Source organism: Cupressus sempervirens, chromosome 10, assembly GCF_028749045.1.
Source record: "Cupressus sempervirens isolate cs-2001-9-10 chromosome 10, ASM2874904v1, whole genome shotgun sequence".
Taxonomy (NCBI): Eukaryota; Viridiplantae; Streptophyta; class Pinopsida; order Cupressales; family Cupressaceae; genus Cupressus; species Cupressus sempervirens.
In genome coordinates, this window is record NC_143127.1 from 9,986,575 (window position 1) to 10,058,663 (window position 72,089).

Here is a 72,089-nt window from a genome sequence, read left to right on the forward strand (position 1 = left end):
TCCCTCGTGCTCATGTGTCTCTATGAGACAAATAATGTCTTTGCCTTCCGCAATAGGTCCTAACCCAGGCCCACGTCTCCATGGATAACCTCTGCAATTCCAACAAACTAAACTTAAGGATGCTTGCGTTAAGCTTGATTGCTATTTGTTTTGATGTGAGAGACTCGAAGTTGAGTTATTATCGCTAAGCGTGATTGCTGATCTTGTTGTATCGCTGCATGCTAATGTATTTGTTGTCACACCTTTATTGCCTTCTTGCTGCCCTTCATTGGAGTGGTGGCCAAAATGAGCAATAATTGCTTTTCCCTTGAACATCCAAACTCTTTTGCCTTCATTTCTAGCTGTTCTGATTTTTTCCATTTCCATTCTTCTTTCTACTTGCCTTCTTGTTGCTGATCTTGTTGTATCGCTGCATGCTAATGTATTTGTTGTCACACCTTTATTGCCTTCTTGCTGCCCTTCATTGGAGTGGTGGCCAAAATGAGCAATAATTGCTTTTCCCTTGAACATCCAAACTCTTTTGCCTTCATTTCTAGCTGTTCTGATTTTTTCCATTTCCATTCTTCTTTCTACTTGCTGTCTCATGGTTAAATCCTCCTCTACAACGAAGCGAGAACCCCTCATGAGCTGTTTTTTGTTAAGTAGATTTTTGTTTGTCGCTAATGTTGGGCATGACTACCTTGATTGGCCTATTTCTCTCAGCGTGTGGTTTGCCAACCCTCCAAGCTTGACAGATTTGTCCTTGCCACAACAACACATCTTGTAGGAAATCCCTCGTTAAGTCGAGGGTGTGTTCACCTTCTCCATAATCTTTTATCCCTTTGATAATTATATTGGATGCCCTATGCTGCCTTTTCTTGACCTCTCTGTCTTGTGTGTTCACACGAATCTTTGCCTCTTCTCTTGCCATATCAAGGTGTTTGTTGTTTTTGTCCCAAGTTTTGGTGACTTCTGAAAAACTTCTTCTCTCCTCTTCAACCCCTGCCTTTCCCAACGAATTAGTGTGAAGAATCGTTCTCTCCTTATAATGAGATGACTCGATATTTGTTGTAACCTTGTTTGCTTCCAATGTAGCATTCAAGTTTTTCCATTCATCCTTCATGTTCTGCCAGTCAAGCTTACTTGCTAAAAGTGTTTCTTGCAGCGTTGAGATTTGAGCATTTAAAATGTTGTTATTATCTGCAAGAGTTTTATTTGCTGCAATTGACACCTGCATATTACGAGCACTTTCTTGTTCCTTAGCCTCTAGGAGTTCCAACCTCCTCTTGGCCCTCAATAGTTCTTGCACATAAAGATCTAGGCACCAAGCGAGAGGTGTGGAGGTAGGGTTGTAAGTGACAAAATCAACAAAGTTGCTGCTTCCACACAAATGACTGTCACCATCTAAGTGTGGAGGAGGGTACATTTTGACAACATCTTTCTGTTTCTTCTCTGGTTTATGCAATCTATGCCTGTGTTTCTGCTTTTCATGTGAACCTTTCAAGCGAGCAAGTCTACGTTTTAAAATGCCCTTGAATTGTTTAACGTTGACCCAAATATATTTCCCTGTCTTGCCGAGTGATGCTATTTTGACTTGACCTAAATGGTTAGTTTCAAAGTGCACCAAAATTTCTTGACCGTTTTTTACCAATGATATAATTTGTTTTCCCATAGCTTGCATATCCACCGTTTGTTTTCCCTTTGTTTGTGTATCAAAAATTTGTTTTTCCATTGATCAAAAGAAAGAAGGACGAGACAAAACTAACAAGAGCAAATGTATAAAACAAAATCAAAAAATGCACCTTGAAACCCCTGGCTTAAAAGCCTACCACTATCTTACTGTGGACTGGGCCCAATCGTCATTTTTTCCTTGGAAACGAGCTTGTCTGAAATCTGAGCCTGTCTAGTATTGTGTCTGCTGCCTGGTCCCACTATGATGCTCCGATGTGATGCCCTAGTCCCACTGTGCCGTTACTTGCTTAGTGCCCTGTGTTTCATCCGACTTTTCGTTATCTTCATTACAACCCATTTGGATGATGTATACTCATTCTGTATACGTCGCTGACAACTGTATGTCCATCCTCGCCTTTCCCTTGTTGGTAAGATGAGTAAAATATATCATCCATAGTCATTATTTTGTAATTACTTGTTTTATAACTTTGTTTTGAAAGGTAATATGGCAGTAGTTTAATAACAATGACAGAAAATAATGGCTATCGAATAAAAAGTTTTCAAGAGTTAAAAAAAGGCTGATCGGATATTAAAGTGAAGATAATTAATCTCATCAACCCCTTTTGAGCCTGTAAATTGTACAGCTTAATGTCTCTATTGTTCTAACGAATCTGTTCAACCATTACAATCTAATCTATCTCTAGTGGTTTACAAAGGTGATACGCAGTTTGGAGACTAAATTAAATGGGCATCCATGAATTGTAAATAGCATGCAACCATAGCCTTAATATTAATGGAATGCATGTCATCATCCATTATCTTGCAATTTATGTTACATCATGTATGGCACTATAAACTGACCGGAACTAGCAATCAAATGGCATCATCTATGTTAGTGCTACGCAAGAACTGTTTTGACACACTTTGATTCATTTTTCTTGACATATTTCATTAACCTACACTACAAACAACACGTTCATTCCAATCTTAACTTCTTGCAATGTATGTTGTCTAAGACTAATTAGAGTGGACTAACTGGATCATTTAGTCCCCGAGCGCATCTTCAGAACTCGTGATATTCAAGGATGTCTGTAGACTCATCTAACTGATAACTTACGAAGCTTGAACTTTATATCTCAGGCGGCATGAATTTAGTACCTCGCGCAGTTTTTTTCACTTGAGGGTAGAGTGAAAAAAATATTTCTTTTAAAAACAAATTAAATTCTTCACAAGAAAATAATCATATAATTTAACAGAAGGGTAAAATCTACCTGGATTAATTCTTATGCATTTAACGGGCCCATAACACTGCTACACATGATTATCCAAAGGCCAAAGTAAGCTTTGAGTTTTGTAATTCAAATTTTCAACTGTTCCAATGCAATTGATGATTAAGTTGTTTGCATTCATAACGCTGCGGGCTATCCTCCCAACAAAATGCACCCAATAGTCAAAATTTTCAATAAGAAAATTCCTTCACATCTGCAAAAATGCAGCGATTTTTGCTCAGATTTTGTGATGTTTTCTGCCATTTATCAATGAAATCACACTGAAATTTTCATACAATCCATTGTGTTTTCGTAATTTTGAAAAAAAATCGAAGGTGCATTTTGTCTGGAGGATAGTCACGTCCATTCATACTTGTATAACATCAGTCCTCTGCAGGATTTTGGGGTTAACTTGCTCTTGCATAGGGAAATAGAGGCTTATTCTTGAAAAACTGATCACCAGCCACCACAGAAAGCATTACTTATTTAATCTTGCTAAACAAAAACACCTGCAGAAAAATTCTTAGATCTTAAATTCGTGTATTGGCTATCAAATCCATGAATCCTGGCAAGTTGAATGTTATAGCCATAGTTACACCACCCTGGGGGACGGGGGGACGGCGAAACGGGGGGACAAGTTTCCGGGACGAGGGGACAGAGGGGCCTTAATTTGGGGACGGCGGGGGGACGGTGGGGGGACGGCGGTAGGGGACAAGAGGGGTGTATATATCTATGCATATGGTATTTAAAAATGTTAGTTATGAAAATATGTATTGCAATATAGGATGTAAAGATGTAAAAGAGTGAATACTTGAAACATTGCGTTGAATTGGAACATCAAACATTAAACATAAATAGTCGAATTTGCAAATACTGAATAACAGGATGTCCCCCATCCTCGGTGGAGGTGGTGGAATCTAGTGGCACCGCTGGGGACGGGGAGACGGAGTCCCCAAGTCTCCGGTGCGTTGAAGTCTCCGAGACGTTGGGCAAAAAGGGGGGGGACGCGTCCCCGTGTTACTATGGTTATAGCAGAGAATAAAAAATCCATGCAGGGGCAAAAGGGAAGCCTCTCTTCTTGAAGATGAATCTTGACAGCCGTAAATTCCATAGCATGAAGCATGCAAAAAGGGAAGGTTATAATAAAAGAAAATGATACAATACATTAATGTTTTTTGCAACTCACTGTCATATTTTCAATAGGCACAAACAACACACAATAATTTATTGTAATAGAAGATCAGAATATTAATGGTTATGATAGGAAACATGTTGAAGAAATAAAGTACAACTGCAGAAAGTACAGGTACATTTATCAAAAGCCTGAAGGTGATATCCAATTTGTAGTGTCGGAAAATGTTATGTCCAAGGATTTCTTCTCAGTTGATATATTGAGAGTGCAAGTAGGCAGGGCTATCCTATATTTGACCATCAGATCAAAATCGTCAATAATATATATTCACACTAGAAATATGTTTTCAAATACAATAAACCTAGGTCTGTCATATATTAGACATTTTAGGTGTATATAATTTTTTTGACAATGAAAACAAGATCAGTTGATACGCTGCCTCTTGCGCTTGAGGCTATCAAAAAACTCTGTGATATCTGCACCTGTAACAGGCCTTGTAGTGCTCAAAGATTCCTGCATATTCAACACCAAAAGTCATCAGATAGTCTCGCACTCTCCCATGCTGACATGGCAAAAAACATGAGATGCATATAGATAATACTCTGAGGGCAAGCTACCTAGAGATGCATTGTCAATAAATCTATGGATGATAAGGTACGGCAATTCAACACAATGATCACTTTGGTAACAAATGAATAGAAGATTGAAGTTAATTTCACCTCCACCAATTCTTGTTTACTCGATTTGCTATCCTATTTAGTTGCTAGAAGGTTTACACTACACAACATTAGCAAAAAAGCTGACAATAAAGGGAATCCATGGTTGATGTATTTTCTTTTATTGACTATTGCATGCAAAAGTAGACAATACATCTTTAATAAGTCATGAAGCAATCATGCAAATCTCTAAACCAATTTAACCATCCAAAAATTTTAAGATATGGATGGCAAATGCAGCAACTCCTAGTTATGTTTTGCCACCACAAACCGATCTACATCATCCATAACACTTAAAATAAAACATTCCATTTGTAAAATAATGATTATGATGTTCTCCAATGTCCAGAACTAGTTTACTTCAAATTGTATATCAACCACAAGGAATAAACTCATTCAACTGTGCTTATGACCACAATCATATATTACCTCAGTGCCATGAATGGTCCAAAGAAAACAGCGCAAGTCCTGCTAAAGAAAAGACAATCAGACTGGGACCTCTATAAGAACAAATACCACAGGCATGTGTATAGGACCTATATAAGAATGAATACCATGGGCATGTGTATGTTGTTTGAATATTAAATAATGAGATCATGGATAAAGCAGAATGAAAGAGTCAAACTCCACCAGCATTCACCTCTCACATAAACTCCTTCATGCCTCAAACTCTGCTAGGGATCCACCAATGTTAAATCATGGAATTCAGAACAAAGAGTACAAAGTATATTTTATTGCATTCTTGGTTACTGAAGTAGCTCCATCTAAGAGATAATAGTCTACACAGGTTACAGTTTAGGTATGATTTAGAGGCTGGGATTTCTCAAAATGCATTAAACTACTGATGTTGTGTAGTTTTCTATTCTTCCAGAGAGGGAGTTTGTTTTCTTTGTCTTAACCTTGTTATCAATTATAGCCATGTGTTCTTGTATATGCTAAAGTAGAAATATATATATTTAAATTAGAAACTAAACTAGAACAACTACTGACTATTAGTTCCTCATACATTCAAATTCACAAACTAACAAACACAATGCTCACAACATTAAACTAAATGGAGTTGGGGTTTGAAACCATCACATGTCAATTAATACAAATCATAGAAAGAGCAATGATTGTTTGCTGAGGCTTCACCCCTTTGTCAGTACAACACATTAATTGGAGCTATTTTTCATGCATGCATTGAAGTGTTGCAGTTGCAAGCTTAGTTTGTGTCTCAGACAAGACATTTTCTGATTTTGCCATAAATATTATCACTAAAAGTTATAGAAAACCATAGTTACACCACCGTTGCGGATGGTGGAACGAGGGGATGGGTTTCTGGTATATTGGAACAAAAGGCATCAATTCAGAGATGGCTGCAGGGATGGGGAGAAGGAAGAACGGGATGTTGTGTATACTATATACAACGCATATGATGTCAATACCAAGACAATACCACCAAAAAAAGGGGAGGCAAACCATTGTGAAGTCAAACCAGAACATGCGGAATCGGATGATTCGAATTGCCAACCTTCATGCACTTGCAGTTGATAATGGCAATCACAAGCTACCTAGTGATAATGAGGCTGTTCTTAAGGCTGAGATTGCTAGTACCAATGCCAATGGCACTGTTTGTGCTTCTAATTTGCCACAGCATGAGGATAATGATATGTTTGATGACTTTTGATGATATTTGATTAGTGATGGCTGAAAGCTAATGTTGGCATTATTATTTTTAAACTGAAACATTGATATGGTGGTGTATTTTGGCATTTTGCTATGTCATTTAGATGAAAACAATAATATATGTGGTGGTGCAGTTTGCTTTGTTGCTTTACTATACCATAGTGGTGTATGAACTTATTGCTGCTACACATGCATATAGATAGAAACATGTGTTTTGAATGGACAAACACAAACCCACCCCAAAAAATTGTGAATAAAACTCAAACCTGAATCAGGACTGACAACTAAGATTTCTATGCTAATCATTTCACAAATTAATATAATTGATCTTCGAATCTTTTTTCCCAAAATAGTGTATATTAATATGATTTCTTTTATTCTAAAGTCAGTAGAAACAAAGAATGGTGAAAATAACCACTAAACTTACAAGGAAAGAACGCAGCTCAGTTTTCATGTCATTGAATCCACTGAGAAGCTCGATTTGTTGTATATGACCAAGATTCTTAAGGAATGCAGCTTCAGCACCTTCCTGTTGTTGCAATTTCTCTTCTCTCCTCTGCTTAGCAATTTTCTCATATTCCTCAAGTGAGTCATCCTTATCAAGCAAAAAAGCAACTCCAGTAAATGTAAATAAATCACAGCAACTTTTACATCTACAAAGATTCTCTCTCCAAGTTTTGGTAAGAAACAACGGTTTTATCGTCTCTGCTGTTTGAACAGGAATGGCACTGTTGTTCTTGAGCTTGCACTGCAACCCCTCATTTAGAACTTTTCCACTTAAGGTATGATCTAACAATGAACCAGAATTCCCAACCAAATGCCCACCATTACGAATTTCAATGGAAGTTGTGCCTTCTGCTCCAAGTTGTTTTGCTTTCTGATTGGTACTATCAACAACTTGAATTGAGTTTAAGTTGGTGTCACATGAAGAGGATGACAGAAGCTCTTCTGACCCTGTCGTCATATTTCCAGCCTTCAAACTAGACAGATTGTTTTCAGGAACAGCTGGATGTTGAAACTTTGAATTTTCACTGACTTTGATGTTGTCAAAAGTAGGCTTTCTCACTGGCTCATTTTCCTTGACAGCGGCATTGACAGGATTGGGAAACTGAGGATCCACCATATGTTCCACAGTAAGAATGCCATCCAAATTTATCTTTTCAGCATCATTTGCATTGCAGTTCTCTTGCTGCAAATGTGGAAGACCGTTGCTTGTAAATGTCTCACTCAGACTTGATGTTGGCAAAGAGATCTCTTGATAAAAGGTCAAGAATGAACATCGGAGAGCACAATCTTGGCAAACAAAATCCTCATATATGGGTTCTCCTTCATCATCTTTTGGTATCTGCAGGGAAACCGTGCAATAGTGAATAGATAACCTATTGAATTTTATTTGTCAAAAAATGCAGCATCTTAGTTCAGCATGAAATTGGGAGAAAAATTCTTGGAAAACAATATAATATTCTGCTTAAGCTTATCCCTAGACAATCGGATTAACTTGAAAGCTCAGCTCATATCTGTCATCTAATTTTACTCAATTACATCTCATATAACTCAATTGAAGTTCACAATTATCTACATGATTTATATAGGGGTAGAGCACAAATTACCAGTTAACTTGTTTTTTCTAATAAGCATTCAAAATTATGCCCACAAACTAAACTATTTTCAATATATCCCTTCTTTGGCTGGTGCTGTTTTCAATGTCTTGCAATTCTTCTACTCTCAATAGCTTATAGTAGCATCTAAACTCTTACCTTATCTGCTGATTCTAGACCAAGATGGTTCTCATGGAACCAGTCCTCACAGATGCAGCATTGAATCATCTCTCCTTGGTCCTCTCCATCAGGATCAGGATATGGTCTGTGACATGTACAGTACAAACCCTTGTAGTTCTGATTGTAATTGTTTCTATCATTCTCACTATCTTTATCTGCAAGTAGCTTGCAATGGTTATCACCAAACTTTGCATTCCCACAGTCACATCTGAATCTTCTTCTGGTCCATAATTCGACCACCTTGAGCACGACAAAATATGTGAGTACTACAGAAAAAGAATAATATTAAGTGCACTGAACAAGCATATTGGAAAACAACATGCAGAAACTATTGGGACTGTATATCCCAGAAAAAGTCTGCATGCAGATAGACAAACGACAACAAAAATAAATAAATACATAGCAATTAAAACCAGATCACACAACAATAATGCCTATTCTAAACGATTGATTTCTTCTGATGATAAAAGAATGCATAACACACAAATCCCAGCAACTGAGGATCTAGGATCTAAAGTATACAGAATACTTGAACAACACTACTAATAAAACTAAATATTCTCTGCTTGATTCCTAGGAATTGTAATTTTGATAATTATAAGTCACCAGAAAATAATCTAGAGTTACATTATAGCATGATGCCAAAAGTACAACGTTATCAATAAGAATACAAAAAATAAGAACCAGGTAAGTAAACTATCAGATAAGTAATAAAAGAACACGTGCAGCAGGATACCTGTCAACCTAAGTTGTTGAATCGTGAGACTTTTCTGGACATTAAACGTACCAGAATAATATTCTGAAATAAATCTCCTGTGGCTACACATCTGGGATTTGTGTTTTTAATGTTTAGTGTTCTAATTTGATCTTTTAGATTATTATAAGACCTAGACTGCTGATTAGTGAACTCTGAACTTATCTAGCTTGAGATTTTGGCTTGATCTTCTTGATACAGAAGCATGAATTAAATACAAATGATATGTTTAAAATTTTGAAATTTGCAATGGTTTTGTTTTGCATATGTATAGGTATATGACATTCTAAACTTAATTCTATTTTTCAGCTGCATATATAGATACATACATACATATATACACACGTACACATATACATACATACATACATATGTATACATATTTGTATGGATGTACCAAGAACATACCAACCCCCTACAAAAATTTCTGCCATACCAGCATTTAATACCCGTACCCGCTCCAGTTCCCAATTCGGCACCTTAGCCGTCAACGAATGCTGCTTGAATATCAATGTCAGCATATATTTGGCAAAAAGAAACAAAAAGCACCATAATAACATTTCTCCATTTTTGTGTATCACAACAGCTCCGACGTGACAAGCTCCACATGCATCTCTTGCTGACAAACTACTACAGTACTTTGTTTATAGCTAAATTTGATTTTCCAAAGTTTTTTGGTTGGGATAATTGTCTTAGAACTGGCTGGACACATTGCCAGTTAGCCAGTAAGAATCTCCACAGTGGACCATGTTGCTTTAAGTTATGAGAATCATTGGAATTTATTTCAATGGTTTTTTACTTTTTAGCCTGTTTTCATCTATGTTAGAGTGGAGTTTTTGCACATGCTTCTCTCACCTTCCTTTGTCACAACAATTTTCCTCTGAGACCTGTGTTTGTTGGCAAATCACTCTGTAAATCACGCTGCCCATCATGTTTGCAAAAATCGCAACTTCTCTGGTCTGCCCATTTTTTTAGAGCCAAAGCAAAGAGGGTTTTTATGTTTGCAGCCTGTGTACTTCAACACAGAAGTCACATTCTTCCACATTGTCGATGTTCTTCCCACAACCAATTTCCAAGAAGTGACAACATTCTGTGGTTTTCTTTAGTATTTCGATGCCATTTTGAGTTTTTCTACGTGAACATCCTGTTTAAATTGGTGCAGGGGTTTCTTTTTCCTGTTTGGCAGCACTATAACAGTCAACCCCTCGCTTTGCTTTTTGCAATTTTCTACATGGCTGCAGAAGCTAGATTTTCAAGATTTTCTGGACATTTTATTTCACGATCTTTGAACAAAATTGTCTGTAAATTTTCAACGTAAGGTTTTCACCAGTGCTAGGGTTGGATAAAAAATTTGTTGAATTTTGGTTTTACAATTTTTGAACAAAATTGTCTGGAATTTTTCAACCTAAGGTTTTCGCAAAAGTTCGGGTTGGAATAAAGTTTGTGGATTTTTGTTTTTCAGATTTTGGCTAGGGTTTTGCACAATTTTCCAAAATATTGTGGTCATGGGTTTTATTTTATTTTTTTAAAATTTTAAAAATATTATTGGGTTTATAAAATTTTTCTGCGAAAAATTATTGTTCAGTTCATTAATTTTTTCCAAAAACATTACTGTTGGATTTTTTTGGTCTTCTCCCAAAAATAATGTCTCGGTTTTCCAGTGATTTTTTCTGATAATAACATGACTGGTGTTACTGGCCTCAAAGTCTTTTTAATTTTTCCTTAGTTACCAGGTTTGTACCCACATGCCATGTACCAGGTTTGGGTACGCAACCAGTACAGGTACTCACTGGGTTCATCCACGATACTTAAATGCTTATTTGAATATTTTTACACTGTCAATTGGCATTTATTATTTATCTTTGGCTTTTGGCATTGATCAATGATCAAGTATCATACTACGAAATGATTTAGTTCTACGGTTCTGTACATTTCTCTTATTATTTAGTATATATTAATATGCATACACACACAAACACATACTGGGCTCTCGTATATGAATCCATCCTGAACTCGAACCAGTAACTCAGAGTTTTTCTGCAAACTATAATTATAGATGGTTTGGGAATTTTCTCCACAAAAATCATGGTTTCTTGTAGTCAGTTTTTGCTCGTAGTGCTCATCTGCAAACATTTTTGACAGTTTTATGAACAAAAACATGGCTGTCTTTCTCGAGTGCTGAATGGTTTGATTATTTACTCCACAAAATCAGGGTTTCAGTTTGAGAAGCTAAACTCGGTGTCCCTTCCTACAAGGAGATAAACTTTGTTACCCAACATCAGGTTATGCCTTCTATACATTAGCAACCAAAAGACCGTTAAATTATGTCTTTTGTAGGGTAGTTAAAACCTGTGTCACAAGCTTCGCCGAATTTTCAGCGTGAGGTTCAGAAAAGTTTGTATCAAATTCGTACGGTGAAAAGTAACTCGGCCGCCTTCTGAAACTGTATTATAACAATGCATTGTTTTAGAGTAAATCGCATTGGTTGTTTGACACCTAGGGCAAATATTTTCAGTGTTTCACGCTGCTTGCGAATTTTGACTGCTGGGAAATCTGTGTTATGCGCATTTCTGGCTGTGGCTTATGTCTGTCGGCATCACTGGAAATCTTCGTAGCTTGTGTACCCAGTGTTGCAGAAAATCTTCATTGCCCGTGGCTGCTGGCATTGCATTTCCTTGGTTGTGTTTGGTCAGGAATATCTCACTGCTCGAAACCTCTGGCGTCATCACTAGCCTAAGGTCGCACAAGTAGTCTGACTTTAATGTTTTAAAGATTTAACACAATGTATAGTTTAATTTTTTATTTAAGGTTTTTTTTTTTAATTTAGTTTTTGTGCCTTCCAACTTTTACATGTAAATTTAGGTTAGTTTTAATTTGTTCATGTATTAAAGATAAATTGTTTCAAGTTTATTTATTATTTTAAAAGTAAAAAATTAACACAAATATTTTCTTGTTTGAATATTTAGTATTTAGTACATTTTATTTATTATTAATATAACTTACTGATTAATCTATAAACAAGTAGTTTTATAGAGTTAGAATAAAAAATTAATATATTTTTATCTTTATGTTTTAAAAGATATAGTTTAATTATTATATTTTATTAGTTTGTATTTAAAGTTCGATATTTTAAAATAGAAACTAGTTTTATTTTAATTTAATTTTAATTTTTGTGATAGAATTTTAAATTATTTTCTTTTCTTTTTATGTTAATTAAAATAGTACAAGTGGCAATTGAAAGGTTCTTAAAAGATCAAATTCTAAAATCCCAAATATGTATATAGAAAACATCTCTGCAATCATCCTTTCACGTGTTTCTTATGGTTAACATTTGTTAAATGTAATATCTTTTTGTTATAATTTCAAATCTATTCTCTAATGTTAAACAATTTGAATAATTTATCATATATTTACTTTTCTTTCAAAATTATATAAGGTGAATTTAATGCCGAATTTTTTTTTATTTTTTTGACCTTGTCAAACATCGTCCAAACTTCATAGTTGTCAAACTCAAACTCGAACCTTGCGACTTAGGTTAAAACAATGACCATGAAGGGGGATATGAAATAATGTGATGTTTCTAATGGTCACCTAGATTGCTTTAGTAAGTTTCTTATTTTCTCTTACCGTTTACAGGTGTTTCATTTGAAACCATTGTGTAATCAAATAATCTGTTATAAACATAGCCTTTCCTCTATTTGCTTATTGTGTTGATTGGGCACTTTGTGATCCCTAAACATCCTGATTCTTTTGTTGCGCACTTTGTTGAGAACTCTGTTGTCCACTTCCATTCTTATGGTTGCCTTGTTTGTCCTCAGGTGCATCCCTTGAAGGATTTGGTATATTACTTGCATTGGGATGTGGAGGCGTATTGAAATTGTTTAGAGGTATGGAGGACGTGAAAGGTCCATCTTTCCTCTTATTGTTTCTTTGATAAAACCTTGCATTGCTAGTCGGTTGTTGAAATGTTTGGTTCCCACCCATTCATTGAACAACGTCACCCAAAGGTGGGAAAGAAAAATCTGACCCATTGTTATACCCATTTTGATCTATTACCTCACTAACTAGCCCGTTGGCTAACTCGGGAGGAAATCTCCCTTGTTGTTCTTCATATGCTTCAAATTCTAGTGGAAATGAAATCTCCTCAAAAGTCAAGCATTGATCATATCCTAAGGATGGGGCAATTTCATACCCCATGACCTTAATATCTTCCTGATTGATTGACTCATCTACTATGTTCTGAAACAAGTTGGGTGCCCTCTTGAACTCAGCACATCCTAACTCTGAATATTGATCAGTCTCATGGAATTTGCAATATTTAGACAAGACAGACTCAGCTAGAAATATTCTATCCACAGGCCTACTATCCCCTGAGGCTTGATTATCAAGTGGTGACACCACATTTCCATTATTTGAGCATGTGTTTCATGTCCTCTTTTGGTTAGACTAATTGATATATCCTTGATCTTGTGACTGGCCGCTATCTTGATGATTGTTATTTTGATTGTTCCTTTGATAACTACTACCTGGGTTATTTCTTTGATCGTCTTTGTCTTGATAGTTCCTTTGGTATCCACCCTCTAGATGATTTCTCTTATACCCTCCTTGACAACTTCCACCTTGATTTTGATAATTATTTCCTTGATTACCTCCTTCATTGTTCCTTTGGAAAGCTTGGAGTTGATTGTTTTGATTTCTCAAATAAGTAACTTTTGTAGATAGCTTCATGACTTGCTCGATCAATTCTTTCATTTCATCATTTTCTTCTTGTGTTCTCGTGGATGAACTTGCACTTTGCAGATAAACTGGCATTGGTGGTGGTGTCTAAGACAACGGAGGTCCCAAATGTACCACGAGCTGATTTGTATGTGTTTGGTATGTAAGTTGTGGAACTAGATTGTTCAGATACCTAGCACTTAGGGCTTCCATTCCTTGTTGGCCCAATTGCTTCCCTTTTTCAATTGCCTTAGTGTAAGCTCCATTCAACGTTGTGGGAGTGGGATTTGTCATCCTTGTAAACATAGTTGTCTAATTGACTAAGGCACTGTAATATGCTTCCAAAGCACCCACCTCTTGCATTGTGTAAGGGGCTCGCAATCTCGTGTAGGCCTTGTGGAAACAATTATTAAAGGAACTTATTGATTCTTTATCGTGTCTCCTAACATCCACAAATATCCTACGTAACTCCAATGGTGTGATGGGCATGACAAATTTTGCAATAAATGCTTCTTTAAGTTGAACCCATCCTGTTATAGATGACATCGGCAAGTTGACGAACTAGTAATAAAGTTCTTCCCCCAATGAGTAATGGAAAAGCCTACACACTACATCCTCGTGTAGAATCCTTCTGTTGCACAATGCATCTTCAAATACTCTAATATGCTCCTCTACTATACGATTGGTGTCATTAACAAAAATCTTGGAGTAAAATCCTGTCGGATTCTTTGGTAAGTCATGATATTGTTGAAACGAGATGGGTGAGGCATTGTTTTGAATCCATGGTGGTTAAGACATCGTTGCTTGATTTACTTGAGCTTGAACAAGCTTACTTGAGGAGCTAGCCAAACTTGAAATATTAGCTACCCAATGATTCCTTGCTTTCCTGTGAAATTGCAACTAAACTAAATCCTCCTATTGGTTTGGTGTAGATCTTAGTATCCTTTGCTTCTTATCTGATTGCAATTTCTCAAACCTTTCGAGGGAGAAAGACCCAATTCTTCTATCCGGCTTGACTACAGTTCAAACCCGACTGGTTTTCCTAATTTGAATTTTCCTCAAAAGCGCTCTGAAATTGTCGTTGTGCTTTCCTTTCTCTTTCAAGCTTCCTTTCTATCTCTCTTTGACATTCCAACCTTTTCTGAATTCTCCCTTGAATAACTTGTCTTTTCTTTTCCTCTTGATTTGATACGTCAATGGTGTCGAGATACTCTCTAGTATTCTCACTTTCCTCCCAAGCAATTGAGCACAAAGTGGCTACAATATGATCTTGAAGCGTTTCCCAAGTTGTTCTAGGTTGATTTGATCTAGGAAACACCATCCTTCTTCATGGTTAAATACCAACAAGTCCTCAAAAGGAAACACTATCATGCCCTCCTTCTCTACGCCAAATAATGTTGATGGCACAACAATGGAGGGTATGTCCACCAATAGTGTTTCTAATTTTCAAAGTTGTTCTAAGAATGAATTCCAAATCAGCCCTCCTTCTAGCAGCATATAATGTTGAGGTCAATTTTGTACCACCACATAACATATAGGAACTGAATACTTGATACAAAATATCAACCACTCAACCCTCTCTTGAAAAGTAAATACTCGTGAAGAACACGAGAAAAAACTCCAAGATTCCTTACAACTGTGGATAATAACTCAGTTATATTAATGTGATTTGTTGGTTAATCACGTAGGCGAGCTTAAATTCTTCTTTCAAGGATATCGAACTTTTATTGTGACGGTGATGAAATCTAGCTTTGCAATGTATACTAGTGCCAAATGATGTTGATGGTGATGATGGAGGGTTTGTTCACCAACAATGCTTTTAATTTTCTAACTTTCTTCTTGAATGAACTCTAACTACTAAACTACTTGCTTTACTTCTACTCCTATGAATGGAAAGATTAGCAAATGGATGGAGATTAAATCTGATGAAAACTTACCAACGGCGCTACCTCCATAGATGCAATGATTCAAGGGAAAAAGACTAGATTACCACGCAAGGCTTCCTAACAAGCTACTAGGATGCTAGTGGCCTAGTTTATAGAGCTCTACCAAACATCCGCTAGTATCACCATAAAACTATACATCTATTCTTACTCTTGCTTAACAACTTTCTTGAAATAAAATCCACTTTAACAATTTCAATGGAATTTAAGTTTAACTATTAGAAGTAGAAACCATGCAATAACACCAAGTGTTCTTAATCACCATGCAAGTCACAACAATGATAAGAGAAGCAATTTTGGTATTATCTTAAGCAACAATTTTCTTCAACCCTTTTAACTTTCTATTGGAAGTAGAAATCATGCAATAACACCAAGTGTTCTTAATCACCATGCAAGTCACAACAATGATAAAAGAAGCACTTTTAGTTTTATCTTAAGCAACAATTTCTTCAACCCTTTACAAGTGAGAGCAAGTGGCCTTATAGAGGGGCCAAAATTACAACCAACAATAGAGATTAAGAGGCAAAATCAAAGATCCAGATCGAATCCCAAAAACCCTAATTAGGGTTGCCACCCCATCGACCAATGAGAAGATGCCACCTCATCAATGAACCAATATAAGAAAAGGAAAAGTGGCAACCAATGAGAAGGCACCAAAATGGTAGCCAATTAGAATCAAACACCTACCCTACCCAAAACAAAGGAGAAATTGCCACTTGGGCTTACATCAAATGATCTTCTATTATAATTCTACCCTTTTCTTTCACCTTCTTAGCCAAGTCAATGAACTTGGCTAGCCTGTCGTTAACATCCTTCATGGGAGGGCAAGGCGTGTACTTCATCTTGAGCTCAGCTGAAGTCATCATGTTGTTCGTTGCTTTCAATGTCTTCTCATGATCCTTCTCATATTCTTTCACATATCCGATAAAGGCAATGTGGGAGGCAAGGGTGCCCAAATGTTTCTTCCTGATGACAACCTTCCCCAACTCATCCAATCTCGATCCAAACTCTATCTCATTGACGTTCTCCTCTTTGATATCCTCAGAATCAAGTTGAACCCCAACATTGCGCAACATGGTTGAAATGGAAGTGTCAATGCTTGGGCTGTGTTGTGCAATCTCATTTTGTATCTCTTCAAGTATCCTCAATCCGATGGTCAAGGCAACATACCAAGACTCCACCATACTCATTCCCCCTTCATCCACCAGCTTGGCTCTCTCCAAATATCTCTCTAGTAACCCAATAACTGCCCGTAGCCTGGGAATGGCTAAGTCCTTGACTGGAAGGAAATCCTTGCACTCCCCTTCAAATGTTCGGAATTTGTCTCTAATTGCCACCAATGACTTGAATGTCGAGAGAAAGGAAGACAAGAAATTTTGCCCATATTGAATTATATCACTGATCCAATCTTTGATTTCGTGCAGCTAAGTCGATATCTCTTCTATGTTGCTCCTGCTATCTTGCAGAAGGGCTGCTTGACACAACTATTGGATAGGTGGGCAATCTCTCCAATACTTGTTTTCGGCCTCCAACTTTACAATCCTCTTGTTCGCCTTCCTCAACCTTTCTCTAATTGAAACCATGCCTTCCTAGATCTCCTCACACTCCATGTCATCTGTGATTCTTCCCAAGTTATGCTCTACTATCTCATATTCTTAGGCCACAATCTCATCTGCTGCCTTGCTAAGCTTTGGTATAGCAATCTGAACACTTAGGTGACCCTCATCATCGCTCCTGATTACCTTTGCCACCGCTTTTGCAATTTGTTTTTGTTTCTCACTATCTTTCTTTTCCACTAACCTTTGAATATCTTCAACTGTTAAGACAGTCACCACCTCACCTCTTGGCATAAGCATTTGCCTTAACCATAGTGGTGCAATGCATCTCCCTAAATCTGGATTCGGTTCAACTAGCAAAGCATCACCAACAACCTCAGGCGCCTGGCATACTTCCTCAATATCAATTGGCCTATCCTCTTCTTCACTAGTGACTATCATATCATCTCCATGTTGGTTCTCCGAGAGATGAGAGTATTTGGTACTGTCACTATAACTACTTGATTCTAAATCAGAGCTCACCTCTACCAAGACCCTTTGTTTACTTGTATTAACCTCTTGGCTCCTAGCCCCAATTATGCTCTCCCTTGACAGTGTTGCATTTTGTCTCTTCGCTGGAGGCTCCTGACATTCTTTACTTTTCTCAACCTCCAAATTTCTCTTCTTACTCTTAATTGCTCTTTACAGCTGGCTACTGCCCCCACCCTTCTGTCTGACTGACTCTGCTAGACCTTCGTCCTCCAGTTTCGTCTTCTCATAAGTAAGGTGTACCTTTCGACTTTGTAATTGCCTTAACTTTTCATTGTACTATGACTCAGTGTCTAAATCAACTGTCCTTATAACTGCCTCTAAGGAAGGACCCTGATGATCATCCCAATCCACTGGACCCAATTTTGTTCCATCCATTATATCATAATCTTTTCTTAGCACATTTTCATCATCTTCCAGTTCATCGAGAATATCAAGGCCCCTCCATCTGATTGCCCCCATCATGCTCAATAACAACCTTCATCCTATGCATTGGCCCAAAAATCTTCTAAGGTAGGAATATGTTTGAATGTGTTTTCGTGAGATGCCTTGCTAAGACCATTAGGATCGAATCTCTGTCTTGCTCTATACCATCCTAGATGATACCACTCTTAACTCCTCTGCAGCTACAAAGGTGACAAGATTGGGGCACGTATCATTGCCTATTCCAAATGAGAAGGTAATCCCTGTCTCACCTTTAAGTTTCATCATCTTGTCATAATGCTCAAGTTGCCTAGCCAACTCCATCAAAACTATCTTGTCCGGTGGGTACCTTGGAAGTCCCTTGGGACAAACTATACTTCCTGCCACTCTAATATATGTGAATTGCGAAAATTGGATGAACCAATTCCCATACTTCTTAATTTTTTCTTCTGCTTCCGATGAGAGCCTCCTAGCAAGTGTCCCTTGTAATATTCTTACCGTATTCATGGTAAAGGCGTCATAAAACATCTTATAATCTTTCGTGTTATGCAAATGAAGCTGTGGATAGCACTCATGCACCAAACATTGCCCCGACCCATTATCAATTACTCCTAAGGCCTTAAATCCAAAATGTTCATATAGTCTCGCAATCAAATAGAAAAGATAGGATCCCATGTAGAATTGTTGTTGATTTTGCACTGTCCTAAGTTGCAACTCTAAATTTTCATTTGTAATTCTAGCCCAATCAAATTTTCTCTTTCCATTTTAAATTCCATCAATTAAATTGTACATCTAGTTCTCAAATTGCATACCTTGAGCCACGCTCATGATCCGACTGAGAAGCACAATAAGGTCGCCATGCTATGATTTGAAATCTAACTTGATGAGCTTTGACGAGTTGGTAACTCCCTTCTTGCCTTTGTGTAACCAATTCTGCTTTAGATGAATGAAGTTGTCCTCCTAATTATCCTGAAAGAACTTGGTCGCTTGATCCATGATTACCACTGTCATGCCTTTATACTGGGGAATATTAAATACTTCTTTGACCACTTGTCCACTGATGTCAAACAACACTCTCTTCCCTTCATCAAAAATGATGGACTTGATCACAATATCAAACCAGGATGCACACTCCATTGCTAATTCCAGGCAAGGAAAGGTAAGAGGGAAAGTCATCGCTTGTACAATTCCACCCTTGTAGATCTTCTTAGCCATCAGGGATTGTCCTTCCTTCAATCTATCCTTCAACTATACCATGTTCACCGTACCGATATTTGTGTCACTTATTCACCTCACTTTCGGAAAGAAGGTGGTCTTAAGCATCATTTTTCCCTGTCTTTTTTGGTATTTGTTCCCTTTGGGTTCTTGCTTACACTAACATCTACCATCCTAAACACTTATTTTTGCCCCTTCGTTCTAAATGATATGGACTAGACTTATCAATCTCCAAACTTCATTCCTAGGGGTAGGACTACCACTTATTTCTGCCTCTTCATTACCTTAGGATAGACTACACCTATATCTCCCAACTTCAATCCTAGGGTGGTCTAGCTTATTTCTGCCTCTCCAAGTGTCCTATCATGAAATCTACACTTATATCTCCCAACTTCAGCCTATCAATGGAAACGATGAAGTGGTGGATGAAAAGTACAAGAAAAAGGTAAGGGGAATGAACCAAAGCAAGAACAAGGAACAAAATCCGCCTTTAAAACCAATCTTCACCTCTGAAAATGAATGAGAATCTTACCTTAAATCTACCTTCTACCAACAATCGGGCCTCTTCAAATTCAGATCTAATCTCAGAAATTTCAATCCTCCCTGCAAATAATGAATCTCTAACAAATGGATTACTTGCAAAAATTTGCCCCTTTCATCAAATTTCGACCTCCTTGCCAAAATCGTCCAACTTGAAGGAAAATCGCCGCCCTAGGGCAAAAAAGTCCGCCTCAAATCAGAATTCCCTCCATCTAAGATTGCCTACACTTGCCAAAAATCAAATCTCAAATCACCTTGCCTCTCCACCAAATAAAATCGTCATAGCTGGAGGAAAAAATCGCTCAAAATCTTGCAAAAGTAAGATCTTCTCCAAATTCGCCTTAGGGCAAAAATCGCCCATCCAAGGAAGAAATTGCTGCCAAGGACAAATTCACCCCTTTAAAAGAAAATCGCTCAACCAAGGAAGAAGAGGTGGGAATGAATGAGAAATAAGACAAGGGAAGCCCCTCCTTATATCCTTCTGTTGACCTCCAGAGTGGGCCAACTTGCCTGGAGGGAAACAAAATTTAAGTTAAACCCCCCAAAGATGGCCCAATTTTAAATAAAACATGAAAATAACTAATCCCTATAGCGAAATTGGCCCATTTAATTGCCAATTTGACCCAGAATTGCAAAATAGAAACAAGGTAAGCCTAGGAGATGACAAAAAAATTCATTTAACAACATTTTGGCAATTAAAATGTCATTAAATTCAAATCTAGCAAGCCAAAAGCAATTTTCAATTCCAAATTACCAATTTCCTTTAACATTTCTAAAATCCTCCAAGCAAAATTTCAACCAAATTAATGAGATTTTGCAATTTAATCCAATTTCAATTTTGCAATGCAATTTCAATTTTTTAACAAAAATAAATCCTTTTCCTAGCAATCGAAATTCAAGCTCTAAATCCAATTTCACTATCAAAATTTATTTTCACCAAAAAATTTCAAAATTTTCCAACACGACTAAATCCAAAAAAACATTTTGAAAATGCTCAAGCTTATACAATTATATCAAATTTTCAAAATCCATCAAGTCCAAAATTCGCAAATTTGTGCTGCCAGATATTATTTTAACCCTCGAAAAAAAAAGTTCTTGAAACCTGCTAGGCCTAAGGATGAAATTACATGTTCCGAAAAATCAAGTTTCGTACTAGGTGAAAACAAACCAAATCCCCCCTGGCCCGAAGGCGTCCAAAGTGTAAATCACCAATTCAATAAGCTCTAGACAACTCCAAATTTTGCTAAGGCAACCGAAATATTCACAACATCTATAAACGTTGCCAAGGCTTGCCCAAAAAAGGGGGGCCCCAAAATTTTTGGGGCGATGGTGTGAAAACCTCACAACATCTCCCTCCTAGGGGAATGTTTAATTCTCTGTCAACTTGATGCCATGTCACTATCCATCATGTAGGAGAAGTACAAAATCCTGTAATAAGGTAACAATTCACTTTGGAAGATTACTGACTAGTCAGTGCAACGTTAAAAGCAGCAACCAGCATATTCAGAGATAGCGACTATCTGTTAAAGATTAAACAGCGATCCTAAGATGTAGATGATATGGATTAATTAATAATTCACAACAACATTCAGGTGGCAATTTTTAAGAAGATAAGATTTAATTTAAGAACCATGGAGAGGCGCATGCAATAGCTGTCATTCCTTGAAGAGGTGTCGCCTAAGGGTCACAACCCTCTGTTAACTTCTTAGATCTCTGCAAATGTACTAACGATTGCCATTGTAATTTACCCTTCCATCCAATATTCCAACTCAATGCTTCCCTCAAGTTATAAGCACATTTTTGTGAAAGCGATACCAAACTGGTCAAACAGAGGTACCTTCACAGATTTAGCGTAGGTTGTGTTCCAATCTTCATCAAGGACAAAGACCATACGGAAAATGATCAATCCTGTACAAAATGGCATTGATCCTGTGGTTCAAAACAAACATCACTGTCGTGCCGGCAGTCTTCTTGCTAGCGTGACATCCCAATTGGCCCCTCTCTAACTTACAGTCCAAGCATGGCATGTGGGTGGCCTCTATTCAACAACAATCAAACAACACTTGATCGTCTTTCCAATATATCAATAGGCCACAATTATTATTGCCAATCTTCTAGTATTATCAGTTTCTAACATTTGCAGTCTTGCTCTGATACCATGTTAACTGTTTAGATCTCCGCAAATGTACTAACAATTGCCATTGTAATTGATTGTGTTCCAAATGCATATTGAATGACTTATAAATATGAGAGGAAGAGACATGTCTCACGAAGAGACATGTTTCTTGTGGTTAATCATCATTAGATATAAATAATATATAATATAATAAGTATATATAAAATATATAACTAAATGATGATTTACCAACAACAATGAAACTCATGATCGAATCAATCTGAATGTAACTACAAACTTAACACCCTCCACCAAGATTGAGAGATAATTAAGGGGCATGGAATCAGAAAGCAAACAATCAATCCATACAAGAAATAGCAACCCTCGTAGAAAGCAGACAATGCCCACCAATAAAGAGACAGATTGAACCATTCAAAAGAAAGAAGCATCAAAGAACATGAATGCGATTCAAGTTAACCAGCAGTAAAGGAAAACACCGATTCAGATCAGATAAGGCATATCAAGATGGATTCATGCAACTACAGCAATCAAGTAAAGAACATAAAATACAGATCAAAGAAAGACCGTTGTTGAGCAGCAAATGCATACAAGTATCAGACAACAGATAAGATCTTGATTCATTATATTAAACAGACAATAGCATTAATAATTTTCTGTATGGATTTAAATTGGGCTTTATCTTGTTGAAAAGGGCAGCTGACTTAGTAAAGATGTATCTCTAACCTAAGTCACAAGGTTGGAGTTCAAGTTCGAGTTCAACAACTATGAAGTTAGGATGAAGTTTGACAAGGTCAAAAAAATCGGCATTAAATTCGAATTATATAATTTTGAAAGAAAAATGAGTATATGATAACTTATCCAAATAGTTTAACATCAAAGCCTAGATTTGAAATTATAACAAAAAGATATTAAATTTAACAAATGTTAACCATAAGAAACATGTGAAAGGATGATTATAGAGATGTTTTTTATATACATATTTCGGATTTCAGAATTTGATCTTTTAAGAACCTTTCAATTGCCACTTGTACTATTTTAATTAACATAAAAATAAAATAAAATATTTTAAAATTCTATCACAAACTTTATAATTAAATTAAAAAAACTAGCTTCTATTTTAAAATATCGAACTTTAAATACAAACTAATAAAATATAATAATTAAACTATATCTTTTAAAACATAAAGATAAAAATAGCCAGTAGTGGCATGTTGTGATGGTTAAGTTGTTGCATTGTTATCCTTGCCATCAAGGTTCAAATCTAATGGGGATAAGGTCCCCCATTTGTGGCCTCACTGGTTCATAGCTCCAGGTCAAAGCGTTTACCCCTCTTTATTAAAAAAATAAATATAGATAAAAATATATTTATTTTTTATTTTGACTTTATAAAACTACTTTTTAATAGATTAATCAATAAATTATATTAATAATAAATAAAATGCACTAAATATTAAATATTCAAACAAAAAAATGTGTTAATTTTTTACTTTTAAAATAATGAATAAACTTGAAACAATTTATCATTAATACATGAACAAATTAAAACCTAACCTAAATTTACATGTAAAAGTTCAAAGGCACAAAAACTAAATTTAAAAAAAAAAACCTAAAATTTAAAAATTAAACTATAAATTGTGTTAAACGATTAAAACATTAAAGTCAAACTACTTGTGCGACCTTCGGCTAATATGGCGCCAAAGATTTCGAGCAATGAGATATTCCTGACCAAAGACAACCAAGCAAATGCAACGCCAACAGCCACAGGCGATGAAGATTTTCTACAACACCGGGTACACAAGCTACAAAGATTTCCAACAATGTCGACACACAAGCCACAGCCAGAAATGCGCACAACACAGATTTCCCAACAGTCGAAATTCGCAAGCAACATGAAACACTGAAAATATTTGTCCTAGGTGTCAAACCAACAATGCAATTTACTCTAAAACAATGCATTATTATAATACAGTTTCAGAAGGTGGCCGAGTTACTTTTCACCATACAAATTTGACACAAACTTTTCCGAACTTCATTATTTTTTCACAGATTCGTCGAATTCCAAACCCCATGCCGAAAATTCAACAAACCTTGTGACACAGTCTCTAACCATATCACATCTCTTGCTTTTATCGAATTTGTGATTCTAAAACAAATTCTAGGACAAATCCCAAATGGGGACATTATAGTTACACAAGGTCAAGTGGTAGACATGTCTACAATTGGCTTGGAACTTATAGATAGCACCAACCATAATATACAAACCCGATAAGTACTCGAAATTTTTTTGCTGTCAAGTTTTCTCCATGTTTATAGAGAAATTTTAAAGGCAGTTTAAAGAAGATATTTTCCAAGATTTTGGATTTGCATCTAGGTAATTCCAATCAGTATTGCAGCACTTTTTGCCCAAATATGGATATCAGAAATTACGCTTCAACATGAATAAACAATTAAACTCGATAGTAACAATAAGCAACCCACAAAGAAACTCAGAAGACCATATTTTGTTAATTAGGGAAACCCTAACCAAGGGAAAACCCTGATGGAGATGGTACACACAAAATGATCCACTAATCAGACATACCTTGTGAAAGGGGTTGACCCTATTAGAAGTTTATTACATACATATAGTGTATCAGTCCTTGTTAGAGGACTAGACCTTGCTAGAGGCCTCAACCCTGTTAGGAGTTGTATCATTGCACTTATGACAATATATAACTATACAAGTAGTATTAAGAATTATCAAAACTTTGCCTATGCTGATATCTCAAAAATCTGATTAGTCACTTGTTGTTCCTTGCATCTGATTTTACCCATATACCTCTACTCTACTCTGATCATCAAAATACAATCTTTCCAACATAAACAAAGCCCACACATAGCAATCATCACTTAGCATAAGCATTGGCAACTTTGCTCAAGAAAACACTCTGCCTTTATACCCTTTTCCTTAAGTTTCCTGTCCACTCAGCCTTGTACATTAGCAATACGTTTCCATAACTTAATATCTACTAGGTGAGGCTTAACATCTAGGACGTCGTCCCTTCATTACTAAGTCCTTGAATTGACAAGTCAATTCAATTCCTTAGCCAAAATGATCAAGTTGTCCTGTGTACTCTACCTCTGCAATATCAAACAGTAAACTGGTTTTCTATACAAAACTTGTGCCAACTGCAAAACTAACATAAGCAGTCATAGATGTATTATGTAGCCTCAGCACGCTACCAAATTCTAAAATTGTAGTTCTGTAGGTGCTCCGAGTGATGCTGACTGACAAACAATATGATTGTGCACAATTTTCCTGGGTTACACACTTTTCTTCACTATAAATACAAATCCATATTTTTACTATAAGCCAACTTAACCTTGTATAATGCTGTTATTAATCACAACATCCATGATCTTACCTCAGCCCACTTGCCAACAATCTCCCCCTTTGGCATTGATGGTAACATTTGCGAAAAATTGGCTATATCCCAAAAAGATATCAAAATTTGCAAGATTTTGAATTCATAAATGATTACTATTTTTAGCCTGTCAACTGTAATTATTTATTGACGTGAATTGATTCGATTTATCTAATATTGGGGATTACACTGATGTAAATCATTTTTTCTAAATTATCCTCTTCTTAATAGGACTTTAACTTTAAATTCTATATAATTATGTATTTGAATACAACTATATTTTTTCTAATTTGATATATTTGCTACTTAATCAAATTTACACAATGTAAATCATTTTTTCTACATTATCCTTTTCTTAATAAGGATTTATATTTTAGGGCAAAGAGATGATATTATTATCATATATTTATCAAATATTTAATAAACTTTAATTTTAAATTCTATATAATTATATATTTGAATGCAAATATACTTTTTCCAATTTACTATATTTGCCACTTAATTAATTTTGCACAAAGGTGATCCTCGTGCAAAACCACTATAGAGAATTGTGAGTTTTCCTCCAATTTTAGGCCTAGAGGGTTTTCATCCTCAAATTATCTGAATCATGGTTAACTTGAGTGGCTTCATAACTGTTTATGTTACTTAATCATGGTTAAATTCACTAACCTCATAACATGCAACTAGTACCAAGAGTAAAACTTAAAATCTAATACCCTCTTCCTAAATTATTGAAACCATGATGCTCGCAAAACTGGCCTTTGGCCTCCAATGCTCTTCCACCTCTAGAAGCAACAAGACTATCATCAATCTACAAGGCTAGGGTACCAATTGTCCAAGCTCTTGCTAGATCTCAAAGTATCTCGAGACTCCCCAATCTAGACTTGATACATCAAAAATTAGACATCATATTCCCACCATATTTATAAACAGAAACATTGCAAAGTCAAAAGGAGCTGACTAGGTGATTGATAGGGGGAACAACCTGAAAATGGTAGACTAATTTACAGTTTAAACTAAAATTATTTATACAATTAATGTTGCCCTGAGGCCAACCCCTCCCCCCTTATAATAGACAATGGCATATTTTAAAAGCAGTACCTCTAGGAGGAAGATCGTGATAGACAACAATAACAATCTATGCAATTAAGTTAAGAAGCCTTGGACAGACAGCAGTAATTTCTAAAATAAAAGAGTACAATTAAAATTGAGAGGTTGGGAGTCCAATAGACAGCAATTATCTCCAGAAAAAGGGAGTGATTCAGAAATAAAATACAATGCATTAAACAAACAGTGATCATGATTCATCCTCCAAACAGGTGCGACATAGACCAAGTTAACTAAAAAGCACGATCTAGAAATGTGAATGAGCAAGAGGAAGCGATGCCTCCAGCTGATGAAGGAATATGTTACTGCAAGAGTCATGACCCTTCCAACTCAAGGAAGGAGTATATATGTGTCAAGGGTGGAATTCAAGAAGACCATGGATGAAGACAACAGATACACATCAATCGGCAGCAGAAACCACATAAGCAGAGAAAATTGAATAAGGCACGGCAGCGAATAAGATAGCAGAAGCCATCAGATATACAGCACACACAATCAGAAGCAGCAGAAAACAGAATCAATCAAGACAGAAGAAACATTACGATATTTCATTATTTGATAATTGAGTCATTACACATGGAGATGTAGACTCCTCGTATAGAGAAGTAATTGAGAGTGAAAATAGACATCTAACAGGAAAGATTCTATGTTACATTACTGAGAAAATAGAAATTACCTAATAAACTAAATAATAAACAAAATAAGCCAAAATGACCACTAATATAGCATTAATTACTTTATTACCCTTCCTAAGTGATCATTTTGGTAACTGCCCAGATGGGGAAAAAATTCAAGTCATTTGGCAATGAATGCATAGAAGACAGACAACTCCTCAGAAGCTCTGTGACATGAGCCTGCTGCGAGCCCCCCTAGTTGGACTTCTAAACAGCCAACTGCTTTCTTCAAAACCTCCAGACATGACCAAGAATCCCACAATAATGACAGGTGATATGCTCCTTGGAACCCTCCTCAATTGTACGTTGTCCTTTCTGCTGAGTGGACACACCTTTGTATTTATCTACGGGAGCAAATACTTGTTCTGCACTATGTCACTAGTCCTACCAAACTGATGTCTCCACCTAACTTGCTACAATAACTTATTGCATGATACAGGAGCATCTTAGGCAGGCTTGCAATCCTGCACGTTTGGAGGGATTTTGGCTTAAAGTTGTGGAGTTCGGTAGATACTTGTGCTCGGCATGGTCCTTGGAACTCGGCATGGTCTCTAGAACTCAGCATGGTCTGTGGAACTCGGCATGGTCTCTAGAGCTTGGCAATGCTTGGGATTTTATTGGTGTTTGGCTTGCTTTTGTTGACACTCGGCTTGCTCTTGGTTTATGTTAGTGTCGAGTTGTTTGTGAGCCGATTTTTGGCATTTAATTTATGTATGTGTATTTAATTTAGTGTTGTAGCTGACTTGTGCCTTGACCTATATTTAATGTAAAGGATTTAATTTAGTTTGTAATGAGTTGGGCCGACTTGTGGCTTAGTTGGGTATAAGTAAGGGGTCTTGTAGAATCTTTTGGCATGATGATTATTAATTCATCTTGGAGAAGGGGATGAGGAGTAGATGCGAATTTTGAAGAGCTAGGGCTGCGGCTTGAAAACCAGAGGATTGCTTGGTGGACCTTAGGGCACAAGTGTGGATTCTTCTTGTTGTTCTCATCCAGTTGTGGATTTGGACTAGCCGGAATTGGTGTGTGGTAATTGGATCTTGTGGGATCTTGTAGAACTGGTATTGTAATTGATGTTTGTATTTGGCCCTAACTCGAAAGGCCTTACAGTCGAGCATATTGTATTTAATCAATTATTTATGAATAAAGAAGTTGTGATTTGGTATCATATCTTGTCTTGTTGTTGCTTAGTTGTATTATTTCCGCTATGTGGTTGTTTGTTGGGTGCTAGGACATCTCCTTTGGGGATTCTCCTGCCTTGCACTGCTTCAGGTGGTATCAAAGCGAAGGTTGTTCATGAGTGTGTAGACAAATCGCCAAAGTTGTAGCAATTTGCACCAGGATCTTGGGTTGGGAAGGTTGATCTTGTGGAGTTGATTGATCTTCTGGATTGGTGGAACTATTGCTTAGGGTCTACGAAAATTTTGGAAGATGTCTCCAAGAAGATTGGACCCTAGGGCAATTGATGATCTTAGTGATGTTGTGGAAGAAAGGATCTCAGAAAAGATTAGAGCAAAATTCAGATCTGAGATTTGCATTGATGAAGAGTGACATGATTGCTTAAATTGTAAGCGCTTTAGGTGGTGTACCTAGGCATGTGGGTACTAAAGGTACTTATGAGGAAGTTGCTGAAGACTTTGAAGTTGTTGGATCTTGTGGTGAGGACAGAACTGATCATGTGGAGAGACCTATTGGAACTAGGGCTAGTCAGTTTGCTAGACCTGGATCTCAATTGAAGTTGAAGCATAAGATGGAGGTTTTTAATTTTTCAGGACTTCTGAAGACCTGATTGATTGGATTGGTGAATTGGAAGACTACTTTGAGCTTGAGGATATCGAGGACCCACTCAAAGTGAGATTGGCACAAACTAAGTTTGAAGGACATGCTGCTCCTTGATCGAAAGAACTACAAAGAGACAGAGAAGAAGAAGGTCAAATGAAGATCTCTAGATGAAGAATGATGGTGACTAAGTTGAAAGCTAAGTTCATTCATGTTCATTATAAACTTGAGTTGTTTAAAAGGTTGGAGAATCTGAAACAGAAAGATATGTCTGTGAAGGATTATACCAAGGAGTTCTACAAGTTGACTATTCGGTTTGGTCATAGAGAATTGTCAAAGGAAAGGTAGCTCGGTACATTAATAGTTTGAGATTCAATATTTAGGATGAGGTTGGTATACTAAACATTTCTTCAGTTGAGGATGCTTATCAATATGCTCTGAAGGCAGAAGATAAGTTGAAGAGGAAAAGTCAAGGTAATGCTAGAGGGAAGGAGAAACAAGATAGCTCAGCACAAGCTAAACCGAGTGTAGAAGGTGAACCAAAACCTATTGAGCAAAAAAGAACAAGTGGAGGTGGATTCAGAGGTAATTGTTTCAAATGTGCTAAAGAAGGGCATAGATCTTTTGAACGTCCGATTGGTAGGACAACTGTTATTGTGAATGAGGTTGTAGTCCAAGACAGTCAAATTGAGCAAGGAGAGAGTTTACTGGCTCGGCGAGTACTGGTTGGTCAGAGGACATTGGATTCTTGTCAAAGGACTAGTTTATTCAGGATTTGTTGCAAGTCTGGTGGTAAAATCTGCAAGGTGATTGTGGATGATGGTAGTACAGATAACCTTGTTGCTAAGGAGATGGTTTAGAAACTTGGCTTGAAGAGAGTGAGACATCCTTATCCTTACAGGATTGGCTGGTTGCAAGGTAAGCATGCTTTGGAAGTGAGGGAGCAGTGCCTTGTTGATTTCCAAATTGGGCAGTATAAGGATCAAATGTTGTGTGATATTGTGGACATGAATAGTTGTCATGTGTTAATAGACCTTGGTAGTATGATTACAAGGTTGTGCATGATTGTGTCAAGAATGTGTTTACTATTGAGAAAGGTGGCAAGAAGTTTTCCCTAATTCCTTTACAGAATGAAGAACTCAGTAGAAGGAACTTGAGTATTGGCAGTCGAGTTGAGTTGACAAATTCTGAGAAGGTTGGAGATCAACATGGAAGGTAGACTTGTAGCACACAGAAGATGGATGTCAAGAAGCAAAAGAAGAAGAAGGGAAAGAGCATACAAGTTGAAGACTTCGAGGATATGTATGTGAAGAACCAATTTGGGGTTTATATGCTGAATCCCATAAGATGTTCTTCAAGTTACTAGAACATCTTTTCCAACCTAGGGTGTCCGATGCAGGAGCATCCTAGGCTTGCTTGCAATTCTGCATGTTTGGAGGGATTTTGGCTTAAAGTTGTGGAGCTCGGTAGATACTAGTGCTCAACATGATCTCTGGAACTCGACATGGTCTCTAGAACTCGGCATGGTCTCTGGAGCTCGGCAATGCTTGGGAATTTACTGGTGTTCAGCTTGGTTTTGTTGACACTCGGCTTGTCTTGGTTTCTATTAGTGTCGAGTTGTCTATGAGACAACTTTTGGCATTTAATTTATGTATGGGTATTTAATTTAGTGTTGTAGCCAACTTGTGGCTCGATCTATATTTAATGCAAGGGATTTAATTTAGTCTGTAATGAGTTGGGCCGACTTGTGACTTAGTTGGGTATAAGTAAGGGGTCTTGTAGAGTCTTTTGGCATGATGATTAATCATCCAGCTTGGAGAAGGGGATGGGAGTAGATGCAAATTTTGAAGAGCTAGGCCTACAGCTTGAGAACCAAAGGATTGCTTGGTGGACCTCAAGGCACAAGTGTGGATTCTTCTTGTTGTTCTTATCCAATTGTGGATCTGGACTAGTTGGAATTGGTGTGTGGTAATTGGATCTTGTAGGATCTTACAGAACTAATATTGTAATTGTTGTTTGTATTTGGCCCTAACCCGGAAGCCCTTATAGCTGGGCATATTGTATGTAATCAGTTATTTGTGATTAATGAAGTTGTGATTTGGTATTAGATCTTGTCTTGTTGTTGCTTTGCTGTATTATTTCTGTTGGGTGGTTGTTTGCTGGGGGCTACGACATTTCCTTTGGGGATTCCCCTGCCTTGCACTATGTCATTACACAACACCAAAAAACTTCTAGTCAACATCACTGGAGGTAATGTTGAGTGTCTCAAATAAGTGTTTGTAGGATCTTGGCAGACTTCAATATAATCAACACCATGTCCTCCTCCATGCAAGCAATAGCCTCCGATTGATTGTATATATCCTTGGTCTTCATAAGATCCTTCTACAAAGCCATTTTCTCATCATCCATTATAACAAAAAACAACATATTCTTCAAAAAGAAAGCTCAACTTCTATCTGGCATTTCATAGAGACTTTGCAAGTGCCCCCAAATTTTTGTAGTAGGCTTCCTAGATCGTACTTCTAAAAACATCTCACCGCCAATGGATAACTTGAGCAACATAATTGTTTCACAATTACAATCAACACACTTGTGCTAATCTTTGTGCACCACGATAGAGCGAATATTATGAGCGTTTCAAAGTTACACTCGTCATACTTGTTTAATCTTTGTGCACCATTATAGGGCAAGTAATGTTACGCAGAACAATCTGATCTAAGCACAAGTACTCAAAAATTGAGAGCATCCTTTGCTTCCAAACATTGCAATATCAATCATTGAACCGTTGATTGCCTTTCAACACGATGTTGGTTAACAATACCATGCCTCCCATTTTCTTATGCACAACAAACAAGGCAAAATTGAGCTTCAAAAGAGTCATTTAATGTCAGAAATTAGCCAAATCCTTGCTTAATAACCCTATAGATGGTGCAACACTTTTCAAACCCACAATTTTGTGAATAAAATTAAGAAGAAATTTGGCACAAATTCTTAGGTTTGGCACACTAAGTTTTGAAAATTATTAGAAACTCAAAAAATCTTTTGCAAACATCGTAGAAAAATTAACAGCGAAACCCTTTCACAGAGAAAGGAAATTGCAAGCAATGAAGAAACAGTCAGTTTTTGTTTTGTTAGTTGTCGAACAAAAGAAATCCACGAGCCTCGAAAATAGTCTTGAAAACAAATGTGAAGCTCACAAAACCAAAGCAAACGAATTGGCCACATAACCCGAACACGGATTGCAAGTCAAAATTCTTTGCGAGAATGATAGGTCATCACACAGAGAAAAAAAAATGATACCCATAAATTGAAGTTTTCAAAATGCACAAGGAAAAAAACAAATATGTGAACTGTGAAAACTCCAGAAAAAAACACTAAATCTAGGTAGAGAATCAGGATATTTCCGAAAAACTTCCAGAAAAAAAAAACTGCAAAAATTACACACAGGAGAAAAATGATCCTACGTGTTGGAATTTCACATAAAAGAAATTACCAGCAACAAGACAAAAAAAATCAAGTAGATAAAATGCACCCCTTATGCAAGAGAGGCGCACCTATAAATTGTTGTGACAGCAACGAAAATGCAGATTCTTGAACCCACAATTCTGTAAAAGCAAGGGAAAAAACCTTGAAAATTTTAAACAATCCCAAAAAACTTCTAGCAAAAAATATCAACGTAAAGATCACAGATTTCAAAAGATACCAAAAGATCGTTTTGCTCTGATACCATATTACAATATTTCATTATTTGATAATTGAGTCATTACAAATGGAGATGCAGTCTCCTTATATAAAAAAGTAATTGAGGGCAAAAATTAAAATTTTCTAAACAACAAACAAGAAAGATTCTTAAGTTATCTTAGTAAGAAAACAGAATTACCTAATAAAGTAAATAGGCCTAAATAACCACCTGTTTAACATTAATCACTTTATTAAGATATACAAAAAATAAGCAACAAAGATAATCATCAACAGCAGTGTAATCTCCAACAAATCAACTTGTGATAATACCGTCAAACATAATAGCATAAGGGAATAACTGTACTCCTTGTACACATTCGAGTGGATGTGAATGTCAATATATTTTGCAAACTATCACTAATATATCTATATGCCTATAATAGACATATGTAATGTAAATGAATATTTACATCTATACAATTGGCAAATATCATACACCTTTAATAGTCAACAAAATTAAGGAAGTGCAAGGAGGGGGAACGGATTAGGTCCACCACCTCATGAGACAGGTTGATAGCCACATGAGGCCAAGAAGCACAAAGATTCTGTTCTTGGGCCTAGGGTCAAGTCAAAGGCTTCCCTTAGAGCCTATATGGGTTAGTTATTGAGGTAACTAAGAAAGGGATCCTCAATCATTAAGGGAAGAATGTTGTAATGAAGGGGAGCAGTCTACAAGCTCAACTAAGAACATTGCTTCATAGTAATGGTTGAGACCAAATAAGGCCAAGGATGGAAGAGTTTCTAAGCTTGGGCCTCAAGACAAAATTAATTAGGGAACCTCATCATGTCCATCCTATCTCAACCCTCATTACAGTTAAGACAATAAGAATTATTTTCTATAAATGTACTTCTCTCTTAACCCTAAAAATGAATGTATTACATGTATTATGATTATATTATTATCTAGTTTGATTGTGGGTTCTAAGACAAGCCTATCTCATCTTATTTCTAGGCTAGGGTTACATATCTAACCATTATTTGTTCCTTGTTTCATTTGGAACTTTTCGAATTTAGAGCAGATTACAAGGCAATCTAGGCAAGGGATATTACATTAGAGTGGCCTAGATGCAATCAAAGAGAATTTAAAACTAAATATTGTGTTATGGTAAATCAATATTGTTGTAGTTGTATTAAACAAAGAAGATGCAAACTCCTTATATAGATTTATAAAGACAATATTTCTAAAAGAAACAATCGTGAATTAAAGACGAAAAATAAAACTACTTAATAAAGAAAAGACTAACTAATATAACCATTAAAGAAACATTATATTATTCCAATACCCTCCCTTAATGACCATTGTCTCACTGTTGTCTTTTGGTCACAAATTCTTCAAAACATTTTGTTGCAACTGAGATATATTGTGATTGTTTGTCACACTAGCCTCATTCCTCATGGAACCCCTATTCATCCCCTATTTTTTGTGGATGGAGCAATGCTTAATAAAAATCCTCTATGGAATCCCCCACCATGCCCAGAGCTAATTTCAAGGCACATCATGGATGGTCAAACCAAGTAAAATCCAACATAGGTCCAAAACTCCACCTTGTCCCCACTATTCGGCGCATATAACCATGTGTCATGGATTTTGTGTGTGACATGTAAAATCTGTGAGGCCCTTCAAAATGCGCTGAAGAGAAAGTAGAAAGTGCATATTTTACAGTGTTATGGATTCATTCCAAGACAAGAAAACCCACAATCTTCCCAAAACCCCAATGCCTGTGCAATCTGGAGCACAGCTCAACGCATATTTGGACGACAAGTCAACGCAAGACAAAATCCTCAACCCCCTAAAACCTTACTCTCCTCAAGCCTGGGAACGCATTTTTGCATGCTTCAAGGAAAACATCAAAGGGATTAAAATCCCTTCCTGAGTCTAAACTGCACTCTTCGTAGTTGGAGTGCATTTCCACCCGCATTGCAAATCCTCATCCAAAGAAGTGGAATCCACGATCTACTAAAAATCTTGCCAGCGCTTTTTTCGCGTTCACAATCCCTATGGGTCACAAATTTTGTTCAAAGCAAATAGATTGCGCAACCACCTAAAAAACTCACTTTCTCAAATTGTTGAGTGCAATTTTCACCATGTTGTGGATTTTGTCTGTTGTGGTATAATCCACGACAATGGTAAAACCCCACATTGTCCTCACTATTGGGCGCAAAATGGATTATGTCATGGAATTTTGGAATCATGGATAAAATCCATGAAGCAGGGAAAGTGCACTGGAGTACATATTCACATTGGTCGAGGAAAGTTTGAAGGATAGAAATTCCCACACATCCAAATCCCCACCTCTTCCAAAATCAGGTGGCAATAAAATAAGATTCAGGAAAAAATTGAGATAATTGAAAATTTTGGAAATTTCAAAAAAACCCTTAGACATAGAAAAATTTCTAAAAATCCTAAATGTTGTGAAATTCTCTAAAGACATGAAAGGGTGACAATTTGAAAATTTTGAAAAGCTTGTAAAGCAGTATCTTGTGAAAATTACAAATCAAGAAAATTGGAAAATGTTTAATGGAAGAAAATCAATTGAAAAGTGAAAAAGCAAAAAATTGGAGATTATTTGGGAAAAAAGAAAATTTCTTGAAAGTTGAATGCAAAGTGATTATTTTTAAATGTTGATTTTTAATTAGTATTTAATCAAAAACAAAATTGGCTTTTGAAAAACACAATGATTTTTGGATTTACATTAAAAACAATATTAATTTTATTAATATTTAATTGAATTTTTTTTATAAATAATCCCAAAAAAATTAACTAAGAAAATTGAAAAGGAAGTGATTTTTGTATTAAATCAAGAAAATTGATTGAATATTGATTTTTTTTATTTAATTAATTGATTTCCAAAAAATCAAAATTGGATAAACCATGGTACAACTTCCTCACAAAGCTAAAAGAATCAAATTAGCAAGTTTTTGAAAAGCAAGCGAAAACAAAGACAAAAGGCAAAAATCTTTCTAAAATGGAATCTTGGAGACCAAGTAAGGTAACTGCCTAATTTTAGGCCACAATTTTAATGATAGCTTTTTATGAAGAGGGTCTATATAAAAAACCAATTCATTCTCTCTCTCACACAAAAATTTAACCAAATTGGGAAGAGCAAAAAGTGAAATTCAGAAGGCTTGTGAGAAAGATTTTGAAGCAATTTTCCTGAGAAAACGTGAAGATATTCATAATGCTTGCGGGGAGAGGAAATTTTCTTGCAATTTGCAAAAAAAGGATTGTGAACTTCATCAGATAGAGTTGTTTTCAATGAGTTGGGGAACAGTACATCTTTCTTGAGAAAAGCATAGAAAAAGTATTCCAAGGAGAAAAATCCTAAAATCTCCCCAAATTTCCAAAATCTTCTTTTGGAGGAATTAGCTTAACTTTTTTTTTGCTTTTTCTATGTTCAAATGTTTGAATGTGTTGATATCTGTAGCATTAGTCAGATTCATGGATCACTACAAAAACAAAAATGCATGTCAGTTCTTTGTGCTTGCACAAAATACCCATGCCAAATCAGGATTATTATTCATACACCTTGGAAGGATCCTTGCGTCTAACCGAAACCACATATAAGTATATTAAATCTGCACTTCCAAGTTATCTCTAGATAAATGAGTATGATCTATTGCTCAATATCGATCAAACTATTGATCATATATGCTCTTAATTGGATCAAGCATAAAATTCTTTGAAGTTTATATAGATCGAAGGTCTCATAAATTAAGTTTGTTAAATGCATAATCGCACCCGATTAGGATCACACCTGTTAAAGATTTAATTATGAACCTTTGTGGCTCTTCATGGGAAGACATATCATGAGAGGACATGTGTTCTCATCACATGTCCCTATATATAGAAACCAAAATGGAGGATATAATCATCAAAATTGATAAATGCATTCTCCCTCTAGATTGGCAACTTCAGACTAGAGATCAAAACATATACATTCAGATTTGATATACAGTTTCAATATTGTTGTAATTCTGATCCACTCCAATCTGATTATCATCTGCAAGCAAATCCAACAAATTAGTACTTCTCAGATTTGTAAATAGCCATTACCATACCAGTCTAACAATAAATTTAATATTCATTTGCAAAATGTTTTCCATTTTGCAGGAAGGGGAAATGGTAGAACCCCATGTAATAGGAGAAACGCAAGGAAAACTGATAAAAGAATTTTAAGAGAGGATTCTACCCAAAGAGGGGATTCTAACCCACATGCAAGATCATGTCAAAATGGGCAAAGATTGGGAATACAAGCCTTGGTAGCCTCAATATGAATGAGTTCAACTTGAGGGTGTTTGGATACAAGGACCATCATCCAATACACTTGACCACTAGGATCATGAGCAACACAATTGTTGTTGCAGTCAATTTCCCCCCATCTTTCAACATCCATAACTGGTCGTAAAATGTACCAAACATTATAGTCACAGAGACAAAATAATCAAGGATTCAAATGGAAACACTCTCACAGATTTTTCTCCAACATCCATAACTAAAGCATTTGGGATTCCTTCACCCCTAATGATGGTGACAAAAAACACAGGAGCATGCTCTCAGTGTCTAAACTACTGGAATTCAGTTTTCTGAGGAAATCATTAATAAGAAATAGTTAAAAAAATGTCACATCATTCCAAGATTCACAAGGAGCTGGTATGGTTTGACTTGCAACAAAAGTATAGTGACATGATCATGATGCACAATCGTATTTTTGGTATACCCCATTCCTATGAATTTGAAGCTTGGATGTGGTATTTCATCTAGCAAGCGAAGGGAGAGGGCAACAGAATAGATTCGGTTAGACTCATAAGTGATAACCTGAATGAACAACTGATAAATCTGGAACATAGAAGATAGTTTTATATGAGCTTCTATGTCATCTATATGCCAACACAAAGGATGAGGTATGATGGACAAAGATGCAAAGGACTGATTGGGAGCGGAACCAACATCTAAAAGTTCATGAATGCTACCCACAGTGGCATTTGTATTCCAAGGATGATTATGTTAAGAGGTAATAATGTATTTGCCATGCGCATACGAGACTCTACAAAAGAGGTTGCAAATGAGATTGTCAGTTGGAGAAATGGAGTGGGTGGAGGATTATGGAGCATAGTTCCTTCAATTTCCTACCTTTTCATAAATTGGAGTCCAAGGATTTTCATTGGAGCCATACAAGCTTCTGAAGTACCCAACGGATAAAATTGTTGGACCTTACTCAACAACTCACAATTTATGACAAGATTCAAAAGAGGAAGAGGAAGTTGGGATTGCATTTCCCAATTTATGTCAGAGAAGGAAAAACTAGGATATGCCCATGCTTTAAGGTGGCAAAGAGATCATCAAATGAATTTCACTTCTTCCATCTTCCACTTTATCCGAAAAGGTATGATTTTGATCTCTACAACAAAATTAAATCATTAGCAGGATCAAAGTACCAACATAAAGTTCAACTCGAGAATTTTGGGCAAATGTTACGAATGAGCACAAAATCAGAAAGAGGATGCATTCAAAACTGTTGTTAAGCATGATTAGAGCATGCAACGTAATACAAGTTCCTAATTAGATAAAGGAGGACTTAAATGTACTGCAAAAGGGATTTCGTCCAAAGAGTGAAATTCATCCATGTGAATGGCAAAGAAGATCACAAATCTTAACCTATTATTGAAGCCAATCTTGGATCTTACAAAGTGGTGGATTCAACGTAAACTCACTAAACTACTTATGCCAACAAATGAATTTACATACAGATTGATTAGTTATCGACCACGTAGAAATGAACAGCCAAGGCAAATATCTGAAGAGAATATTAACGAAAGAGAAACTCCATCAAATGGTGCCAAAAACAGGAAAGGAAAAGAGGTAGCTCAAGAAAGGTTGCCAAGGAGTAGGTCGGACATCCAAAAGCCTCAAAAGAAAAAACAAAAGTCTAGAAATGTTCCCTCTTTGTCGAGTCACACTCTTAGTGTACAAGAGATAGGTACATTTAAGAAAAAGGAAGTAGCAACAAGCATAACGATATTTAAGAGAAAATTTGGCAAGGCTAGTACTGGATAAATTGAGCATTAATGCATATGAGAAATTTGCAGAAAGGAAAGGAAAAGATCAAGATATGGCTATGGAAGAAAGTCTAGCTGCTATCTTGGAAGAAGAAACGATGGAGGCTAAGGTTGATTTGGAAGAAGTTCTTGTAGCAAGGCCAAAAATTCCAATTGTAGAGGTTGTAGCTCCTGAAGTAACAACGGATAAGGAGATCAATATTCAAGCAATCCCGAGAAGAGAACAATTGGTGATCGAAGGAGATCATAGTATACCTATTCCAAAATGGCTAAAGCAACGGATTCATAAGAGGCAAGAAAAAGAGGTTGATCCGACAGTTGAATTAAAAGAAATCTTTAGACTGAGCCAACCAATCTGAGGAAAAGGGGAAAGCGAAAGTATTCAGTAAGGTTGTCAAGCAAGAATCTAAGTTTAGGATTTCACATATTGCTACTCCTATAGTTGATAGGACTCCAAATTAGTATCACATCACAAAAATCAACCTTGGTTATTGTTAGAGTAAATAATTAATTATTTATTCTATTACTTAAGCTTACTTAGGTAAATGCATGTAGTTAATAGTTGTAGAGATAAGTTGTTTACAACACAGGAGTTTGTTCCCTTCTAGCATGTTCCACCTTTTTGTAGAAAGTGCGCTTAGTTGTCAAACTTATCTTCTACCACCTTCCAAGCTTGTTCTACAAGCTTCCTTGAGGTCTTTATAAGCGACCTCTCTCTCATTGTAAATTCATTCCATTCACATAGCAATTCTAATTTCTTATTGTGAAATACTCTCTTGTGTCATATTTGCTTCAAGCTCTTTGCTTCCTAAGTTTCTCTTCGGCAAGCTATTTGCATTGCAGGTGATCTTGGCGCACTTCCAGAGTTGGATTCTCAACTCCTACATGGTATCAGAGCCTCCCTGCTACTTCTTGTTCGAAAGATTTTTGAAGCCGTGAATTGGAGTCACAAACCCTAGTTTGTTTGTGCAATTTTTCTTCAATTTGAGGGTAGAGCAATTTTTTGGAGCATCTTGGGGCCAAACGGACGTTGCCATTGGATCCGAAAAGCCATTTACAGCCAAGATTCATATAAAACTTTTCGTTTTTGGACACAAGGCATTTTGGAAATTTTTTTGAGGCCCCCTGGACACTGCCGTATGGACTGTACAGATGGGAAAAGCAAAAAAAAAAAATTAAAAAACCTGTCGCCGTAGTACTGCCGAAGCGCCACCCGGCAGCCACCGACCTACCTCCCACAAGCCACTCGGCTAGCAGCAAGACCACTTCGCCAGGGAGCCATCGAAAATCGCCACCTCCACCCAAACTCCTCCGACTGCTCCGCTTCGACAACGCTGACACGTGGACACCACGCCCAAACCTGCTGACGTCATTTTTCGACAATAGTACTGTGCTGACATCATCATTCTGGTTCCTACGTCATCTTTCTGACACGTGATGTCATCACTGCCGGACCCCATGCTACCGTCATTTTCCGACGAGGTGACATCATCAATCCGGCAGCTGATGTCAACAATCCGACGACTGGATTTTTTGACGGTGACGTCCGTAGGGCTGTCAAATTTAAGACGGTCTGTAATTTCCCATCAAGGTGCTTTTCTGGAGCAACGGTCAATTTTTTGGCCATACCTTGAGCATATGAAAGTGTTTTTCTGATCCGAAAGAAGCATTGAAAAGCTGACTCAGTGACTGAGACAATGGTACTAGTTTCGTTAGATTCCGAGTTCGTTTGAGCTCCCATTTTTGGCGTCAAAGTAGAGGCTTGTGTTTCCTCCTATTTTGCATCAACAAATCCAAGTTCTTTTCCATTTTTTTGCTTTCCATAGTTGTTTTTGTGATATTTGAGGGATATTCTTGTACATTTGTGGGCGGGGTGTCTTTCTTTTCTATAATTTACTTCAATTAAGACCCTTCTACTTTCGTCTTCTTCTTTCTCTCAATGGCGGATCCATCTGTGACCCGTCTTACTCCACACAACTATCACACCTGAAAGGCACAAATGATTAGGCTTCTCATGTCAAGAGGTCTATGGTCTTGTCTGGATGAGCATCCTCCCCAGATGCCTAAATGGGCTTGAGCTACTGTTGAGGCTGCAGGATCTCTAGCTGGTGACCCATCCACATCTCGTCGCACCCGTTCTCACACTGCGGGCTCCAGTCTACTCAGTCATGCTGTTAGTACTGATCCTCAGACATTTGCGAAGGCGACAGGACATTTAGAATGGGACAGTGCAATGGAGGAGGAATATTCTTCTTTGATGAAAAACCACACATGGGATCTTTGTTCTCTTCCTAAGGGGAGAAAACTAATGCGTTGTAAATGGATTTACTGCACGAAGTATGCTGTTGATAGTTCCATTGATAAGTATAGGGCTCGTCTTGTTGCGAAGGGTTTTTCGCAAGTCGAGGGTGTTGATTACTCCAAGACTTTTACCCCTGTCGCCAAGATGAATTCCATACGCCTTGTCTTATCCCTCACAGCTTCACAAGGATGGCCAGTGTATCAGATGGACGTGAAGAGTGCCTTCCTGCACGGTGATATCACATAGGAGATTTATATGGAGCAGCCTCCAAGTTTTGTGCAAGATCCCACCTTGGTTTGCAGGCTTCGACGTTCATTATATGGTCTCAAGCAAGCCCCCAAGGCTTGGTATGAGAAGATGGACTCATTTCTGCTATCTACAGGCTTCACTTGCAGCCATTTCAATCCCACAATGTACATCCAGCGTCTTGGTGATGACATTCTAATTCTTGTTTTGTATGTTGATGATCTTATCCTTACAAGTAGTTCGTCATCCATGCTCCAGGATGTTAAGCGTACACTGATGGACCAGTTTGAGATGACTGATCTTGGTTTGCTGCACTACTTTCTTGGTCTTCAGATTCATCAATCTCCTACTGGCATTTTTGTGTATCAATAGAAGTATGCTCTTGACATGCTTTGTCGCTTTCACATGCTTGATTGTAAGGCTGCTCCTACACCATTTCAGTCGAGTGTTACTTTGTCTACCTCCTGCTCCTCACCTTCAGTGGATGCTACTTTGTATTGACAATTGGTTGGCAGTCTGTTGTACCTGACACACACACGCCCTGATCTTTCTTTTGCAGTTGGCCTAGTCTCTCAGTTCTCTCAGGACCCTCATGAGAGTCATAGGCAAGCTACCAGGCGTATTTTGTGTTATATTCAGGGCACACTTATGTATGGCATTCACTATACCACGAGGACTCCACACGTTGTTGGCTACACTGACTCCGATTGGGCCGGTGATGTTGATGATTGAAAGTCTACTTTTGGCTTTGTGTTTTTCCTTGGCTCGGGTCCTATCACATGGTCTTGCAAGATGCAACATGCTCAAGCACTTTCATCTACAGAGGCTGAATACAAGGTCGCAGTTCTTGCTAGTTAGGAGGCTTTATGGCTTCGTCAGTTGATGACTAAGTTTGGCTTTCTTCCCGATCGTCCCATTGTTTTGTGGTACGATAATCAAAGTGCCATCCATATTTCTCACAACCCGATGGAGCATCACCGTACCAAACACATTGAGTTGCATATGCATTTCATCCGTCAGTTGATCCAGGATGGTGTTATTGCATTGGAGTACATTCCTACCGCCAGTCAAGTTGCAGACATCTTCACTAAACCTTTTGCATTGCCATGCTATCTTAAGTTGCGGTCTATGCTCAGGGTTACGGAAGTTGTCCTTGGGGGGACTGGTTGAGGTCTTTCTTCCTTCACTTCATGTTTTTTTTTCAGCATGTTGTTTTTACCTCTTTTTGGAGGAGAGTTTTTCCCATGAGGTTTTCCCTCTTTCTCTGTTTTCAGAAGTTGCATTTTCTTGCATTGTACATGGGTACCTAACATAGCCTTATTGCCAAGACCCATCCTGCATTTCATCTTAGTTTTCGTGAGCTTAAGGCATTCCCCTAAGTTGCACTTAAGGGGGGGTGTTAGAGTAAATAATTATTTATTTATTTATTAATTATTTATTCTATTACTTAAGCTTACTTAGGTAAATGCATGTAGTTAATAGTTGTAGAGATAAGTTGTTGACAACACAGGAGTTTGTTCCCTTCTAGCATGTTCCACCTTTTTGTGGAAAGTGCCCTTAGTTGTCAAACTTATCTTCTACCACCTTCCAAACTTGTTCTACAAGCTTCCTTGAGGTCTTTATAAGCAACCTCTCTCTCATTGTAAATTCATTTCATTCACATAGCAATTCTAATTTCCTATTGTGAAATACTCTCTTGTGTCATTTGCTTCAAGCTTTTTGCTTCCTAGGTTTCTCTTCAGCAAGCTATTTGCATTGCAAGTGATCTTGGCGCACTTTCGGAGTTGGATTCTCAACTCCTACAGTTATGCTTCCAATAAGCAAATCATTGAGGAATTTGATCACTCCAAATTAGTATCACATCACAAAAATCAACCTTGGTTATGCTTCCAATAAGCAAATCATTGAGGAATTTGATGATTCCACTCAAGTTTTGAAAGAAATGATAAGATGTTAGAAGAAGGATACCAGAAATAGAAAATAGAAATCAAGGCCTTAGGCCAATTCATAAACAACTTGCCTCATCCAGTAAGGGAGAAAGGTCCATCTTTTATTCCTCTGACAAGTGTTTCGACCGAAGCAGTAGATGATATTGACAAGATCAAGTGGATTGCTAAGGGTGTAAAGGTTTGGGTTGAAAGAATTTAGGATGAAGACTTCCAACATGCTATAGAGCTGGTGTAAGTGCATAGTAGGGCATTAGCTACATTCTCTAGGATACAATGCATTGAGGACTGATGGGAACATGAGCATATTTACCAAGATGAAGTGATCTCTAATATTTAGAGTTTCACAAAAACCCTAAAGCAGAGATTAATTGAGGGTGGAGTTATTGGTGAAGGTGATGTCTATTACTTCCTTCGATGGTACAGTGCAATGATCACAACCAAAGAAATGTTAGAGAGCTTCACCAAGGAATCTACTAGATAGAAGAAGACTGTTGACAACGTCAAGCAAGGGGTGTCCAATACAGCTGCATCCTTATTGTCACAGAGGGTGCTATAGGATGAAATGACAACAGACTATTTGAAAGTCAAGTTGGAGGAATTCTTTCAATTGGATGTTTTGAAACAGATAATTTTGAGAACTTCTACATCTTCTCAAATACCATGCACAACACCTAGGACTTGCTATCGAACTAGGAGGAAAGTTTAGGAAAGGCAAAAAGAACAGATGCAATTCTGAAGTTCAAGCAAGAATTAGTACCAAGCATCAACACTAAAGAATTGGAGACAGGTTAGATCAATTCCATGCCTTCAAGAGGGGGAATCAAGGTTAGGGGCATTTAATGCATAGTGGGTGTGTTCTTAGTGGTCTCTTATTACACCCCACTCCCTTCCGAGAAGAGCATGTGTAGTGGACATTTATTACCAATTATAGTAGTAGATTCCTTATTGCATTCCCGAATGAGAATGTGTAGTGGGCATTTATTAACCACTACAGTAGTGGATTCCTTATTGTAGATTCCTTTTCTTTGCCCTAACCCTAATTAGGTTTGATGTGGAATAATCTGGGTCATCACTTATTGTCTTCATCCAGGTCACCCATCGTAATCAAGGATCTATATAAAGGTCTCACTTCTCATTTGTAAAAGGAGGAGTTTTTGAAATTGTTGCTATGAGCTACTGAGATAATAGAGTGTTCATTGAAGCTTCTTGAATATTTGATATGTTTGTCGAAAGCTGCAATTGGAACAATTGTTGTGTTGTCATTGATGTCAAACCTTACTAGTGAGACAGTTGCTACCTGAGTAGAGTGCCATATCAAGATGATTGATGAAGAGGATTTGAAAAGAAGAGATAATAAGAAGACTTGGTGAAATGGTTGAGTTATGTGGAATTACAATGGGCACTTGATCAGTTGGACCTTGACAAGATAATGTGTTGTTTAATCATTACACTAAGATTAGAAGATAGTTGAACTGAAGCCTACTTGAGATGATCAATGAAGGACCAAATGCATAGGCTAAACTGAGCAACAGAGCAGAAGATTAAGGAACTTATAGTTGAAGCCAAGTTGTGCTAGTGTCAACCAAGTGAACAATAGAAGCCCAACAAAGATAGTGTCGACCGAGCATCAATAAAGACAGAGTATCAAAAAAGTCACATTAAGCGAAGACAATATAAGCCAAGCAAACCAATTAGTATTGGTTGAGTTAACAAGTGATAATCGAGGCCAAGGAACCCAGTATTGCCCAAGCATCAACATTTGACAATTTGTGAAGGAATTGAGATTCCTAGTCGACACAGTTGAATTTTTGGATTGGTCAAAGCAAGTGAAGCATAAGTACTGATGAGCTAGAGCATTTAATGTTTGAGAAACCGTATTTGACCGTTTCTAGGCATGGATTCAAAGAGAAGTTTTGAGAAATATCTAGAAAGTGAAGGAGGAAACAAAATGATGAAAGGATTCGATGAATATGACCTAACCCTAAGATCAACGGTAATGTTTAAGCAGCAAAAGATCAAAGTTACCTATTTAAGGAGGCATAAGGATTAACCTATAGAGGTTAGCAGTTGTTGATTTTGTTGATTGGCGAACTTGAGCATAAGGCTGCGAAGGAACATAGCAAAGGTGACGAGTGATTGCTTGAAGGATTTTCCAAGCAGATCAAAGATTGATGATGAAGACATGAATGGAGTCTAGTCAATGAATTAGCAGATGAGCTACATTGTGATCTGTGTTTGCAAAGCAAGTTGTATTTATCAAATGAACCTATTGTTACTTTCTAACCACTATATCAATTAAAATCCTTTAATAAAAGTTGACCTAACAGTCATTTGTAAATCCTTTAATCAAAGTGACATTCTAATGGAATGTTCTCAAGCCCTCTAACAAGGCCACTCCTAACAGGGTGATTAAATCCTCTAACAGTGTGTATTGTAACCTTTAACAAAATTGGCTATTAATAAAGCTCACTTAAAAAGAGTAAAAAAATTGGTACCATGTTACTTGTGGTTTTTCCCAAATTGGATTTCCACATTAAATCCTGGTGTCATACTTGTGTGAAAGTTATTTGAGATGTTTTACTATTTAATGTTTTATATTCTACAAGTGGGTAACTATTGGGACAGCGACTTGGGAGTTTATGTTACTGAAAAGTTGTTATAGAGACCAAGTGTCATGTACTGATGAATAGATCTAAGTTGTTAAAAGTGGTTATAAGTCTAATTGGTACATCTAGACCTTATGATAACTCATTCACCCCCCACCCCCCCTTTCAGTTATTCTAAATCATTCTAACAATGTTTTAGTGCTTGCTTGTTCTCTTAAATCCCTTCATTTAGATGAAGTTTAATTAGTTAAAGTGTTGTGATTATAATGGAGAAGATGAGGATATTTTGATCTTCCTTGGGTTCATACTTTTGACGTTTTAGTGATTCTAAATCATTGTGCAAAGTTACCTAGACCCCTTTTATGCATATGTTTACTGCCTATCGAATACATTGTTCTTTATGATGGTGTATGTGGTGGCATGAAAATATTTTGCATAACAATTGAAGATTGTACCGATTCACATGTAGTTGTAGTATAACTTGGCGAAGAGGAGCTCGATAAATTACGGAATTTGTCCACCATAATACCATATGTTGTCATCACTGCCCTTAGGATTAGAATAGAACTCCTAAACCATATCTCATTTTATTTCCGCATATTTTGGTGAAAACCCAAAAGGTACTTCAATGCAAAACCTTTAGATAGCTCCCACATCTACTATGTCTTGAAGTGAATCTAAGTAAACATAAGCAGGCCCCTTGTGATCGTCAACAAATCACATCAACCACCGAGCTTATCCAGAGTCAAGAACTAACATTAAAGAAACCTTGGAGTCTCTGTATGATCTTGCAATCTTAGCATGTACAAGACTTTGTTCAAGAGGGGATAAGATATTTTAGGTATTTGGTTCTTCTGTTCGGTGGGTCCTAAAACACACATCAACAAGACCCTCCCTAGATCTGCTGAATATCAATGACCAAGAGTAGCCAAAATCCATCCAACAAAGAACAAAGAAGGTGTCCACTTATTCAAAATGCTTTGCAACAAGAGACAAGAGCCTGCCACTAAGATGGATCTATCATTAACCCTCCCAATATCAGCAAAACATCTAACCACAAATCATCAAAACACTATAAAGAAATTGCTCTTCCCTAGAGATAAGAGACAAAAACAACTAGCACAATTTTGAGAAAATCGACAAACCCTCCAAACTTTGAAAATGAGCAAGACGCCCCAAAATAGATTGCAAAAAGCCCCAATTTTTTAGGAGAAAATCCCAATACAATTTTTCAGGTGAAAATTTGATCAAAACCCAACATGATTTTTGAGGTAAAAAATCAATCAAAACCAAACAAAATCCGATACACAAATAATAGAATACAAAAGGAAAAATGATTTAACCCAACAAATAATTTTTGAGAAATACTTATAAACCCACCAAATAATTTTCGAGGAGAAAATTATAAATCCATAAAGGAATCCGAAGCAACTTTGAAACTTGAAAGAGTTAGAAATTTTTTAGAAAAAATTTATAGAAATCCATATGAATTTTTTTAAGGGAAAATTTATGAAAACCCATCTGAAGTTTTTTAAGAGAAAATAATATGAAAACCCATCAGAGGAACCTTCATACAACAAAACATGAAACTTTGCATTATAAAACAGCACATTCAAGCAACATGCAACCTTTGAAAATCAGAGACTTTTTCCCAGACCAAGAAATCATGCAAACAAATAACAAGGCTTGTGATTTTCAGCAAAAATCTTCAAAGACAAACCACAAATTCCATACGATACCTCTCACAATTATTATTTCAAGAAAATTGAAAAATAAATTTGTAGAAATATTTCAAGAGCAAATGAGGCTAAAACTTTTCTTCAAAAAATTGCCAATTTTTATGAAATCCCATCAACCTGTTTTAATGCCTTGTTATGGTAGATGTTGTTATAGTTGTTGTATTAAACAAAGGAGATGAAAGCTCCCTATATAGATTTACAAACACAATGTTTCTAAAAGAAACAATTGTGAATTAAAGATGAAAAATAGAAACTACTTAATAACCTAAGCACTTTCAAATTAGAATATAAATGAGATATTAATTCTTCCAATATGGTGTTTAAATGTTTCTATATGGTAGACTTCTCCTACTCGGATTAACCACTTTCACATTAGAATAAGAATGAGATATTAATTATTACAATTAAATATTATTGAATGCGTGCATAGCTATCTTGTATGACTTGGTTTCTAACTATATGTGTGCCTCTCCCAAGCCTGTTTAACACCCTCTCTTAGTAAGAGTTCGTTGAGTAGGTGTTAATTCAATGAGTTTTATTGATTTGTATATAGGCTGAAGTGGACCATATTTCCTATATTCTTGCTCTACTAGATCATATGTTGACTTGTGTGCTCAAAGGATATGCAAGTAAAGATTTGCCAACATACTCCTGATGACAATGGTTATTCTCACCAATCTCCTACACTAGACACATTACTTGGTATGCAAAAAAAGGCATCATTAAATAGAACCTCCAATTTTTTGAGATAATTGTCTAAAGAGGAATGGACAACCATTATTATGTCGCAAGAATCCAACCTTTTGTTGCTTTTATTGCTCGATACAATAGCAATTCATAAATTGGTTAACAATGGATTGAAGCTTTGCGGGAGACCCCTATCACTTTTCCCAAATCTCATGTTTTTCCTTCTATTCCTGATTGTTGAGTTTTATATCTTTTTTTTCCTCCTCTAGATGCTAAATAATGTCCTTTATTTATTGAAGAATATTGTTTTATTATTGATGAAAATGACCATTCATATTAAGTGGTGACCTTTAATCGTGTGCTCTTTTAATATTAAATAGATGTTATAAATGTTTGATTTAGATAAATATAAGAATTTATAAAATATTTGATTAAGATTATAGTTAACATATTTTAATTTTTATTATTATTTAATTCATTAAAAATATTATTGAACATTTATTTAATATCCCCTTATTATTATTTTAATTATGTTTGTCAATAGATAAGTTGAAATATTTAATTCGTATCTAATTATAGATATATATAATTATTAATCACTTGCATTTAATCTTTGTTATAACTTCATGCTATAAGATATTTATCAAATTCCCATTAGGAGAGGGGACATTACACCTCCATTTCCTTGTGCAAGATTTTCCCAACTAATATTTTATTTAAAAATTTGGCAAAAAAAATATTCAAATGATATTAGCTGAAACCATAGTTTGCAAACTCTACAAGAACTCTCTGAATTGTCGAGTACGCTATTTTTTCTGCTACATGAGTTTTTAAAAATTTAACTCTTACGCATTTATAGCCACATGAAAAACATGGATAAAACAGCAAATGCAAATAACATGTTGGTTTCACACGCTTCTTTTGTTATAAAACCATGCATTTTCTCTTTTGAGATGTCAATTTTTTATTTTAGAAACATTTTATAGTTGAATTTTGCATAAAATTTATGTTATTAAGAAATATTAATTTGTAGTACTCTCTAACTTGTCGAGTTTCTGCCGAGTTTTTATTGAGTTTATACCAAGTTGACAATTTTGGGATTGCCCAGTGCTTTTGAGCCCAAGTCTACAAACTATGGCTGAAACATTTTTCAAAATTGCTTCTACATTTAGCCTATAGTTTTGTGCATTCAGGTTTCTATCAAAAAAATGAATGAAGTCAATAAAAATATGCCATGTGTACATACAAACATCAAATGCACTCCAAAAGCATGTAGTATTACTCATGAATCCTATTATGGGATATTATAAACACACTATTGTCCAAGGTTATTGTTGGTTATTTTGTCACCATTGGCCCATCACAAATATTCAAATTTTGAGACCTTTTATGGGCTAAATTCAATGTGTTTTTGGCACAAGTGGCAAACAGTTGTTTTCAACACCAAGTCAATTATTATACAACACTTGTGTTTTCCATCAGCTGAAGAGTTCTTCATCAAGAGTTCATTTTGTCCCTCCGCCAAGGTTTAAGGCAATCATTGAGGAGAGATCTTTTGGATGTCCCCATGAGCATTCAGATGCAACGAGATAGGTTATTGTCAGCCAAGGTCTCCCAACAAACCAATGGGTTTGCATTAGGGTGATATTTTTGTTAATTTGATATGTGTCGGTAGCAAAGAACACATCGTGTTTTCTACATTGGTTGATTGGTTAGGGAAACATACGAGTATCCAAATGAGACTTGCCAAGGTCTCTTTGATGAAATTACACGCATCAAGGAGGTGCATATGTTTTCTACATTGGCTGCATCAAGATGACTTCAGCAATCAGTGAGAGTTTTGTTTAGCCCTCTTCAATGGAATAGAAGACAGCCATCAAGGAGAGATATTTCTTGTCTCTCTAATGGGCTTTCCAAAAGACAAAAGATCCATTGCCTTGGTTGGTGGCACACACAATTATTAGAGGTAATTATTCTCAGGTCTCCCTAACAAACCAATGTGCACATATAGGGGTAACATATTTTTTGCCTCTCCAATATAAAAATTTGATGTGTTCTATACAGACTTTTACACCATCAAGTCAATTTTGTTAAACTTTTGCCCTGAATAATGATAAACAACAAGAAATAAAAGAAATAAAAGAAATAAAATGAACAAGAGCTACAAGAGACTATCTTGGGAAAACCCTTCCACTTGAAGGGAAAAACACAACCACACCAAAGGAATAGCTCTTTTATTGATAAAAAAATTTCAAGTACAATGCTTATCGCTTGATTTAGTACATCATTATACTAAGCAATCACATTAATAGATTGAAACAAGACTCCGTATTACACACGAAAGTCTCTTCAATTTCCAAATATAAAACTCTTCATATTTCTATATGCATGCCTCTTCACATGACATGTCTCAACATCTATTTATCTAGAAATGACATTTACAATCATATTTCTAGTTCATAAAAGCAACAATAAAAATCTCTATCACAACTACAATCTTCCAACACTCCCTCTTAGCAAGAGAGAGATCTTTAGTATGGCAAGCACACATTGTTGTAACCAAAGATGTCAATATAAATTCTCATAAAACATGTTATCTCAACATAACATAATTTATCACTTCATAAGCTCGTAAAACTAAAGTCATGGAGTCATAGACTTGACTTCGACCATGCCTAATCGCAAATGGTGGAACAAGGGCTTTCACCTCAGACTTCTCGCAGAGAAGAATGCATTTCCACCATGCCTACTCGCAAAGCTTGGTCCACCATACCTACTTGCAAAGGGGGGAATGAGGGCTTTCACCTTAGAGTTCTTCGACAGAAGAATGCATTTCCACCATGCCTACTTGCAGGGGATGGAACAAGGGATTTCACATCAAACTTCTCTTGCAGAGAAGAACTCATTAACAACATGTATACAAATTGTTGAGATTGCACATAGACGCTCTCTTAGTAGGGACAGTTTTGATCATCACAATAAGATAGCCAATTTTTATTTTACTAAATAGGAAGGAGATACACTGCCACATAGGCCTGCAAAGACATCTCCCTCTGTCACATAACCTCCCTTTGAAGTTGAATAATTTATCTTTGAAGATCATGATATGTTAAAGTTACATCCTTATGTCCATAATCTCACCTTGTCTCAATGCTTCTTGTTGCACCTTGCAACAAAAAGCCAACTTATCATAAAGTACATATATGTGTGTGTGTGTGTGTGTGTGTGTGTGTAAAATCAACTTATCATATAGTACACACACACATATATATAATGTATGTGTATATATGTGTGTGTGTGTGTATGTAATATGTATATGTGTGTGTGTGTATCAATGCTAAAGAGCATTCACTATTCCCAATGATGTAACAACAATCGAAATTCAAGAATATGAAACAATTATCTCATGACTGTCTTTTCAAATTTTGATCCAATAAAAAAAAAACTGCCAAGGTATAACACTATAGCCCAATTTTTGTTGTTGGTAATGGGACGAACAAGCAAAATAACATAACCTCATTTCTGGAACTCTTGCACAGCAACAACCACATTTGTTTTTGTGGAGCATAAAAGAATCTTGGAGGGAGTAGGATTGTAAAGGGCAAACCCAAATATATCAAAGACAATGGCTTTACCAATCTGTTGGTGTTTTGAACCCCAATTTTGAACTTGGAAATCCAACCTTCCTAATGACCTTTCCTTGGTTTTCTTCGATTCTCCTCCGATTTATATTGAAAATGTTGTGTAAGGCAAGGTTCGGATGAAAGATCGAGTCAGCTCACCAATTTTAAACAGTCTTGAACTAGTGTGAAGTGATTCTGAACCACTTTGTACCATTTGAACAAGGTTCAATGGTTCAGAGGTTCGACAAGTTCAAAGGTTCAATCTACATTTCAAACAGGTTCATTGGTTCAATATGGCACAACAAGTGTGTTAAGATGATTGTTTCCATAATGTGCAAGACCAATGTCAAATCCTCATGTGCAATAGTTCAAGTCCAAATGTAGTTTTGCCATAATCCAATCGTATATTACAGTTTTGAAATTCACCGGTTCAGAGGTACAATTCCAAGTTCAAATTCTAGATTCAAATATTTTATTAAGTAAAGACAAGTATACCCTCGGAGTCGGGCCATGTGTATGTGGAAGACACCTAGAAATTGTTTGGCAATGTGTCTATCTCACAAGGGGATTGTTCTGATGCTTATTGATCCTTGTTGTTCATAACTAAAAGGGGATAAGTTGAGTTGTGAAGGTGGAGATATATCCGCTAACGGATAGATGATTGCTCATGCATAGAACCATGACCTGATACATCCTATAGAAGTATCAAAAGCTCCGTTAAGCAAAGGACTCGAAGATCAATCATAATCCTCATAAAAAAAGCATTCAATACGATTTTTGTGGCTAACACTTAAACAGTCTCGATGGCTCATGGATTTGATAAAGAATGCTCTTATTGATGCCATAAATCAAGGGTTCGTAGCCAAGTACCTAATTTTAAAGATGATCCTAATGAAGAATGGAGTGAAGTAATCAACTCCCTCACACAATTTGGAATCCCAAATTTGTGTAATCTATCAACAACCCTGCAACAGATGCACAGAATATCAATGATCATAAGAGATAGGGTCATGGACCAACCACAAACATATAAATTAAGGCAAGAGTTTCATCAATTGTAGAAGTGAATGCAAAGGAAGGATGATCTAATCGGGTTATGTAAAGATCTTTTCAACCATTCTCTATTGAATGATCTCATCAATGGAAGATTCACTCTTTTGTTTATCTGAGTCATGGGCAGTTTGTATCTCGCTTCCTAACAAGATAGATGTGGATGATAGTGGCCAAAGCCATGCTAATGTAATGTATATATTGTCGAGCTCACAGTTTGAAGACTCGGGCCATACTTCTATAAGATAGTGAACTCGTGGCATGAATAATTCCAATGGGCACCACGATCAAGTCCAATGCAATTGGATTTCCACATACTAGGTGATTTGTTTGCCCCAGAGGAAAGTACTAATGTCATCTTTTAGCAGATCACTTCATAACTCGAGCTTTGGGATGAGAATCCCATAAAAGCAGTGGCTTGGAAATTTGTGATGGATTTCACAAGAGCTATGCTGCATGATGAAGTTTCAAGGCTTATAAAAAATTGAAAGTGAGGTGTTTTTGGAACCCAAGGTGGGCATCGAGCATCATTCCCTTTTGAGAAAGTGTGTACGACCAAGACCTTTACATGAGCTGCCTACTTCCTAAATATGAAATGCGGCAATAATTCACTAAGTCCCGAGCTCAATTAGTATCCTCAAGAATTCCTCGGCACAAATGGTGGCAATCGGCAAAAACAATGACATTAGATAGACAAGGACCGGAGTGGTTTTCAATATCGGATCACTTGTGAACCCACATGCTAATTTGTAGCATTCAGGAAGTGCAAATGAACACAGTGCTCGAAAGGCAAGGGTGAGCTCAAATCTCTTTGGAGAAGGCACAAGTGTGAATATGCAAAGGTGGATCACAAGGACAGCATGCAAATCGTCCACACCCACACAGTCAGCAATCTTCACAATGAATCATCAAGCATTCGATGAATTCTAAGAATTCATCATGAACATTTGCAAAGAACTTGACACCTAGCGGCAAGTTTGACAAGATTGCAGTTTGATGTGTAGAGCCAAATGGCAAACATCCATGCTATGATACGAAGGATTACGACTTTGATGGTCTCAAGGAGTGGTGACCCTTCAAAAGCTTAGTATCGGGTTTTTCCCATGCAAGTTATCGAGTCATATAGTAACCAATTTCTCCAAATGAGCGCCCAAGAGTCAATCATTCCATGATGAAAAGATAATACATAGCGTTATTAAAAGTATCTATATATGTGCCTTCTTACAATCTAAAATAAAAGATCATATAACAAGGCACATAACCGAAAACTGGGAGGCGTCCAACTTTCAAGAGGCAGTTAATATAACTGATGAGCATCATCAGAGAAGAAGATAAATATACAACAGCAAGTAAAGGCAAGGGCTCCACTTTCTATAGACAGGGTGCTGCATGAGAGGAGTCGTCATTTTCCAGGAAGGGAAAGAAATGGAAAGATAAAATAGTAGTTTTTGTTGTTTGTGGTTTTTCTGAATGATGATACTATCATGATATTCTGAGATGTCTATTTTTGAATTGAAATGATATCTTGAAGGATATTGAGACCGTGTGTTCAGTTCTTCATTTCATGGTTATGGTGTGAACCATGGAGTATTTTAAGATCTTTATTTCCTTGTGCATCGATTTTGTTCAGGAGCTGCAAGTGTATCATTATTTTGTATTCATGATCTCTTTTATGCTCTTAACTCATAACAGAGTAAAGCATTGCATGTCTTACCTTGGCTGTTAAGTGCTTTCTGTAAAGTGGGTAATAGTTATCTGCCCCTATCCAAGAATGGTGAGGGTGGACTTTGCTTTCAGGTTAAAAGCATCTGTTAAATTCATTCTTTGTATATCTAATCAGGGAGTTGTACCTTGTAAAATTCAGAGGGCGCTTGCACAATCGCATTGCAACACGACCCAACTGTTGGTTCTATTTTGTCTTTAGATTGGTTTTAGGTTTGAAGAGTTAAACCAAGCGGTTTATTGTGCAAAGACAAATCTGTTTACCAACACAACCCAAGGGGGTTTCACAACTAATACTTCAACTGAATTATCTCCATCAACAACACTGAATCTATTCCATTCCTCATCAAGATTGAGAATAACAATAGAGGTTGCATCTTCAAAGGCTAAAAGAGGAAATGGGTTCAGTATGTCCACCTTTATGCAAAACATTTGTGATGAAAAGTAACGTCTCAAATAGAAAGTCCATCAGGAATGCTATAACTTTGTACGTCCCAAGAAACACCCAGCCAAGGCAAACTCCTAGACCACCGATGAGGGAAAAGGAGAACATGATGAAAATTAAAAACCTCTTAGATTATATATTTTAATATTTACTATCACAGTCCCTTTCTCCCTGTACCGAAAACAGTTAGAAACTTTTAAAAAGGTGCTTTGTCTAAAAGGTTCAAAACCTTACCAAAAAGAAATGAAAATTACAACAAACCTTCGATCACAAACGAAATTTCCATTCAGACAGCACTTAAGGAGGGGCCAAATTGCGACAATGACCAAAGATAAAAATTATTCATTATCTAACTCAGAGACTCGCGGACTGTTAATCAGGTAGAGTAATTGGAACTATGACTGAGGAACAAGCTCTGCTGAGCATAATTTTGTGCTCAACTGGCCAGGAAGCATCCAAAAGAAGCTGGCTAAAAGCACTGTCAAATTTGAACGAACATCAACCCCTGAGATATGCAAAAAAGAGCCTGGCTTAAAACGCCGAAAAAAATAGCATACTAACGACCTAGGTTGAAACCTACTAAGCATTACACAAATGCAAAACAGTCAATCGTAAGAACAGAAAGCGCTCGACGTTGAAGCAAGCCTGATTGTGTCTGCAAAAGGCAGGCATACAGCAGATATAAACAGGTACGAATATACCACTTATCCAATTCCAGAAGTACACGGTCTACTGGAAAGTCGAAGGTGATGACCGGCGCCCAGGAATGCTACTGTGCTGAAGGTGTAAGGCTAAACAATGACAGGGCTTGGTGAAGCACTGCTATTTTCCATTGGAGCCTGGGACGAAAACCTGCAACGTTACAATGTCAGGGCAATTCACCAGGCCCCTTTGCAGTTGGTAGATGAATTTGACCGGAAAGACAACCCTTTGGCCTTCGTCTAGGCCACGTCCTCCTAAATGCATAGAAATCAGCAAAATTAAAAATTGAATGAAAAAGGGAAAATATTGAAGGGCACCTCGTGTCCGTCGTGGCAGGTCAAGGAGCACGCAGTGCATACGCCGGCATTGCCTGCTGGAACGCACGTTAGACATGAAAACACGGCCTGCCTTTTCATGTAACCCTTAGAGTATGTGCATTCCTTCCCTTCATCTCCTCCTAATACCAAATCAGCCTCCTGCAAAAGAAATTACAAGACGTTCAATGTTAAAAAACGCAAAATACAGCACAGTTAGGTTTTAAGAAGAGTTTTCATTAAAATAATGGAAAAAGCATACCAGTTCTTGAGCTTCAAGGCCTTCGACATATTCTTTCATGGTCACTGTTGGTTCATTTTCGTCATCAAATATGTCACCCATTTTGATCAATGGCCTGCAAATGTCCTTCAAACAAGTAGTGGGAGATTCTGAGAGGAGGAAAAACACCAAAGCACTGGCAATGTAAATTTGAAACCCTCGTTGCAGACCAATTCTGCGTTTGAAACTAAAATTATGGCGAGTTGGGGTTTCCACTACCTGTAATACTATGCAGATTTGCTTCTATTTGTTCAAACGACGGGGCAAAATCAAATTGAAAAAAGCAGGACTGGGGTTAAATTTGTAGGAGACCCAAATTTGAAGAATAAAATGAGGCTTTCCTTGTGTTTTTCATAGTTATTTCCGCTTAGTTTGATTGGTGTTGGAGATCACTTTAAAATATGAGCCTCCCGCGCTTGTCCTCCTTAAGCCTGTTTCGAAATTCCCACCTCTTATATATCAGGTAAGGACGTGTGACTTCAATAGTTTGCACACAAGAATAAGCATGAAGTTATGGGATTCCCATGTACTATCATTATTGACTTCCAAATCGGTCAAAACATTTTTCTTAATTGCTCACTGCAATTATCAATAAGGTTTTTGAAAGAATATGAAACCATATTTCCAATTCTATTTTGTATAAGCAATAGTTATTTGTGTTTGATTTAAAAGTATAATTTAACAAGTTTATATGTATTATATATATAATATAACAAGAGCTCTTTGTGAGCTTGAGTCCTTGTCTTTTAACATGAATTGTGATTAAAAATAAAATGAAATTTTGAACATTTTTTAAGGGTATAAATGTAAGATGAAAGAACAAGTTGAGGAAATTTAATGAGATTGAATGGTTATCTAATTGAAAAAAACCTTCTACATTTATGTTTCGATCATATTGAAATTAACAATGGATTGTAACAAATTTTATTTTTAAAATACAATATTTAATTATAATTATAATTTTCTATCTTTTATATTACTAAATTGATTTAGATTTTACTTGTGTGTGTGTGTGTGTATATATATATATCATTTGTATTTCTTATATTATGTTTTAATTATTAAATTAGAATTCTTATATTATGTTTTAATTATTAAATTAGAATATATTTAAGATTGTGTATATGAAGTCACTTTTAACATAATATCACACTTTATTATTTGAGATATTTAATATCTTTATACAACACACCTTATAAATGCCTTTATATTAAATAGAATTTACATCTCATATTTAGTTTTTATTTCTTTTTAAATCAATTCTTTATTATTATCATTTTTTAATCCATCAAAGATCAAAATAAGTGATTAATTTTTTAAGATTTGAAATATATATAAAATTTAAAGCTAGAGAACAAATCTAAATATTTAAAATAGTAAAATACTTTTGATTAAAATAATAATTAGAAGTTAAATCTATTTTTAAAATATAAAAATTATAAATTAGTTCTTTTTATTTACAAGATGAAATTAAAAATATTTACTCTTTATTTTAAGACTTTCTTAAAAAACTACTTTAAAACTATTTTTTACTTCACAAAATGATACAACCCTTAAATATATAAAATTTATAAAATTACTATTTAGTAAATAAATGTTTAGTAGACAATTATATTTTTAATAAATTTTTTTTTAAATGGAAAAAGCCGACAATCATGCAAAAAAAGCAAACCAGGTATTCGGCAATCAAAACAAATATAAACACCCTAAAACAGAGCATTTTGCAAATAACGAGAACAAGTCTAAGACAAAATATTGTTACCATATAGTCCTCTATGGGCACCCAAGATTTACCACATTCAGAATATGTGGTGAAGACTACGAATAAGTTTTCCATCTTAAAAAAATCGAAGAAAAAAAGAGACAGAACTAGTGTCTCTATGAATTAATTCAGCAGCAAGATGTGATATACGGAAGGAGTCCTATGTCAAAGATTTCTCAGGCTAAATCCATTCATGGTGCATCATAACTAATTGGTAACTTTTTTCTGCAGGCAATTTTCACTATATATAATCTGGATAATCAATTTAGGGTCTTCAATTTTACAAAGTGCACCCACCCCAACCTCTGTAAGTCACCTAAGCTTCCATCAGAGTTAGATAGGATAGCATCTTCTTCTCTTTGTCATTCCAATTGGTCCAAATCTGTTGTGTCTAATGACAAATCTTTGTACCCCTATATCCCTCCATACCGATGATCCACGAATAGGGTTAACATGAATTCATCAAACCCTAAGGGAGAGCTAGATTCGAAGGCTAATCCAATTTGCGAAGATAATTCCATCTTTATTCACAATGAGGAATTTGAAGCCACATGGTGTGAATGCCAAAAAGTTGGAAGTTTTGCAGTGTGGAATGGCCCTAGTGAAGACTTGTTCTTTCTCTCAAATTGGTTAGAAGAAAACTGCCGCCACCAGGTAAGTATCTCTTACTTTTCGGATAAAACCCTATATTTGCATTGTATGGATGAGGTTATTAAAAAATAATTTATCAATGTATGAAAATGCTTCTTCAATGGTCTTGTTGTCAAAATTGTAGAATGGAGTCCAAATTTTAAGATAGATGGGATATATTTTAGGTGCCCAATATGGTTCAATATTTAGTCTTTACGGCCTAAGTTAAATTAGACTAAAATACTCAAATTAATAGGGTTTGTTATAGGAGAGCTCGTAGGGATAGATGCCTCCTTTCAGTATTGGAATAATGTGAAATTGCTTATTAGAACAAAGTTTAATCAATCTCTTCATATACATAAAAAAGTGATAACAAAATAGGCATCTTACAATTTAAATTTGCAAACATTCAAAGGGGAAATTTCAAAAATTATAAAGTTAGAGGACAACAAGGAAATAGATTTTAAAAATATACCTCTCACTTCAGACTTTCAGAGTATGTTTCCTATGATAAGCATCCAGAAAAAGAAGTTGGGAATTAGATCCTCAAATACGATTACATCTTCATAGTTTCATGAAAAAAACAATATTCAAATTGATCTTCGATGCACTAAAAGGATTGCTTATGAAAAGAATAAGAAAATTCCATAACCTAATGTAAGAATCAACTCTATTATAGTGGCTAATTACAAAGAGAGTCTTGAATTGATACAAAAGAATGGTGTATCTACTAAACGGAGATCTAAAAAGAAGCAAAAAGCCTTGAAGAGCAATTCAGGGTAGAGTATGACACCAGATGAAGGGGAAGACATGACAAACAGTGAGATGAAGGTAGAATGGATTCAAGAATAGTCTACTATCAATGTAAGGGGATTAAATTCATCAAGTCCCACTAATTTTGAACAATAGGACATAAATACCTCTCACAACAAAGCCCCAGATAATCAATTAAGTCTAATAGGTGAGGTAGAACTAGACAAAGAGGTATCAACATCAACACAAAATAAGGTAGCATGGGTTCCTGAAAAAGATAACATAGAGAAGTTGGAGAATTCCTTGCTTTTCGAATCAAATACAAATAGAGATGAAATTCACAAACTCATGAAGGAAGATATCCATATGGAATAGTGTCATACACGAGTCTCAGAAGATAGAAATACAACTCCCAACAAAGAGGTTGCTATCAGACCTTCCAAGTTTTGGCAGACTCCATATGCCATTGTAAGTTCACCTTTTATTCCAGATGGTAATCAAACAGATAAGAATTGTAATGCAAAAAGAATAGATAGCTCCTTGTCAAAAGAAGTTTAGAATTTTTTAAATAAGTATATCATTATGGATCCAGTATTGGAAACCTTAAAATTAGAAGGTAAGGATCTTGATCAATTAGCTGATGAGTTAGTCCAGGTATTCAACTTTGATAATATTGATAAGAGTATAGAATCTCAGAAGGAGGAATTAATTCAAAGAATCCTTAAATTAGGGGGTAACAACTATACAGATGAAGATTTAAGAAGAGATCTACTAAATATAGAGATTGAGGATAATATTATGGGTCAAACTCAGATATATGGAAATGTAACGATGATAGAGCATAAAGATAATGGGACTGGAAAAGATAACATGGAAGGTTTAAATGTGGAAGATGGAGATCAACCAAGTATAATTAATCAGATCATAAGAGAACTCAAAACTAAAGAATTTGAAGGACAAAGTGGCAACAAGATTTCTACTATTCAAAGTGCAGGAAATAATTTAGAGTACCTCGGGATCCAAATGAATCAAGAAGGCCTGAGCTCACCTAAATGTGGCAGAGTGAAAGGTAAAAGACGTAGAAAATCATTGAAGGAACTCAGAAAGCAAATGGACTTAGCAGAGAACAACAAAAGATAGATTAGCTAATAAATAACAAGAAGGGAAAGTGTCTTCCCAAGAAATCACGAAGATCACTACATGGAATGCTAGGGGCTTAAATGCCCCTAGCAAAAAAAGGTTACCAAAGTAAAATCTTAAAACCTTTGAATCATAAATCATTTAGTATAGGAAAAAAAGTTAAATAAGGCAGAAGGTACCATATTTAATGAGATGCTAGGTCTTTGGGGCTCCATCTTTCAATAGTCTATAGGTGCATCAGGGGGTCTAGGTTTAATTTGGAATCCTAGGAAGGTATCCATCTACTGCCTAAAACATAGTAACAATTGGATTATGTAAGCGTTAAGAGTCTAAAATCAAATTTGCAATTCATTTTAATTAATGTATATGGCTCGAATAGTCATATAGAGAAAAATGTCATTTGGGATGAAATTAGCTCTTTCATTTATAACTTTAAGGACAAATCTTTTCTGGTAGGAGGTGATTTTAATACTATTCTAAACCTAGAGGAAAAAGCAGGTGGTATTCAACATCTCTCACAATCGTCTCCAGATTTTAAAGCATGGTTTGATAAGCACAATATAATAGACATTCCAATCAATAATGGAAATTTCAAATGGAATAATAGAAGGAAGGATTTTGCATTCATTTCTGAAAAATTAGATAGTTTTTTTAATCATAGGAGATATAGATGATTATAACTTAAATTTCCAATCTTCCATTATGCCTATTGCTAGGTCTGATCACTACCCAGTTCGTTTCAAATTTAGTGAGCCATCGAAACCTGCTAGGAATCCATTTAAATGTGAAAAGATGTGGTTCTAGGATCTTAATTTCATTAAGAATATTAGAGATTGGTGGGTGTAAAAAGTTTGAAGGCTCCAAGATGTTTATCTTCATTTCTAAACTGAAAATGTTAAAAGAAAGGATCCTAAGATGGAATAAAAACATTTCAATAATATCTTTTTTTTTTAAATGGATATAGAAGATAAATTAAAAAATCTAAGCCTAGAAATAATTAAGAAAGGCATGAACAATGAAAGTTTTCTGTTAGAAAAAGAACTACTTGCTAGACAGGAGGACATATTATCCAAAGAAGAAATATTTTGGAGACAGAAATCATGAGAAAAATGGCTAGACGAGGGAGATCGGAATACAAAATTCTTTCACAAATCCACTTTATATAATAGATCAAAGAGTAAAATAACTAGTGTTAAAAAATCTTAAGTATATGAACTGAGAAACCAAAAGAAATTACGGATACTTTCGTAGCCCATTTTCAAGATATATTAAATAATCACAAAGGGTCAAATAGAGAGGCCCAAGTGAAGTTGCTTAGATTTATCCTGAAATTAATTTCACCTGAGCATAATAAGGTTTTAAATAAACCAATCACTTTGGAAGAAGTGAGAGCGGTAGTTTTTAATATGAATCTGGATAAATCTCTAGGTCTTGATGGCTTTCAAGCCTTCTTCTTTCATAAATGTTGGGATATTATTGGGGAAGATTTGTGGAAATCCATTGAAGCTTCGAGGAATGGTAGAGCTTCGATATCAAAAATTAACTATTCCTTTCTCACTCTGATCCCTAAAAAAGAATCAGCCCGAGACTCCTAGGGACTTCTAGCCTATCGCACTATGCAATACAGTTTATAAAATCTTCTCCAAGATTCTAGCAAATAGGCTTAAGGGTTTTCTCTTGAAGTTAATTTATGAGGAACAAATAGGCTTTGTCCCTGGCAAATCCATTCTTCATGGCATTCTTGCAATTCAAGAAACCATTCATTCAACTTCAAAAAATAAAGAGGCATGCATGGTTATGAAATTGGATGTACAAAAAGCATATGATGTGGTTGATTGGCATTTTCTCTACAAGGTCCTCGAAGCCTTTAGATTGTCTCAACAATGGATTACTCTCATTTTTAAATTCATTTCCACTCCCAAATTTTCTATTCTTATCAATGGGATGCCCAAAGGTTTTTTTGAAATATCAAGGGGTATAAGACAAGGAGACCTGTTATCTCCTTCCCTCTTTATCATTATGGCAGAAGCCTTTGGGAGAGTTGTATCAGATGCCTATCATATTCAAAAAAAATCTAGTATTACTGTTGTTGGAAATATGCCTAATATTACGCATCAACAATATGCAAATGATACGATTCTACCTAGCAAGAGTATAGTTTCAGAGCCATTGGGACTTAAGGCCATCATTAAGTCATATATGGACGCTTCGGGTCAAAAAGTGAATGAACTCAAATCTGAGATATATTTTTTAAATACTAAAACAAAAATGAAAGATCAGATTTGTAAGATAATGGGTTATAAAAAAAGGTCAGTTTTAGTGCAATTATTTAGGTATTGCTTTAGAGAAGGGTTTGAAATCTAATAAGGTTTGGCATAATACTTTTGACAAGTTAGATGCGAGGATTAGTATTTGGAAAGATAAATGGCTCTCAAAGGCAGGAAAGACTACTAAAATTAATTATGTCTTATCTGTCGTTCCGACCTTTCCTCTTTCCTGTCTTCCCCTCTCTAAGAGTTCGCTCTTGAAATTTGAAGCCAAACTTAGAAATTTTCTTTGGAAAGATTATTAAGAAGATAAAAAATTGGCGCTTTTCAAATGGGAGAATATATGTAAACCTAAGGATATGGGGGGGTTAGGGATTAAGAATCTTCAATGGAAAAATGAAGCTTTAGGTGCAAAATTAATTTGGCATCTTTATAATGAAAGAGAACATAAGTGGGCTAAGATATTTTACAACAAATATCTTAATCCTGATGACCCTTTGTCAATATTCAAAATGAAAAATCTTCCTAGAGGGTCGGAGAGCTAGAATTTTATGATGAAACGTTGACATTTAGTCTGCAAGTTTCTCACCTGGGATGTGGGTCTGGGTGATGAAGCCTTATTTTGGGAAGACTCCTGGGATGGACTCTCCCCGATTACTTCTTATCCCTTCCCTAAAGTTCTCAAAGATAAATTGGTCTTATTACGGAGTGATAAAGTCAGTAATTATAAGACTAAAATTTGTTCAGAAGGTACCTATCGATGGGTTTAGAGATCTTTGGAAGGGTTGGGGATAGACCCTTTGACTATTAAGGCTTATGAGAAGATTTTGTCAGATAGGAAGATTAAGCAATAAAAAAGGAAAGATGAACTTATTTGGGCTGCATCAAATGATGGAAGGTACAGTGTGAAAAATGGATACAAAGCTTTGGTCCACTAACAAATTTGGAATAAATTTGAAATACCTCTCAAAATCTGTTGGGATGTTGCTTGTCTCCCTAAGGCGGGTTTCTTCTTATGGCTTGCATTCCAAAATAGAATCTTGACAGCTGATAGATTATCCAAATCTAGCGTTCTAGTTCCATTTCAGTGTGTATTATGTAAACATAATAGCAAGGATATGGATCATCTTTTATATAGATGTCCTTTTGCCCAGGCATGTTGGGAATGGCTTAAACTCAGGTTAGGCTAGTCAACACCAATGTCAAAATCTTTCCTAGATTTCCTTAAAGCATGGCCTACAAGCATGGTAAAAGGAGTCTATAATAAACTATGGAATATATGCCCCTCTATTGTGGCATGGGAAATCTGGAAGGAGAGAAATCGACGCATTTTCATGAAATCGAAATACAATTAGAAGAGTTGTTATTAAAAGTTGAGGCTAGCATAGTGGAAGTAATAAATTCCCATCTCAATAAATTCATGAAAGAGGAAGGATCTTTCTCTATTTCGGATGGTCTCATGAAGAAGAATTGGACCAACTTAATTAATCTGCCTCTTATATATCTCAAGAAAAGCAAGGAGGCTAGGGATAGGTGCAAATGGGCACCTCCCCCCATATGGATGGTTTAAACTCAAATTTGACGGAGTAGCTAGAGGTAATCCTGGTGCGGTAGGAATAGGTTGTATCATTAATGATGATACTGGTAATTGTGTAGCAAAGAAAGCTACGTCCATTCCTCTTACTTCTAATAACCTAGCAGAACTTGAAACCTTGGACAAAGGTTTGTAGTTGTGTCATGATTTAGGATTTACTAAGGTCATCATAGAAGGTGACTCTCAGATTATCCTAAATGTGGTTAGGAAGCACGTTACCCCCAATTGAGTCTCGAATTAAAAATTAGGCAAAGTTCTCATTCTTCTAGACCAGTTCATGGATATTCAAATTTGTCATATTTTATGAGAAGATAATCAGAAAGCGGATTATTTAGCAAATATAGGAGCTGACGGGGTTAATCTTTAGGTCTATAATGATGTATAGTTCATATTTCATCTTAGTGAGTTCTTCCTCGTAGGTATATGTATTCACTCTCTTTATTTTAGGTTTATTTTTTGCTATTTTATTTTCTTGTAAATTTTTTTTTTTTTGTTCGGCCTTGGTATGGGTAGGTGTTTTTATTTTTTGTTTTTATATGCTTTCTTTGTCGGTGTTTTGGGTTTGGGATATGAGCTAATCAAATCCTTTTATCACCTATCATCAGGAGTGGTGGCTTCCTTTCTGCTTTTTAATCTTTGTGATATGATTTCGCAGTTTTGGCATTATCATTATGGCATTTTTCTTGTGATTAGGTTTGCTATCGTTAGCAAGATGAGGTCATGACAGCCTGGACTTCTAAAGGGTTCATTTTTATGTCTTTTATTGGTGTCATTTTCTCTGCTCACTATTTGATTGAGTTCTATGAGTATGGATTTGAATGTCTATGTCTTCCATACTTCAAAATCCTGCACCATGGCATTTTGTGGCAACTTCAAACCTGAATGTTGGAGCTAGATTATGAATCCTATGGACGACATGTCAAGGATCGTTGTGAGCAGAGTAATTAGGGAGGCTATCTTCGATTACAAGTATACATGGAGAACAAATAGTGACATAATTGGTTCCTTCATTGGATGTATGGTGAGGGAAAGGGTGAATTTTGATGTTATCATCCGTCTTTGTTGCAGTATCTTTGACCCTACGTACAGGAAGGGGTTAGAACAAGCGGTTTGTAGTATTGACATAAAGTTGAGGATTCCACTTCCAGAGAAATACATGAATCTCCTATTGGGATCATTAGAGCTGGAAGTTGCTTTCCATCATCCATCCTTAATTATTCAAGAAAATTACGCCTTTTATAGAGAAAATGACCCAAAATGCAGGCCAGTATCCAATTCCTTCTCCGTTGGAGGGGCATTATGGAGGAGGAGAACAGAGATTGGTTTCTCAATTGCTTGAAAGCTTTTAATGCTTACATTCAGCCAGGGGTTACTTTTGAGGATCTGGAAGCCCTAAAGTTCTACACTCCAAATGTGGAGAAAACAAGTAGGGCTAAATTTTATTTTGAATTTCCCCCTAATTTTCATGTAGAAAATCCTAATGACGTCTCTGATGTCATAATGGTATACTGGAAATAAGGAAGTTTTATTGGTTTAGTTGGACAATATGTTTGAATTGGTATTGTTCGGACCGATATGATGTTAGGATTGGCATTTACTGTATAGCCTTATAATATGTTTTGGTTTGTACTGGAATGTATATATTTCATTGTATTTAGTAGGCACTATGTGATAGGGTTGTTTATAGTTCTTGATAGTTGTATGGAGATACTAGCTCCACTACCTTCAAACGGATAATGTAATGATAATATTATGCTAGATGGTTCCTATGGATAGCTCTGGTTAATGTGTAATGGTATGCGTTTATCCTATTTCTATTTGGTTTTATCTTGGTTGAGATATTTTGTTTGTTTGGTATTTGGGTAGTTGATTTTGGCTATATTTTGATTATATCGCGAGCTCTTAATTCTTATGACTCTCTAATGGTGGTTATAATTAGGTTGGTTGCATTTTAATCTTATTAAATTCTTTATTTGGATGCATGGTATAACCTAGTTGAATTTAAGCCCCTATAGTTCGGGCTCTCTGCTTTATTCTGGAATATCATAGGACTTTTCTCTATGTTTCCTTTCCTTGATAATTGTAGATGGTAGATGGCTATATGTAGATAGTTTTAGTCTATTATGGATCCATTTTGTATTGAGGAGGTTCTACATAGGTTAATTTACCATCTGCCTCCCATTTGGACAATTTCTCCCCATAACTATGGGCTTGCATTTTCTTTAATTATGTTGGGCTTGCTCTAGATTAGCATTCTATAGCTTAGTCTGTTGTTTGAATTTCTTATTGAGACTCTTGATTTAGCTATTCAGTTTAATTGATATGGGTATTTTATTAATATTCTTTGATCTCATTGGGCCAGAGGCATCTGAGATGTTGTGTGTTCCTTGTGTTTAGGCTTCTATGTATGTTTGGGTGAGTTGATATTAAGATGTGATGTCTGAGAGAGGTGAAGTTTGTTGGCTTGTGACATTGAAGTAATCTTTCATGGTGCTCCAGTTTAGATCTGATTAAGCAACTTAATCTTCAGACAAAGTGTGTCTTCTCTTCCTTAATTAAATAGGCTTGTGACCCTTTGGGTATCTCCTTGGTCAAGGGCTTGTATTATATTAATTTATTTTTCACAGGACAGATTATTAGTATTATTATTGATCTGCTTACATTGATAATAGTAGTTTATATGTTATGATCAGTAGATTAATTAATTCTTTCGTTGTTAGCTTAATTTTACATTTGTCAATCACTATTTGGCATTGTAATCAACTAGTATTATTTTGTTTATGGAAGATTTACAGATCAGGATAATTTGATGACTTTGAAAGGCTGCCATTAATTAATATAGTTATTATTTCTCTAACCATGTTAATTGAGTAGACTATAGAGAGGGTTGTATGCTTTTATTAGATTGGGAAGAATGTCAGCACAAGGTGACTATGTACCTATTTGAAGCAACATAGCAGCTCCTAACAAAGCATATGTTCCAATTAAATAATTATGTAAATAACATGGGGTCTCTCTCCTATATATTGTAAACCAAATTTGATGTATTTTAAATATGATGATATCTGACTAGGGTGTGCCCCTTTTAAGTTGTAATAATAAAGGATATTTGTCCCAAGCTAGACTGGAGGTTTTCTTCTCCGTTCTTTCCTACTAGTGCCCATTTTAACGGAGAAAGTTGTTGTACTTTTTATCTTTTGTATTAATAAAATAATCAAGGCCTTGGCTATTTACCGATCAAAAAGAAAAAGAAAAGTGTTTAGTAGACATTTTAAAAATGTTTGTAGTTTATATTTTACATAGTTAAATTTGTATAGATTAATATCGAACGTATATCATTCTATACTATATAGTTAAGATTAAAACATATATGTCATGTTATTTGTTAAATCATTTCTTTTACATATGTGTTCAATTTATTTTTTCAAATATCCAAATATTTTATAACATTATAAATATATATAGTTTTTATATGATATATTGAAAATTATATTTTTATACAATATAATTTTTTTACACAATGAAATTCAATGTAATGTCCCCTTTCAGACATTTGGGTAATTTTCTCTTGACTTGTATATATTTGATAATAATTATGTTTGATGATCCCTCAAACAATTATATATATATATATATATTGTATAGAAGTGTGTCTATTCATAAATATTAATTATATATGATTATGATAATATATGATTATATATTATATGTTATTATGTTAATTATTTTTTATTATATATTATATATGAATCACTTTAATTATTTATAATAATATTATTTTAATATAGGCATAATGTCATATACTATAGCACATAAAATAGTTGATATATATGTATATATTAATTATTTATAGCATGACAATTATATATATATATATATATATAATTAATATTTATAATTATATAATATATAACAATTTATATTTGTAACTTAAAATAATTATAATTTATTCTATATAAATTATCGATTATTAATATTATACCCTTTATGTATAATTAATTTATATACTGAAATGGGGATATCACAGCCATCCCCTCTTGAATTTGCTTGTCCTCAAGCAAAATCATTCACATACAAACTTTGTCATAGACACAAAACGTACTTGCATTCAAAAGGCCAAAAAGATTTATGAAATATACATTGAATGAAAACACGAAGCATACACGATGTAGACAGATCATGAAAACACAAAGTAGACACGATGCAGACAGATGAAGACACAGAGCAAACACAATGCAAACACGTAAGACACACATTATGCATCTCCTTAATTATGACCCTGCAACCAAAAAATCATTAGTACACATTATATATAAATCAATCCACTGGTAGGGTGTTTATAGTCTCAATCCATTTATTAACTCATCATTTTCTAAATATGGGAGGAGGAACCATAATAGGGTGCCCTGTTATCCAACCAGTGGGCCTCATCATTCTCCCTCATTATCGTTACCTTCCTCTAATCATCATTTCCAAGAAGGCACCTTTGTATGATGTACCCTGAGATATCCTGTCACCGAGGCCTTACCCGATACCCGTAGGCTTTATTCGGTACCCCAAGTGATGTCACCCAGTCCATTCCACCGCAGGCCTTATCTCAACTTGGAGAATCATGATCTTAAGGTGATTCTATCAACTATTTTTTCAATAAGAAGTCTTTTCGAGCATAATCTTTGAACTATCAGATAGTTAATCTTATCACTTAGTTATAAGAGGAGAAACCATAATGGGGTGCCCTGTTACCCAATTAGTGGGCCTCACTGTTTGCCCTCATTATCGTTATCTCTCTCCAACCATCATCTCCAAGATAGTGCCTTTGTATGATGTATCCTGGGATATCCCATCACCGTAGGCCTTACCCGGTACCCGTAGGCTTTATCCGTTACCCCGAGTGATGTCACCCAGTCCATTCCACTACAGGCCTTATCTCAACTTGGAAGATGATGACCTTAGACAATTTAATTAGTTTAACAAAATTATTTGTGATAACAATTGAAAACTAATCTCGTTTAGAATTCAATATCAAAATTTTGTAAACTTCATAATATCTTATTCTTTAATTGTTTGATTATAACCTATTAACTTGATCAATTAATCTCACTTCCTTATAACTATTCAACTATAAGAATGAATAATAGATTTTTGAAAGTTCAATATTCATAAAAAATACTAATAATAGTATTTCATGAAAATATACGAAGAAAATAAATAAGTTACCTCATTACCCATACATGTTGAGTGGCCACTTAAAAGCACAAAGTAACCTTGATATCCATATATTAAAATCTCTTAATTTAGTCAAGCCAAATAGATGAAGCTCCTCTTCTTTATCAAGGCCCTATTATAGGTCCTTCTCATCGATACTACCGTTGACATTTTATTTTAGGTTTTCCTCAAGCTCTCTCCTCTTTCTTTTATCTTTTGCATCCACTGTGAACTATCCAAAATCTTCAGTGATCTATAATATGTTGTTTTAATCGTCTTTGAGACTGTCATCCACTAAGACAATACTGTAAATTTTACGGTTGTCATCCTCTGATTTTAGGCATCGAGAGGTTTCTTCCTTTATCAACTAGCATACAATAGAAAATAACCTGGTATCAGCTTTGTGTAGGGTCTGTACCTCTGACAGGAGCTGTAGTCAACAGTAATGTTTGTCGTAGGCTTCACGTGGAGATAGTTTTCGCACTTCTTATGTTATTATTTTTGTTCCAAACCTTTCTTTTTTAGTGTTCTTTTTATTTCCCAACTCTTTTCTTTCTTTTTTATGCATAAGAGAGACTTGATACATATATGGGCGTTGGAACAACCTATCAAAAGGTATCTGCTAGCGTTCAAAGTGCAGTACCTGGGTGTCAGTCCTATGCAAGGACTGTAGTCCTTAACTCATATGTAGAGGCTTTAAAGGGTGACGTCTTCAGATGCAGATCCTTATGTGTGTGGTGGGGGAATGGTTTTACGTCCTTCAGATGCAGATACACAAGTCTGCACTATTCCCTTTCCTAACATCAAAAGAACCCGTCCATCCTCTTTCAACACCCTTTTCATGATCTCCTCCTCTTTGAATTGATACCCTAATTTGTTTTGCAATTCACTCCAAACCTATTTTGTCTTCCTCACGTGTCATCATCATAAGAAACCTATGGTACTGAAATTCTCAAAACCTCACTAAGTCACGAAGTAACAATCAATCTGATTGCAACATCTAAGTGCATCCACAGTCTTGCTTTAAAGAAAATATCATCGGGATAAGAGCAAAATGTAGATAGTGTGAAGGTGATTGTTCCACTAGACTCGAACATCCTTCCAGTTCATTCAAGATGTTAAAACCAAAATTCTTTGGTTGATAATTACAAAGTTCGTCACCTACTTCTTGCAGTGTCTTAACTAACCAAAGACTTTCTTCTGACCCCATTCTTGATCTCAATTTGTTTTCCCTATAGGCTAGCAGGATCTTTAGCTTTGATACCACTTGTAATGTCCCCTTTTAGACATTTGGGTAATTTTCTCTCGAGTTGTATATATTTGATAATAATTATGTTTGATGATCCCTCGACCAGTGATATATATATATATATTTATATTTATAATTATATAATATATAACATTTATATTTGTAACTTAAAATAATTATAATTTATTCTATATAAATTATCGATTATTAATATTATACCCTTTATGTATAATTAATTTATATACTGAAATGGGGATATCACATTCAATTCTCACCCTAAATATGTAAAAAATGAATTATTGTCATTATTATCATTACTATAAGCCAACTATTTGTGTTTGAATTTTGTTTAAAAACTTTTTCTTTGTGACCGAATGAATGCACATAGAAAGAGGTTAAAGGAGGTTGATGTAATTGAAGAATTCCAATGTCATTTATATCCTATGTAACATTGCAAATTCTAATGAACTATAATTTCGATAATGATGACATATATTTAAAGCTCTTGGACATTTGTTGCAATTTTTTACGGTATTTATTAATCCATGTTAGCTTTCATTAGTGGTTGTAAGAGGGCAGTGGATTATGGCCACACGTCTTTCCCAAATATCAACTTATAAACTCTGACATGAGCATTTATTTTGGCTTGAGAATTAATTAGATACTTATTCTTTGTATTTTTCTATATTTTTCAATTCAGAAAAATAGATTTTATCCCTAGGAAAATAGTTCTCAACCAATCATAAAAAAGATTTTTCCTTCTGATAAATGAATTTTAAAATATACAATAAAAAACTTTGGAATTTTTTTTTTTGAAAAATGATGTTTTTGAAATAAACTAATAGAAAGGAGGGTCGATCGAAAACATTAGGACTAATAAGTTGAAAATATCCTTATTAGTATCTATTTTGATAAATTGCTTCAATGTAATAAATGTTCAAAACAATATCTCTCAATTTATAATATATATAAGATAGTCTATAAAGTTAAAATAGTAAATAATATAAAATTATTTTAAAAATAAATTAAAAATATCAT

At 35.7% G+C, this 72,089-nt stretch overlaps 1 protein-coding gene across 1 annotated transcript; it reads right to left on the bottom strand.

Annotated features, from left to right (window-relative positions):
• Positions 1–4,141: 4,141 nt before the first annotated feature.
• Positions 4,142–56,878, bottom strand: LOC149532304 (PHD finger protein-like protein). Its single transcript, XM_089803368.1, has 5 exons — positions 56,434–56,878; positions 56,175–56,333; positions 8,192–8,452; positions 6,862–7,779; positions 4,142–4,563 (listed from the first exon to the last, which is right to left on the bottom strand). Exons 1-5 carry the CDS (start codon positions 56,512–56,514, stop codon positions 4,474–4,476), a joined length of 1,509 nt encoding a protein of 502 aa, XP_089659494.1. The 5' UTR covers positions 56,515–56,878; the 3' UTR covers positions 4,142–4,473.
• Between the last annotated feature and the right edge of the window lie 15,211 nt (positions 56,879–72,089).

Excerpts from the sequence above, each read along its gene's own strand:
- LOC149532304 (XM_089803368.1), bottom strand. The coding sequence starts at position 56,514 with ATGGGTGACATATTTGATGACGAAAATGAACCAACAGTGACCATGAAA. Across the intron at positions 56,334-56,433 it reads GCCTTGAAGCTCAAGAACTG|GAGGCTGATTTGGTATTAGG; the intron begins GTATGCTTTTTC and ends TTTCTTTTGCAG. Across the intron at positions 4,564-6,861 it reads CTGAGCTGCGTTCTTTCCTT|GAATCTTTGAGCACTACAAG; the intron begins GTAAGTTTAGTG and ends TTGAATATGCAG.